Source organism: Microchirus variegatus (genome assembly GCF_963457635.1).
Source record: "Microchirus variegatus genome assembly, chromosome: 13".
NCBI classification, from domain to species: Eukaryota; Metazoa; Chordata; class Actinopteri; order Pleuronectiformes; family Soleidae; genus Microchirus; species Microchirus variegatus.
The window spans coordinates 7,432,871-7,497,492 of NC_139814.1; the positions used below are offsets into that span (position 1 = coordinate 7,432,871).

General features: G+C 39.9%; 4 protein-coding genes across 4 annotated transcripts; 3 read left to right on the forward strand and 1 right to left on the reverse strand.

The window, feature by feature from the left end:
• Positions 1 to 6,470: 6,470 nt before the first annotated feature.
• LOC310936164 (zinc transporter ZIP4-like) lies at positions 6,471 to 13,615 on the forward strand (the record flags this gene model as incomplete). Its single annotated transcript, XM_083900179.1, has 12 exons — positions 6,471 to 6,677; positions 8,401 to 8,757; positions 9,754 to 9,955; positions 10,190 to 10,362; positions 10,988 to 11,162; positions 11,548 to 11,720; positions 11,837 to 12,046; positions 12,330 to 12,428; positions 12,663 to 12,708; positions 12,952 to 13,104; positions 13,197 to 13,384; positions 13,487 to 13,615. The coding sequence occupies 12 exons, from the start codon at positions 6,471 to 6,473 to the stop codon at positions 13,613 to 13,615; spliced, it is 2,112 nt and encodes a 703-aa protein (XP_083756305.1).
• Positions 13,616 to 19,340: 5,725 nt separating this feature from the next.
• On the forward strand, positions 19,341 to 26,771 carry LOC310936020 (zinc transporter ZIP4-like; the record flags this gene model as incomplete). Its single annotated transcript, XM_083900041.1, has 12 exons — positions 19,341 to 19,553; positions 21,567 to 21,923; positions 22,899 to 23,100; positions 23,341 to 23,513; positions 23,729 to 23,903; positions 24,705 to 24,877; positions 25,007 to 25,207; positions 25,517 to 25,615; positions 25,822 to 25,867; positions 26,110 to 26,262; positions 26,353 to 26,540; positions 26,643 to 26,771. The coding sequence occupies 12 exons, from the start codon at positions 19,341 to 19,343 to the stop codon at positions 26,769 to 26,771; spliced, it is 2,109 nt and encodes a 702-aa protein (XP_083756167.1).
• A 5,418-nt stretch (positions 26,772 to 32,189) lies between these two features.
• recql4 (RecQ helicase-like 4) lies at positions 32,190 to 44,334 on the reverse strand (the record flags this gene model as incomplete). Its single annotated transcript, XM_083900181.1, has 28 exons — positions 32,190 to 32,311; positions 33,034 to 33,142; positions 33,229 to 33,382; positions 33,937 to 34,114; positions 34,378 to 34,544; positions 34,688 to 34,817; positions 34,926 to 35,199; positions 35,380 to 35,460; positions 35,552 to 35,689; positions 36,117 to 36,200; positions 36,819 to 37,012; positions 37,114 to 37,315; positions 37,674 to 37,856; positions 38,086 to 38,274; positions 38,971 to 39,054; positions 39,143 to 39,279; positions 39,350 to 39,442; positions 39,534 to 39,701; positions 40,015 to 40,128; positions 40,384 to 40,552; positions 40,786 to 40,885; positions 40,977 to 41,059; positions 41,231 to 42,296; positions 42,637 to 42,800; positions 42,940 to 43,079; positions 43,686 to 43,784; positions 43,898 to 43,931; positions 44,251 to 44,334. 28 exons carry the CDS (start codon positions 44,332 to 44,334, stop codon positions 32,190 to 32,192), a joined length of 4,740 nt encoding a protein of 1,579 aa, XP_083756307.1.
• A 726-nt stretch (positions 44,335 to 45,060) lies between these two features.
• LOC310935884 (homocysteine-responsive endoplasmic reticulum-resident ubiquitin-like domain member 2 protein) lies at positions 45,061 to 53,976 on the forward strand. The gene is made up of 9 exons (XM_083899879.1): positions 45,061 to 45,115; positions 45,480 to 45,796; positions 47,681 to 47,758; positions 48,378 to 48,491; positions 48,644 to 48,756; positions 50,578 to 50,667; positions 50,769 to 51,059; positions 52,548 to 52,662; positions 53,021 to 53,976. Exons 2-9 carry the CDS (start codon positions 45,650 to 45,652, stop codon positions 53,186 to 53,188), a joined length of 1,116 nt encoding a protein of 371 aa, XP_083756005.1. The 5' UTR covers positions 45,061 to 45,115; positions 45,480 to 45,649; the 3' UTR covers positions 53,189 to 53,976.
• Positions 53,977 to 64,622: the final 10,646 nt, after the last annotated feature.

Consider the following 64,622-nt stretch of genomic DNA (forward strand, 5'->3'; position numbering starts at 1 on the left):
TCTCCCGTGCCTAAAGACTCGAATGCCGCTGTTCACCACACAGGTGCTGAAAAGTGACAAAGCATCAATCACTGTCAACCAGGGCACAACAAAAAAAAGTCTGCATTTGATCATCTAAAGATCAGTCAAGAAACAGGAATTCCATTCACCACTCTGCAAGGACAAGTGAAGAGCTGATGGATGCGGTCAAGATGAGATGACCAGGTGTCACTATACACTACAGCATCGTCCAGATAGACCCCACACCCTTCGAGATGTGCGACTACTTGATTGCGAAATGTCGCGGGTACGTTCCGTAACCCAAAGCTCTGATGTTATAGGCGTATAGGCCACTTGGTGTAATAAAAGCAGAGACTTCACGTGCACGTGCTGTTAACTTTAATGAATACTGACTACAAGATTTTAGCCAAAGTAATACTGAACAGATTAAATGATGTACTGGATGAAATTATAGAAAAGGAACAAAACTGTGCCATTAATCAGCTTGAGATGGATGTTTTAACTAACATTTTAAGCCTTTACGAACTTGCATCTGTAGCCAAATTAAATCATAATAAAACAGAGGGAGTTTGGATCGGTGAAGAGCATAAAAAGACTGATATTAACATTAAAGTAAAAGATGAAATCAAAATTTTAGGCTTGACCATCTGCAACAAAAACTGCAGTGGAAGAAACTGGGAGAACAAATTGGGTGAAATTAAAGAAGAAGTAAAGAAATGGGAAAATAAAAATACTAATTATAAATCAAGAACCTTCATCCTTTCCAAACTCAAACTTTTTTTGACCAACATATTTCCTCCATCTCACAAAATGATAATACAATTAAATAAACAGTGTGTAAACTTAGTTTGGGGAGCAAACGGAATGCACTAAAAGAGAATTTCTTTTTAAAAGTAAAGAGTACGGAGGTTTAGGAGCTGTGGAGATGGGCACAAGGCTTTGTGTTGCTTATGTTAAAAATGTTTCTGTATCCATCAATGCTCTTTGGGTTGGTGATCTCCCCCACTGGAGGAAAAAGAGAGGAAGAGCCACACAAGGCCCTGAACATAGACTGGTCTATGGTGACTATAAATATCAACACCTCAAAATAGACTGGAGCGGCCTTCCGGCTAAAACCATTATTTAAGAAAATGAATAACTCCACATATGGAGGTTTTATTATCTATAAACATTTTAAAAAATGATGAAAGACCAGAGCTTTTAAAAATATTTAAAAATAAATACTTATCAGAGAGTATTAAAGATCAGAGATGGCTTCTCTCTCTGAACAGACTTCCTGTCAGGCCTGTTGTGTCTTGGAGCTGCTTTGTTAAAACAAAACAATGTCCTATGATTAACTGCAGCGATGATGAGACACAACAGCACCTTTTAATAGACTGTTATCGAGCACAGGAAGTCTGGGATAAACTTAAAAACAATGGTCTTAACATGGATATCAATTATAAAACAATAATTTATTCACTTATAGATAAAAAAAAAAATAAACCAGAAACATAAGGACCTCATGCAGTTGGTCATCTGCATTGTAGGGTCAAAACTATGGAAAACTTTGTGTGCAATGGTCATAAAAAAAACAATAATAGACAGTAATACAGTATACAAACAAGTTTTATCAGAACTCAGGAGGAGAAAAACCCTCGATAGGGATCAGCTTCTCCCTTGGGAAAATGTAATTCTTTAAAATGTGGACCCTTAGTATGTATTTTGCACTGTTTTGCACTTTTTTTACATTGTTGTTTGCACTTTGTACACTGTTTTGTTTTTGTTTACTGTTTTTTTTTGCGTCTCCGCTCGTTTGTATGCGCGTGACGTAGAGATGTAATGTGTCATGTGGTTCTTGCTGTTTGAACTTCAATAAAAGTGTTTTTAAAAAATATAAAAAATAAAGTCTCTGGGTACACACTAAATAGTAGTAAATGTGAATCCTTAATAATAGGGAGACAACCCAGCCAGATATTTGTGAGTGTTATAGCTTTAACACTCTTTGCGCTAAGAACATTAGGTGAAAACTTCAGAATGTCATAATCAAAATATTGGAGGGAGTTTTCATGGAAAATGAAAATGAGATTCTTTAGCACACCTGAGAAACTCAAGGAATGCTTCCCTGGATCAGATAACAGGAGGCAAATTATATACATATGCTTTTTACATGTTGTACAACATATTGGGAAGGAGTTAAGGAAATCCTAAAGTATATTTTTGAGCAGGCACAACATTGGTTAAGAATTTATTTAAAAGGAAAGATAAGGGAAAAGGACATTTATTTTAATATACTGAGAGCAACTACTTTGAAGCAAGTGACCAAAGCTTGGAAACATCCAAATACACCCAAATTAAAGGTCACAGAGTGGTCCTGTTGCACATATATGTTAGTTATGGAGGTCTACTTACATACATTATGGTCAAAAACCTCCTAGTTGCTGTAAACGAGCCGATAGAAATCTGTCTTTTCTGACGCTGTTTCCCAGCCGCGAGATTTCAGACTCAACTCTCTCACCCAGAAGACAGAGTCCTGTGATTGGCCAGTACCCGGAAGTGACATATTCAGCACACCAGCTCTCAGAAGCACCCCCCTCTGGAACGGTGGATGCACTGCTACTCATTATCAAAACCTTGTTTTAACAATGTTTAAAAAATAGCTTCTTCACGACTCCCCGCCGCAGTCCCTTTTATGACTTTGACCCAGAGTCAGACCCAGAGTCAGAAGACACTGTCACTCATGAAACACCTCCACAACGGACGTTATTCTTCTTCTGCAGTTCAATGAACGCAACCGGATGTTCCCGGACTAGTGCCCGGACCAGGAGGATCTGCTGCTCCAGAGAACCGGTGTTTACGTAACCGGACCGGGTTTTTTCAGAGATCTCACTGAGCCCGAGATTACAATAAAACACAGCGTTCTCAGCAGTGGCTGAACTGTTTGTTTAGAACCTTCAGGGCTTCTTAAACAAGGTAATGACGCAGATACACACTAAAAAACAGCGTTAATTGGAACTTCCGGTCAAGGTCCGCTTAAAGAGCATGGGTATTAACAACAGAACAAAGTTTAGAGATGGAAAGACTAACTTATAAATAGGGAGCAAATACATAATTTGGAATAAGTTATACTCTAAAGCAGGGGTCTCAAACTCAAATGACCCGGGGGCCACTGAGCGTCTAGTCTGGCCAGTAAGGCGGCGGTCAATGAAAAAAAAAAGCCCAACTTTTTGGGGAAAAAAGCAACTGTTCAGTCAGGGTGCTCAATATGGGCTTAACATGATAGAACAATATACCATCATGATATCGCAACAACAGTATTTGTGACAATATTTCACAGACATTGTTATTGCTTTTATTTATTTTATTGTATTTACATATATTGCCTCATATGAGCATTTATTTTGGTATATTATTATTACTATTATTATTCTGGACAAGAACAACCAGAAATAAAATAGTAACAAGTAAACCAGTAAAAAAATATATAATAACAGTAAATTAAAATAAATCTAGTGGTATGCAAATGTTTAGGCACCCTGTAAATGTTCATGATTTTCCTTTATAAATCATTGGTTGTTTGGATAAGAAATTTCAGTTAACTATCATATAGGAGACAAACACAGTGATATTTAAGAAGTGAAATAAAAAAGTGTGCAAGAATTGTTTAAACACAATTAGGCATTTAGGCACCACAAAAGAAACATTTTGTGCATCCTCCTTTTGCAGAAATAACAGGCTCTAAATGCTTCCTATAGCTTCCAATTAGAGTCTGGATTCTGGAGAAGGTATTATGGACCGTTCTTCTTTACAAAACATCTCAGGGTTGAGTTTGTCTCCTATATGACACACTTAACTGAAACTTCTTATTCAAACAACCAATGATTTATGGAAGGAAAATCATCAACATTTACAGGGGTGCCCAAACTTTTGCATGCCACCGTACTTGCAGTGCTGCACAACTTGCAAAAATGTACAACATGCAAAATCACTAATAACAGAGGCAAAATCAAAACAAAATACTATACAGTGCTATACTCCCTCAGCACAAGATGTATCATACAGGACTGGCAGTGCAACTCTGCTGAAATGTTTACGTGATGGCAACACGCAACGCTTGTCCACAGTGTCTTGAATCCTGGGTTGCTTGCGGTACGTGATGCTTACATGTGGTATCAAATGGTATCAATGTGCTTCTCAATAAGAAAGAAAGCCCTGTAGAAATGTAACATCACTGTTGATAGTAAAGAAATTGAGGTGATAAATGAGTTTAAATATTTAGGTAAAACTCTAGATCCTCAACTTAAGTTCGACGCACATATAAAGAAGTGATCTAAAACTGTAAAAAACAAGTCTGAACTGCTTTAGACTTATCAGGTCATGTCTCTCCTTTAAGGCATCTATATCTCATCTATATCTGCATGCCACGGTTCTTTCACATGTGCCCTATTGCATCACTGCCTGGGGGCCAGGCCACTGACTCAGCTACACGACCTCTATTCTCACTCTATAAACAAGCTTCAAAAAAATGGTACCATTGCAAAATAATTGAGAACTATAATTTGTTGACTTTTTCCAATTTTATAAAATTCTCTTTTCTGAAAGTAGCTTTTAAGTGTGTAAATGGACTGGCCCCACAAGCGGTGTCTGAGATTTTTAAAAAGACAGACAACTGTAAGGCCAATGACAAGGAGCATAAAACCGAACAGAACTAAAGACGGTTATTATTGTATTATTATTATTATTATTATTATTGTTATTATTATTATTAATAATAATAATAATAATAATAATAATAATAATAATAATACAATAATAACCGTCTTTCAAGACACTCAAGGTCGCCATTTAGTGTGAAAGGTAAACTGTGGCTCAAGCAGAAATGTGAACATTAACTTGTCTCAAGTCATTGTCCAGTACTTTATCCTATATTTAATGCTAAATTTAATTTCTTTTTTTTGATTGAATAATAAAGACACAAATCTAACTCCATATAAATGTCACAGCCTCTGCTATCTCTTGATGTCTGCGGGACGTGGAGGGACATGGGACGGCATTGTAAAGAGTGTCCTGACGAGCCTTATCGCCTAGTTATAGACCACTTTATGACTGAACTTTAAAGGTGCATTATGTAATAAATCTAAAACAACTGGTCATAAAATCTTCCTAATATGTCACAGAGACTCAGGAATAATGTTCATATAACAAACTGAACTCACCAACAACAACAGTACAGCCAAAATATTCACATAAAAAAAAAATCAAATAATCGCAAATAATGTTTATGTTTTGAAATCATGTTTTGGCACGTGGCGCCACCTACTGCCATCTACCAATCATTGCAGTCAGTAGAGTCTCAGCTGCCGAGCAACCACGGGTTTCCAGTTACGGGTGAGCTACGATGGTGGAGAAAACGAAACCTGAAAGACCTCGGTAGTGTAGTAACGGTTTTTGGCCACATTCTTACATATGGTTGCTTTAAGTGATTGAAGAAGCTGTTTGTGTTTCCTTGGGGAGCAGACACGACAGCGCGAGAAACTTTGCAAATAATTTCATTTTTTTGCTTGATGTCCGTAAAATTGAAGCCAAAATGTTTCCAGATAACTGATATTGTCCTACCTTTCTTCTGAACCAAAGGCTGCACATTAATTGTTTTTCTTCAATTAATAATGTTTTTATGATCGTGAGAAGCCAAATCAAAGCCAAAATCATGATTAAAATTAGATTATTCATCCAGCCCTAATGTGTGTGTGTGTGTGTGTGTGTGTGTGTGTGTGTGTGTGTGTGTGTGTGTGTGTGTGTGTGTGTGTGTGTGTGTGTGTGTGTGTGTGTGTGTGTGTGTGTGTGAGTGTGTGTGTGTGTGTGTGTGTGTGTATGCCTCTGATGTGTTGAATCAGCAGCTGCTCCAGTCTGCAGCTTTTTTCTCTCCCTCTTGCGCTGCTCGTTGTTATCTCCACTGCGGGGCCACACTTACATTAAACCTTGATCAAGTGGGGGGCCACAAAATATTGTCCCAATAGGACATATCTGTATCACTTTATCTCATAGGAACAGTCTACAATAAGTCAGCATTCTACTCCTTATCAAAGACAATAAACAGCAAAAGGGTTAACCTTTGTCACTTTAAGTTTTATGGCTGACTTTTATTTTAAAATAACTTTTTGCTAGTGTACGAAAAAAAGGAAGAAAGCAAGAGAAAAAATTAACAAGAAAGACAAGAGAATGAAAGCACAAATAAAGGACAAAGTTGGCAAAGGAAGAAAGAAAAAGGAAAAAAGAAATCCAAAGGCTTTAATCGTGTGGGGTTGTGACCCCCCACAGATGACACCAGGTTTAATAGCCAGGTAAAGGGCAACACGAGCCAGGTCTCAGCCAATCACAATCCAGAGAGACTGTAGAAATACCTCGGGTCTGCATCAGCCTCTACACCACTTTCTTCCCCCATCTTAGAGAGGAACTAATTTAAAAGTAAAGAAAAAAAGTAAAGTTTAAAGATGTTTTCCTCTGTGTTGCTGTTTCCTCTCTCTCTACTCTGCGGTGTGCTCGCTTCTGTACCGGGATCTCCCGTCGTGGAGCAGGTCTACAGGGACGTGGTCAGCGTGGTGTCTCCGGGACAGCAGTCTCTGACCGGGGAGTCTCTTCACACCCTCTTAAATACACTAGAGAACCGTGTGCAGTGCGGTGAAGTGCCGTGTGAAAAGGTAAGTTTTATTAGCTTAACTCGGCCGCCAGGTTGCGAAGAGCCGTGTGGCGAGGAGTCGGTTCTACTGTGAGAGGGCAAGGTCCAAAAGATAATCAATCTGCTGGAGTTACTGCTGTAACAACGACTGAATTGTTCCGTTTATTAAATATAAAACAGTATATATAGCAATACACGCGTATACTGACAACAAATATGGAAGATGATTAGTGTAACATCTTTTTTGGAAACAAAATTAAAACATATTGATATGGGGGAGTATTAGTGCCACATGTACAAAAATAAACCAGCATGAATTCTGAATTTTTTTTTTGACCTTTTTTGTCAGAATACGGACATTCTGACTTTAATCTCAGAATTCATGCCGGGTTTTTTTTTTTTTTTTTTTTACTTTCTTTCAAAAATGTTTTTTCTGAAAGTAGCTTTTAAGTGTGTAAATGGACTGGCCCCACAAGCGGTGTCTCAGCTTTTTAAAAAGACAGACAACTGTAAGGCAATGACAAGGAGCATAATAAGCAAAACTGTAAAGTTCGAAGATGCAGGACAACATTTGGCCAATCATCTTTCTCAGTGCAAGGTATACACCTATGGAATTCTTTACCATCAGAAATTAAATCCCAAACAGAACTAAAGACATTTAGTGTGAAAGGTAAGCATGTAGTAGTGCCACATTTTTTGGAAACAAAATTAAAACATATTATATGGGAGAGTATTAGTGCCACATGTACAAAATAAACTAGCATGAATACAGACTTTCTGACTTTAATTTCAGAATTCATGGCATTTTTTTTTTTAACTTTCTTTCAAAAATGTTTTTACATGTGACCCAAATACTCAAAAAGACAAAGTCATTGATATACATGTGTGTATGTATGTATATACATATATATGTATATATATGTAGTTGATGACCATTTTTGGTCTGACTTTAATCTGACTTTTTTTTCATAATGTCACTTTAAAGTCACTCACTTTACAACCCTGATCAAGACTAAATTTTTTACATTCGAATGTACATGAATCATTTACATGACATTTTGTTTAGTTTACAAATCTGGGTCAGTTTAATAGTTTTTATTTAGATTCTAAAGTTGTCTGTGGTCCAGACAACCCTGATCAAGACTTATCATTATTATTTATTGTCATAAGGCACACAACATTTTAACATTTTGAGTCAGGGATCTATCAGGTTCGAAACGACATTCTCCTTAAATTAGTCACACTTTCTTTTAAATAATGACTCCATTCACATAAGAATAACAACCTGCAAAGATGTGATTTTCAGAAAATGAATCACTTCTTAACTTTAAGATGTTTTTTAATCAAATTTAATTTCAACAAATGTCAATTTTGACAAATATTAAGTTATATCAGACACTGTTTTCAGCTTTTTTCTCGGTCAAGAGAGGTGTCTGTTTTATGGTGTCGTGTCATTTGATAATAAATAAATATATAAAGTACAAAGATGTGAAAGAGCATACAGCTGATGGCATTCAAAAAAACATGCAATATGGGGATTAGGTAAATTGACCATAGGTGTGAGTGTGAGTGTTGAATGGTTCTTCCTCTATGTATATGTGTATGAATGATAATGATGGTGGTCGGAGGGGCTGTTTGGCGCACGTTGGCAGCCACTTACAGACGCAGGATGCAGGATGTTCTGTCGTTTTTTTTTCCTATTTTGCTCAGTGTGTGTGGTTGTGTGTGCTCTACTGTGTGTGCAGTGCAATCTACCAGGCAGCGTTCACCAGCTCATCACCAATCACTCCGCCCATGCAGAGGATGAAGCTGGAAAAGGCAGTGAACATGTGACCATCGGTGTTTCTCAGTTCACTCACCTTGCTGCCGGCTGCGTCCTGTACCTAACCGCTCCTGACCTGGTCTGCACCTCAGTACGACAGGGGAGCTGGGGTGAGGAGACCGAACGTTTCCTACAGGAGATCACACATGAGGAGCATCATGAACATGAACATCAGCATGAAAAGAGTGGGGCCCACCACCACCATGAACACATGGACGGTCATGGATTAGAGACGCTGCTTCAAGAGATTCACCACCACTATGAGCCGTTACACAGTGAGGTAAGTTTAAGACGACAGCAAAATAAAAATGTTTTTGTACTATTCAAGCATTCTTTTGTTCTGTTCTATAGAAATTAGAATTACATATCATTGATGCAAATATCTATAAATGAATTGGGAGTTGTACATTAAATACACCGTCATCCGTCCAACAAACCAGCATTATCACAATTTACATTTTTTCCATATTGATCAGATTAATAAACATTTTTTTCCTCTGCCGAAGTTTAGCTTTAATATAAACCATGAATGAGTCCAATTAGTTTACACACAGTGCTGATTGAGCCTCTCAGCAGCACACAACTCTCTTTGCATTTCTCAGTATTGCTGTACCACACACAAGATGATTTATTTTATGTTAAGTCAGATGGAGGCAAACAGGATGGATGTATGACTGAAAACACACAGAGGCACCCACGAAAATTTTCAGGGGTGAATTCTACTGCTGAAGAGATAAATGCTTCTTGACCTTGCACCACCTCTGCACTACTGTTGTATACTCACACCCTCATTTAGGTCTGATAGTTTTGCTTGACAGAGCCTGTGTTCAGACAAAGGATGCAGCAAACAAATAATGTTGCACTGTTTCTGTTCATAAAGACCAAACAGTGGAAGAATAATAACATCAAAAGAAAAAAAAAAATCATCAAAATTGACACAAATTTACTAGTTTTAACATTTTAACATGAGCAAAATTCCTCAGTTCAATGTCACTGAAGTGACCTGAGAGAGAATTAGACCTCTGTTGCTCTGGGTTCTGAGATTTATAAAAATCTGGATCCTCACCAGGAGACATTGACCAATCATAGAGTCGTTCTTATTCCTGTAATTCCAGATTTAGCAACACGTGTTTATGCTGGAAAGCATCTTAAGAAAAGAAAAAGAACAGCAGAAATGTAGAGCTGCTTGTAAACTTTCATCAGACCACACAACTGCTGGAAAGTGTGTTTGTTTTATTTGAATAACTTCATCCTCTCATCCTCTCTGTCCTTTTAGAGCTGTGTATCAGTCAGTGACATCATGGCAGAGGTCGATGCATCATTACCTGAACAGGGACAGGAAGTGGGTGCAGTTTTGGGCCGCGTACTGTATCACGCTCTGCACGGTCACTGCTTCATCAGCTACTCCCTGCCTGAGGAGCGCTACTTCCTGGATTACCTCATGGGTTATCTGGGGTCAGATAACTTCACTGTCAGAGGTAAAGGTCCTATCCAGGAATCTGAAAACAAACAAACATGGGCAAAGATACAAGCACAGAGAGAGACTGTGATCACTGGAAAACCCAGATCCTGTTTTTAGTGTATTGAGAGCAAAGTTCTGTGTTATTTCCTCTGAAATACTACCATCACTACACCTCTGCATTTGATATATTAGTCATGTAATCTTTTCTACCTGTAAATGTAATATCCAACATCATCTCTTTGCTCTGCAGATTTGGAGGCTCTTATGTTGAGTCTGAACATAGGGTCACACCACGACGACCATCACGACCATCACGACCATGAGGATGAACATGCAGATCACGATCACAGTGGTGCCAGGCAAAGGGAGAGGAACAGCCACAGACATCATGAGGGACACGGAGGAAACTCTACCTGGGATCAGGTATCGACCGACTCACTTATTAGCCATGAATAGTCTCTCATCTAAAACACACACACACACACACACACACACACAGAAGGCTAGGAAGAGTGAAGTGTCTAAGATACACACATTTACACAGGAAATATGTTTACGTTGCATTATAAGTTCCACATATATATATTGTAACTAGATTCACATTGCCCAATAATTACATGTATGGAAGTTGTAGACTTTACCTGAGGCATTGCCTTCTGCATTTTCGGTTGACCATAGTGTATGCATAGGTTAGGCAGTTGTCATTTGATGTGTTCCCTAAGGGGAAACTGACAGTCAAATGGCTAAACAAAGGCATAAGGTGATGTATAGAAGGAGAAGCAGGTAGCCTTTAAAAAGTGGGGTCTTGCTCAGGGAAAGTTAGAGCTTCTTGGTAATCTGCTTGAAGCCCTCCCAAGTGAACTGCAGAGCTTGGAATTGACACTTGACTTGTAACGAAATAAAGATCTCTTTGTTTGGTGAAAAGTCTTTTGAAAGTGGAGTGACACAATACACCTGGTGTTCTGAACAAGAAGGAAGCCTGACTAGACGACAAGAGCCAAAACATTTTCATCATGTGTCTGACAACCAATGCTTTGACTTCTCCCAGCACTGTTTCTCTGCTGAGGAGCTGGTCGAGATTCTTGGTCCGGCAGTCAACGGCTCTGGTCTGGGTCGGTCCGACATGACTCGGCTCAGCCCTGCACTCGTCCAGCAGATCCTGAGTGGAGCCTGCGCAGAAAACACAGGGCAAGTGAAACCAGATGGACTCACCATGACTGAGAGTAAGTGTGTGGCCTGGATTTACAACCTGCCTACCTCTGCTTCTGTTTGGAGAAGTTGCAAACACAGACAATGACAACATGTGAATGGCACAACAAACCAAAACACTTAATTAGTGTGGCTGAGATTTGATTATTTAGTGAGTCGACCAAAGATGGAGTTTCCTGGAGTCAGAGATGAGTTAAGTTGAAAAGCTTTATTGGAAGCAAATCAGATCTGAGGAGAACTGAGACAATGCCGAACATAAAACAAGCATGTTAACACTTGGGCAAAAATAATAATTTTAGTGACTGAGAACAAAAATGTAAACATTTCCAAGCCAACCAGATTAACTTGGCCGACTGATTCATTGTTCTAAAATACGACTTCCTCTGTTCCTTTTGTAAGGATACCTCTATGCAACTCTCGCCAATTTCTTAATTACGCTGACGTCCATGTTTGGCATCGTGCTGCTGCTGTGTACGTCCTGCACCAGCATGTACCAGTTGTGTATCCAGTTTTGCATCAGTCTGGCTGTGGGTACTCTGACTGGAGATGCTCTACTGCACCTCTTACCCATGGTGAGTGATTCAAGTTTTAAGACAAAATACCACAAAACAGGATCCCTTTAGTAAAAGTATGAAGCATTAATGAAGTATGCTGAGCTTGACCTGTTCTGTGCTCTCTCTGTGTCCAGTTTCTGGGTTTACATGTGCACTCAGACAACGGCAACAGCCACGAGGGCCATACACGAGCACAACAGCACACAAGCACTCAAACTCCAGACTACATTTACAAGATGTTGGTCATGTTGGCAATGATTTACTACTTTTACCTGATGGAGACAATCTTCTGTCTCGTCATTTATAAAAATAACAATCACCACCATCACCAACACCATCATGCGGTAAGTACGACTAGAGTATCTAAGTATCAGATCTGTTTGTAACTGAACAAATGTTTAAAATAAGTTGTGTTTGTTCAAACATTGTCATTTATATTCATGGACAAAATGGTTCCACATACAGGTACATTACTCTTGAAGGTTCTTTGAGTACAAAATACTGAACATTTAGTATTTTTTATTTCATTTGTATTGCGTGTAGATGAATTTCCTCATACCTGTGTGATAACTTGTCCTCCTTTTATCATTTTTAATTTGTCTTCTCTTCCTCTTCCTCCCCGTTTAGGAAGAAGCAGAGCCTCACCACTGTGACCATGGGAGGGTTTTAGAGATGTATCAACAGGAAAGGACACAGAAAAACAAGTCAACCTCAAAAGCAGACCTGGTGAGATATATTATCATTTCAGCTGGAACATCTAAAATTGAAATGAGGAGACTTGATCCAGGATCTGAGGACAAATGTAAAGAGGATTTACAGTAATTCTCCTGCACAGAATAGTGTATTACCAAAACTGTTTTATATTAGGGCTAAATATCCTGTATTTTACATCAATAATATGTGCTACTTCTATGTCTAAGCTCCAATTACATAACAACAATAATAACATTTTCGTTTCAGGTTGGCTATGACGATGAGAAAACAATGTCAAAAGAGCGCACTAGAGGTGAGTGTTTGTGAAGGTTCTCAGTCCTCCAGCTCATGGTCATCTTTTCGAGTAAGCTGTAGGCAACTGGCGAATACATCTCAAACGTTTTAAGCAAGTCCAGTTGCCTACAGCTCGACTCCTGAGGATCACTCGAAGTGAGTAAACACAAAAAACAAGAATGACATCACCCAGTTGTGATGAAAGCCTCCATTAGTGCATCTGCCTCACTATAACTACCACTTTGCCTGTCTGCCTGTGTAGAACAGCGTTTGCTGCCCTACATGATAACTATCGGTGATGGGATCCACAACTTTGCAGATGGTTTAGCGATAGGTGCAGCTTTCTCCCTGTCATGGAAGTCTGGTTTGGCCACGTCGCTGGCTGTCCTCTGCCACGAGCTACCACACGAACTGGGTAAAGAAAACAATCCAAGTGTCTGATTTGATCCATGTTTTTCCCTAAAATATTTTTACAATCATTATCCTGTTGCTTCTGTTTCTCTCCAGGCGATTTTGCCATTTTGCTGAATAGTGGTGTGTCTGTGCGCAAGGCGTTGCTTTTAAACATCGGCAGTGGCATGACCTCATTTATTGGCCTGTATATTGCTCTGTCAGTTGCCACTGACCTGGCAACCAAACAGTGGATAGCTGCTGTCACTGCAGGACTCTTTCTATACGTGGGACTGGCTGATATGGTGAGTGTTTCAGCGTACCTACAGTGAATGACAGTCACGTGTAAATGATATACAGACAAAGGGGATCTTAACTTGCCTTTAACTCTTTTTGTGTCTCTCCAGCTCCCCACCATGATTCACGTCAGCAACAAGAGACCCTGGCTGATATTTGTGCTGCAGAGCATCGGCCTTATCAGTGGGTGGGGTATTCTACTATTGTTGTCACTTTATGAAGAGAGGATCAGCTTTTAACGCACGGACTCGTAACGGGACGCATAAAGTGCACCAGCACATTGGTGTGCAGTTTGTGTTTCCATTTGTGCCCACTGTACAACTAACGAATGTGCAGCCATGATGAAGTAATTAGTTAACATGGTCTAACATGGTCACAGTTTCAATTCCAAAATGCCAAACAATACTAAAAACTTGAATAGTTAAACCTGAATGACCATGACAAGTGGCGTGTATTAACAACTCCTAACAATACTTCAGTTTACCGTTATCAAAGTGACTTCATCTTTTAATCTTTTCAGCCAGAGTTTTTACTGACAAGGAACCTAGATTTAGTTACTACATGTCATGTCAGGTAAGGTATGGACAGATATGATGACTTTTCATTGTCAAATTTTGGACCAAATTCTTTTTTTAAAAAAAACGCTTATAATAATACTTAACTATACCTCAACTGCGAAATGTAATTGTTACAACGGCAAAAACAGATAAGACAGACAACAAAATTAGACAACACAAAACAAGCAAGCAAGGGATTAAAGAAAGGTCAAATATAAAAAAGGGAGTAACCCTCCAACCAACTCAGGATATCATAGAACAAGGAGGATGTACATTAAGCAGACGCTTGGCGGTGGATCTGAAGTCAATCCCAGCTGCCATTGGGCATCACCAGCCCAACATGATCATATTATTGGGAATGAGACAGCACTACAGACTATGTGTCATACTAAATCAGCTTGATAACACCAACACATGGCTTGTGGAGGAGGAGGTGTACCAGGAGAGAAGATGTGCAGCAAACATGAAGAAAGGCGGGATTAAAGACAAATGACTGAACCACTGTACCAAGGCAGCATGCATGAACATCCATCCATCCATCATCTACCGCTTTATGCTCCACCAGAGGGGGGTGCTGTGCCCATCTCAGCTGACAATGGACACCCTGGACAGTTCGCCAGTCCATCGCAGGGCCACATATAGAGACAACCAACCATTCACTCACACTCTCACACCTAAGGTCAATTTAGAGTGACCAATTCACCCAATCCCCATATTGCATGTTTTTGGACTGTGGGAGGAAGCCACGCACCACAGGGAGAACATGCAACCTTCTTGCAGAAAGGCCATTGTTCCGAAGTTGTTCCAAACAGGGCTCGAACCCAGGAACCCGGGTCTTCTTGCTGCAAAGGCAAGAGTGCTAACCACTACAACAAACGTGGGCCATGCATGAACATATATGACACAATCATCTGGGTCCATCTTCTTACCGAGAGTAGATCGCCTTCTTTTGAAGCACTGTTGTCAGAGGAGTAAAAAGAAAAGCAAAATATTATACAGCAGCAGCGTGATGGCTCACATGTAAGATTGTTATGAATCACTACAATAGATTCTTTGCCAGAGCTATAGTGAGTAAAAACAACCATTTTTACTTACTATTCAATCTACATTGTGGAAGTCCAGATGACCAGTTGTAGTCCAAGCCACATGTGATGGTGTCCTCTCCATCCATGATGAATCCATCGTTGCACTTGAACTTTACAGTGGACAAGTATCCATGGTGGATCTGAAAACCTTCAATCCGCTCACCATTTGCCAAATGTCCAGGATCTTTACACTCAATACCTCCAACATCTACATTTTAAAATAAAGACAGATGTCAAAAATAACCTTGAGTATTTACACACAGATAATACTTTAAAAAAATATTGAGAAGCAAAATATGCAATAAAATAAAAAACGTACAGAAACATTTTGGATAATACACAAATGGTCCACTCTCTGAACACTTTGCTTCTCTACTTCCATAAAGTGCAAAACCCTTTTCACAGCTGTATCGTATCACAGATCCATAATCGTAGAGTCCGCTCCCTTTCTCATTCAGTTTAGGTCTGTAATCTCCATTTTCCAATGGTCATGGTGGATCACACGTCTGCACTGCAATACAAGGAGGACTATTACAATGGAAATATCCTTTTAGAGGAAAAGGGTTTTTAGCTGAAATTATATATTAATGTGACATACATTGACAATAAATTCTATCTATTTTGTCTAAGTGTACAATCACTTAAATGTTTGAAGTGTTTTTCATGAGCCCACAATGGGCCTTTTATATTTATATCAGGAGCCAGATCGGGGCAACAGATGCCATGATTATGAACCTCGATGTGAAATTATCTGCTGCAACATTCATGAAACTTCACCGTTGAATGTTGCTAGATTTGACACACTGTGCTTTTTCATTTTTCTTTAGTGTTTTCCTCTTTTTTTCTTTCTCCCTATTGTCACGGTTGTGTTATTAAATCATATTCAAGAGGCTGTACAATATTAACAAGCAATTATCAGTTAATTAACAGTTACAGTAACAGTTTTTTGCTTTTCTGTCTCATAGAGACCATCAATAATAAAGCAACATCATGTTACTCTTTGATGTGTTTTTATTTTTTTATCGTGTGTATAACAAATGCAAAAAGTTATAGAATGACCCACCCGGCCTGTTCGACGGTCATGTCTGGCACATGAACATTAAGCATAAAAACATTATATAATTAATAATAAATAAATAAATAATTAATTAATTATTGTAATCACAAATGTTGAGATCATGACCGTGGGTATAGTTGAATGTGTAACCATTGTGTAGTGGGCAGTGGAATGGAAACGATTGGTTTCCATTTGTGGGGACTGCTGGCTGAGATGAGGGATGAGATTTAATAAATCCTGGAATTTAGCCTGCTCCAGACCAGGCTAACTCCACAGGATAAATCTCCATGGTAACTTATGTCATAACACGGATAAATTAAGCCAGGATAAGCATAAGGCTTAATCCCTTATCCTAGTTTTGTGCAACGGGCCTCTGAGCTATCCAACAAAACTGTAAGTACACATTTGAGGCTCTGTAAAAACTTGTGATGACACTAGATGGCAGCAAAGTCTCGACAAAGACCTAAAGAACAAACTCTTTGAAGGAACACAAGTGTTTTGCTCCTCAGCAGCACAGAGGAAACGTGGAGCACAGAAAAGTGATTTGTGTCAGTGAAGAGTGAATCAGATGCACTAAATGTTTAACAGGGTTAAAAAGGTTTTGCTTTGTGTTTTTTTTGGTGACCAACATTTTAGATGTGTTGTTCTTTTCACAGCCTACAATGCTGAAGTAGCATGGAGGAAAAGATATTTGTTCATCCTATTCATGCAGATGGTTCATCTTAAAAATCAGTATCTAAGGTCAAGTTGTACAGCGTTCAGTAAATGAGTGGAAAAAAAGTATTCAACCATTTTCATTCTGCCTGCTTTTTCACCTCTTCTTCCCTGACCCTCTTTTTGGAGTCCCTGCTGGAAATACCGCTGTCTACCAATCATTGCAGTCGGTAGAGTCTCAGCTGCCGAGCAACCACGGGTTGCCAGTTAAGTCAGAAAACGAAACCTAAAAGACCTTGGTATTTTGAATTTGAATGGAGTAACAGTTTTTGGCCACATTCTTACATATGGCACCTTTAATTTCTGTTATAAGATTAATTACACAAGACACGTTCTTTTGCCCAAACTCCAGGGAAATTAACTCTTGAGCAGGCATACAGTCTACGGACCATATAGTCTGACAACAACAGGGAATAAAGTGCACCAATGTGAGCCAATGTGTACAATCCTGAACAGAACCAGAGTAGATTACACCACCAAACTTCAAGTTAACGACTAGACAATTCAAAGATTCAGCTATTGTCGTCATGCTGTGTTAATAACATTTCAAAAGTGAGTGATTACTGTGAAATTACACAGTAAAAACAACAATAAAACGTGGTTTGCCGTTAGAAATTAAATGTAATGGGTAAACAAATTGTTAGCAGAATCCCAGTAGAAATATTAATTTAGTTACCCAGCGTGCAACCTGTCATCCTCGTCTTCATCACATTATTAGGTGCAGAACATTAGCAGCAGTTTACATCATAATCCTAACATCAGTGATGTTTTACGTGTCCTTTTTTTCACTGAAATGTGTTGTTATTTGTGGGCCAACAGAGGTTTCACAGAGAGTGCACAGCAAAGATGAATTAACTGCTGGGATGTAACTGAAAGCAACTGCGCTATCTAGTGGTACTGACGGCACGGTGCAGACACACGTTAGCACAGCTGTCCTTGTTTGAATGTTATAAAAAACCATGACAGTGGGTTTTCCTTTTTTAAACCCTTCAATAAAAAGTTGACCTCATATCTTTGTATTATGTCACTTGATAAGTTATCATGTGCTGGCTCTTTTATGAAATCCTAGGGGTCATCATGTACATACTGGTGTTAACACACTCACAACTTTGTCTTGGAAAAAAACATAATAAACCCGACAGCTGTCGTGATGTTCGTTTACTGCATATTTTCTGCAGTGTCGTTTTTTTTTTTTTTTTAACTTAGAAGTAGAAACTGTGCAATTACAGATTAGAATCATTTTTATTTAACCCCTTAAATCAGTTGTAAGGAATACGTGATGTCAATTGTTTAATTGTGCAAATGTGTGTGACAGCATGGACACAGCTAAAGGTACTCAAGCAGCTTTGTTTACTATGTGTTAAATTGTGAAACCACATGTGATTGATTAGCTTTTCTTTTAACCTTTTTTTGTACTTGTTCTTCCACAATGATGTTCTGACCCTGGTCAAATAGTCTGCACCACAGCCAGTGACTTATAGCAGAGTCCTGAACCGTTTACTATACAACTTTATCACTTTAACTCATTGGTTCTCAAAGTGTGGCCCGGGGGCCAATGGCGGCCCGCAGAAACATTTCTGGCAGTCCGCAATGAATTACAGTTGATAGTTTTAATCCAGGAGCTACTAAACTTGTTAAATGTTTATTGGACATTACTGGACAGACCTATAAGTGTAAACAATGTGTTATTGGATTATAAGCTGGTAATAAGCAGGTAGCTACAGCCCCCAATTACTAGCTAATTACCCAGTAGATAACAGAAATGTGTTACTTGGTATTAACCTGTAATTAGAAGGTAAGAACAATGGACAAAATACTGGGTAATTACCCAGTAAATTATAAAGCGTTATTATATTAATGCTTAAATTACATTATATTAACGCTAACATTACTTAAAGCTAAACTGTAGAACTGCAATCTGGTCATTAAAATTATTACAAATGGGATTTATTTCTGGTTTTTTTTCCTTTGGCGGCCCTCAGTCCAATGTTGGGTTCCTAAATTGGCCCTCAGGTATAAAAACTTTGAGGACCTCTGCTTTAACTCATAGGTAGCAACATTCTATTACAATAACTCAGCATTCCACTCCTTATCAAAGACAATAACCAACAAACTAATTTGTCACTTTAAGTTTTATGGCTGACTTCTAAAAGAACATTTTGCCAGTGTACAAAAAAAGGAAGAAAGATAAAAGACTGCAAGAGAGAAATTAACAAGAAAGAGAATGAAAGCACAAATAAAGGACAAAGTGAACAAAGGAAGGAAGAAAAGGGAAAAAGGAAATCCAAAAGCTTTAATGGCGTTTAATGGGAGTTGTGACCCCCACAGATGACACCAGTTTTAATAGCCAGGTAAAGGGCAGCACGAGCCAGATCTCAGCCAATCACAATCCAGAGTCGAGGTTCATTGAAGGTGCTATGGTTTTAAACTGATATCAGCTGAGAGAGAGTCTGTAGAAATACCTCGGGTCTACATCAGCCTCTACACCACTTTCTTCCCCCACCTTAGAGAATAAGTGATTTAAAAGTAAAGGGAAAAGTAAAGTTTTAAGATGTTTTCCTCTCTGCTGTTGTTTCCTCTCTCTCTACACGCGCTCTGCGGTGTGCTCGCTTCTGTATCGGGATCTCCCGTCGTGGAGCAAGTCTACAGGGACGTGGTCAGCGTGGTGTCTCCGGGACAGCAGTCTCTGACCGGGGAGTCTCTTCACACCCTCTTTAATACACTGGAGAACCGTGTGCAGTGCGGTGAAGTGCCGTGTGAAAAGGTAAGTTTTATTAGCTTAACTCGGCCGCCAGGTTGCGAAGAGCCGTGTGGCGAGAAGTCGGTTCTACTGTGAGAGGGCAAGGTCCAAAAGATAATCAATCTGCTGGAGTTACTGCTGTAACAACGACTGAATAGTTCCGTTTATTAAATATAAAACAGTATATATAGCAATACACGCGTATACTGACAACAAATATGGAAGATGATTAGTGCCACAAATATTTTTGGAAACAAAATTAAAACATATTGTTATGGGAGAGTATTAGTGCCACATGTACAAAAATAAATCAGCATGAATTCTGAGAAAAATTATCTGACTGAAAGTTTGACTTTTGTCAGAATACTGACTTTCTGACTTTAATCTCAAAATACATGCGGTTTGTTTGTTTTCTTTCAAAATAATTTTTTACATGTGAAACTAATACTCAAAAATACTCTCTCTATATATATATATATAGAGAGAGAGAGAGAGAGAGAGAGAGAGAGAGAGATGACCATTTTTGTTCTGACTTTAATCTGACTTTTTTTTTTTTTTCTTAATGTTACTTTAAAGTCACTAACTTTACAACCCTGATCAAGATGTATATACATTTCGTTTACATTTGAATGTACATGAATAGTTAGTTTTCAGTTGCTTCCTGAGTAAATTAGAGTTCAACAAAAATCTGGGCCAGTTTAACTGTTTGTATTTACATCCTAAAGTCGTCTGTTGTCCACACGACCCTGATCAAGATGTATCATTATTATTTGTTGTCATAAACAGGCCCACAACATTTGAACATTTTGAGTCAGGGATCTATCAGGTTCGAAACAACATTCTCCTTAAATTAGTCACACAATTTAAATGAATCCATTCACATAAGAATAACAACCTGCAAAGCTGTGACGTCATGTTGACTTTTCAGTCTCTGACTTTTCACTTGCATGCGATTTTCAGAAAAGTTCACAAGAAAACGAAGATTTGCGAAATCAGTTATTTCAATGTAATGATTATTACATTTCATTAACTACATGGTCATTAGTCAACTTAAATGAACTCATTGTACCAGGAAGTGGGAGTGGGAGTCCTTGAACTTTCCACATCAGACGTAATCTGCATGAATGGACAGTGTGTGGTTAATAAGTATAAGTGTTGTACAACTTATGTGAATGTGGGATAAAAACAAACAGGGTTGTTAATACCGTTTATATAACCAAACGAGAGTTTCAAATACTGCCATTGGATTGTTATATAGGGAAGAGTGTTATCATGCCTGATACAGCAATAATAAAATGAATAGTAAAATAATAAACCATGTTTGAACCCACCTTATAATGTCAGTTTGACATTGCGAGTTCGTATTATACAGCCTGTTTCTATATAGACGGCAAAAATGCAGAAAATGAATCACTTCGTAATTTTAAGATGTTTTTGAATCAACATCAAAATTTCTGCCATTGGAAATGACAAATATTAAGTTATATCACTGTAATGAGTTTTTTTTTCTCAGTCAAGACAGATGTCCGTCATTGTGTGTCATTTGATGATAAACAAATATATAAAGTACAAGGATGCGAAAGAGCCGACAGCTGACATCATTCAAAAAACATGCAATATGGGAATTAGGTAAATTGACCATAGGTGTGAGTGTGAGGGTTGAATGTATCTCTATATACGTGTATGAATTACTATGGTGATGGTCGGAGGGGCTGTTTGGTGCACATTGGCAGCCACGCTTCCGTCAGTCTGCTCCAGAGCAGCTGTGGATATAGACATAGCTTACCACCACCAGTGAGAATGTGTGTATCATGAATAATAAGCAAATACCAGCGGTTTGGGTATATAGAAAAGCGTTATATAAACGTAATGAATAATAATAACAATCATTTATAGATTGGATAAAATGGTGAAAAGATCAAATTAACATGACGTCAGAAACAGAAACTTTGGTTTAGTTCTTGCAGGATGTTCAGTATGTAGTAGTTTTTTTTTCTATTTTGCTCAGTGTGTGTGTGTGCTCTACTGTGTGTGCAGTGCAATCTACCAGGCAGCGTTCACCAGCTCATCACCAATCACTCTGGCCATGCGGAGGATGAAGCTGGAAAAGGCAGTGAAAATGTGACCATCGGTGTTTCTCAGTTCACTCACCTTGCTGCCGGCTGCGTCCTGTACCTAACCGCTCCCGACCTGGTCTGCACCTCAGTACGACAGGGGAGGTGGGGTGATGTGACCGAACGTTTCCTACAGGAGATCACACATGAGGAGCATCATGAACATGAACATCAGCATGAAAAGAGTGGGGCCCACCACCACCATGAACACATGGACGGTCATGGATTAGAGACGCTGCTTCAAGAGATTCACCACCACTATGAGCCGTTACACAGTGAGGTAAGTTTAAGACGACAGCAAAATAAAAATGTGTTGTACTATTCAAACATTCTTTTGTTCTGTTCTATAGAAATTAGAATGACATATCTTTGATGCAAATATCAGTCTATAAATGAATTGGGAATTGTACAGTAAATACACCGTCATCCGTCCAACAAACCAGCATTATCACAATTACATTTACATTTATTTCCATATTAATCAGATTAAAAAACATTTTTTTCCACTGCCAAAGTTTAGGTTTAATACAAACCATTAATGAGTCAAATTAGTTTACACACAGTGCTGATTGAGCCTCTCAGCAGCACACAACTCTCTTTGTGTTTCTCAGTATTGCTGTACCACACACAAGATGATTTATTTCAGATCGAGGCAAACAGGATGGATGTATGACTGAAAACACAAAGAGGCACCCACGAAATTTTTCAGGGATGAATTCTACTGCTCAGTAAATCTGGTCGTTTAGCCGTTTGAAGAGATAAATGCTTCTTGCCTTCGCACAACTACTGTTGTATACTCACTCCCTCATTTAGGTCTGATAGTTTTGCTTGATATACCCTGTTTTCAGACGAAGGATGCAGCAAACAAATAGTGTTGCATTGTTTCTGTTCATAAAGACCAAACAGAGGGAGGATAACATCAAAAGAAAAAAAAATCACAAATTTACTAGTTTTAACATTTATTTTTAACATAAGTTAAAGTCCTCAGTTTAATGTAAATTAAGTGATCTGAGAGAAAATTGGACCTCTGTTGCTCTGGGTTCTGAGATTTAGAAAAATCTGGATCCTCACAGGAGACTTTGACCAATCACAGTGATTCCAGCTTTAGTGACACACGTTTATGCTGGAAAGCATCCTAAAAAAAGAATAAGAACAGAGGAAATGCTTGGAAACCTTCATCGAACAGCACAACTTCTGGAAAGTGTGTTTGTTTTATTTGAATAACTTCATCCTCTCATCCTCTCTGTCCTTTTAGAGCTGTGTATCAGTCAGTGACATCATGGCAGAGGTCAATGCATCATTACCTGAACAGGGACAGGAAGTGGGTGCAGTTTTGGGCCGCATACTGTTTCACGCTCTGCACGGTCACTGCTTCATCAGCCACTCCCTGCCTGAGGAGAGCTACTTCCTGGATTACCTCATGGGTTATCTGGGGTCAGATAACTTCACTGTCAGAGGTAAAGGTCCTATCCAGGAATCTGAAAACAAACATGGGCAAAGATACAAGCACAGAGAGAGACTGTGATCACTGGAAAACCCAGATCCTGTTTTTAGTGTATTGAGAGCAGTTCTGCATAAGTTAATGTGTTATTTCCTCTGAAATACTACCATCACTACACCTCTGTGTTTGATATATTAGTCATGTAATCTTTTCTACCTGAAAATGTAATATCCAACATCATCTCTTTGCTCTGCAGATTTGGAGGCTCTTATGTTGAGTCTGAACATAGGGTCACACCACGACGACCATCACGACCATCACGACCATGAGGATGAACATGCAGATCACGATCACAGTGGTGCCAGGCGGAGGAAGAGGAACAGCCACAGACATCAGGAGGGACACGGAGGAAACTCTACCTGGGATCAGGTATCGACCGACTCACTTCATGTCATCATATAGTGCAGAAAAACATGAGGAACAAATGTCATCTCCTGCACATCGTCATCACTTTTTAGCCATGAATAGTTTCTGATCTAAAACACACACAGAATGTTAGGAAGAGCCAAAACCTTTTTTATTTTTACTTACTCCAGTACCTCTGAGATTATGCATCTGAGAACCAATGCTTTGACTTCTCCCAGCACTGTTTCTCGGCTGAAGAGCTGGTCGAGATTCTTGGTCCGGCAGTAAACGGCTCTGGTCTGGGCCGGTCCGACATGACTCGGCTCAGCCCTGCACTCGTCCAGCAGATCCTGAGTGGAGCCTGCGCAGAAAACACAGGCCAAGTGAAACCAGATGGACTCACCATGACTGAGAGTAAGTGTGTGGCCTGGATTTACAACCTGCCTACCTCTGCTTCTGTTTGGAGAAGTTGCAAACACAGACAATGACAACATGTGAATTAATTTCTTACATACATTACATCCATCCATCCATTATCTACCGCTTTATCCTCCACCAGAGGGTCGCAGGGGTGCTGTGCCCATCTCAGTTGACATTGGGCAATAGGCGGGGTACATCCTGGACAGTTCGCCAGTCCATCACAGGGCCACATATAGAGACAAACAACCATTCACTCACACACTCACACACTCACACCTACGGTCAATTTAGAGTGACCAATTAGCATGTTATTGGACTGTGGGAGGAAGCCGGAGAACCCGGAGGAAACCCATGCACACACGGGGAGAACATGCAAACTCCTTGCAGAAAGACCCTTGTTCCGAAGATTTTCCAAACAGGGCTCGAACCCAGGAACCCGGGTCTTCTTGCTGCAAAGGCAAGAGTGCTAACCACTACACCAACTGTGGGACCCCACATACATTACAATTAAATTTAAATAAATATTAATTTAACGGCAGTAATTGTCTATCTCTCCAATCTACATTTTGAATATGGTGTACTTACATAAAGCATTTATTTAGATATGTAAACTAAATATTCAAAATATGAAACAGACATTTGAAGAATGTAACTTTGTAAGTTAAACTTTTGGTTGAAAAAAATAATAATTTTAGTGACTGAGAACAAAAATGTTAACTTTTCCAAACCAACCAGATTAACTTGGCTGACTGATTCATTGTTCTAAAATACAACTTCCTCTGTTCCTTTTGTAAGGATACCTCTATGCAACTCTCGCCAATGTCTTAATTACACTGACGTCCATGTTTGGCATCGTGCTGCTGCTGTGTACGTCCTGCACCAGTATGTTCCAGTTGTGTATCCAGTTTTGCATCAGTCTGGCTGTGGGTTCTCTGACTGGAGATGCTCTACTGCACCTCTTACCCATGGTGAGTGATTTAAACAAGTGCATCAAGTTTCAAGTCAACATGCCGCAAAACAGGATCCCTTTAGTAAAAGTATGAAGCATTAATGAAGTATGCTGAGCTTGACCTGTTCTGTGCTCTCTCTGTGTCCAGTTTCTGGGTTTACATGTGCACTCAGACAACGGCAACAGCCACGAGCGCCATACACAAGCACACCAGGAGGAAACGCCAGACTACATTTACAAGATGTTGGTCGTGTTGGCCGGGATTTACTACTTTTACCTGATGGAGACAATCTTCTCTCTCATCACGTATAAAAATAACAATCACCACCATCACCAACACCATCATGCGGTAAGTACGACAAAAGCGAATAACACACTTAAACAGATACAACTTAAAACTAAGGTGAATATCTAAGTATCAGATCCGTGTCTCAAAGTTTAAAAAAGTTGCGTTTGTTCAAACATTGTCATTTATATTCATGGACAAAAGGGTTCCACATACAGGTACATTATTCTTGAATGTGCTTTTAGTACACAATACTGAACATGTTTATTTAATTTGTGTTGCGTGTAGATGAATTTCCTCATACCTGTGTGATTACTTGTCCTCCTTTTATCATTTTTAATTTGTCTTCTCTTCCTCTTCCTCCCCCTTTAGGAAGAAGCAGAGCCTCACCACTGTGACCATGGGAGGGTTTTAGAGATGTATCAACAGGAAAGGACACAGAAAAACAAGTCAACCTCAAAAGCAGACCTGGTGAGATATATTGTCATTTCAGCTGGAACATCTAAAATGGAAATGAGGAGACTTGGTCCAGGATCTGAGGACAAATGTAAAGAGGATTTACAGTAATTCACCTGCACAGAACTAGGAGCTAAATATCCTGTATTTTACATCAATAATAGGATGTGCTGCTACTATGTCTATGCTCCAATTCAATTTATGTAACATTTTCGTTTCAGGTTGGCTATGACGATGAGAAAACAATGTCAAAAGAGCGCACTAGAGGTGAGTGGTTGTGAAGGTTCTCAGTCCTCCAGCTCATGGTCATCTTCTCGAGTAAGCTGTAGGCAACTGGCGAATACATCTCAAACGTTTTAAGCAAGTCCAGTTGCCTACAGCTCGACTCCTGAGGATCACTCGAAGTGAGTAAACACAAAAACAAGAATGACATCACCCAGTTGTGATGAAAGCCTCCATAAGTGCATCTGCCTCACTACAACTACCACTTTGCCTGTCTGCCTGTGTAGAACAGCGTTTGCTGCCCTACATGATAACTATCGGTGATGGGATCCACAACTTTGCAGATGGTTTAGCGATAGGTGCAGCTTTCTCCCTGTCATGGAAGTCTGGTTTGGCCACGTCGCTGGCTGTCCTCTGCCACGAGCTACCACACGAACTGGGTAAAGAAAACAACCTAAGTGTTTGATTTGATCCATTTTTTTCCCTAAATGATTTTTACAATCATTATCCTGTTGCTTGTTTCTCTCCAGGCGATTTTGCCATTTTGCTGCATAGTGGTGTGTCTGTGCGCAAGGCTTTGCTTTTAAACATCGGCAGTGCCATGACCTCATTTATTGGCCTGTATATTGCTCTGTCAATTGCCACTGACCTGGCAACCAAACAGTGGATAGCTGCTGTCACTGCAGGACTCTTTCTATACGTGGGACTGGCTGATATGGTGAGTGTTTCAGCGTACCTACAGTGAATGACAGTCACGTGTAAATGATATACAGACAAAGGGGATCTTAACTTGCCTTCAACTCTTTTTGTGTCTCTCCAGCTCCCCACCATGATTCACGTCAGCAACAAGAGACCCTGGCTGATATTTGTTCTGCAGAGCATCGGCCTTATCAGTGGGTGGGGCATTCTGCTATTGTTGTCACTTTATGAAGAGAGGATCAGCTTTTAACGCACGGACTCATAACGGGACGCATAAAGTGCACCGGCACATTGGTGTGCAGTTTGTGTTTCCATTTGTGCCCACTGTACAACTAATGAATGTGCAACCACAATGATATCCTCGATACAGACAGGAAAAACAGCAAGATAAAAAGTGATCCACTCATACTCTTGTGAAATAATCAAAGTTAACCATATCTCCTAAAGCAGCACTATGTAACGTTTTACTGCCAAAATGAAAGCAAAGAAAAAAAAACCCACAAACACCTGATATCATCTGAAAGAGGAGGTATAAATGATGCAGCGTGGGAATGGATGTGTCACAAAGTCAGTGGCCCATCAAAATGCTTTTGTAACTATTATTGTTAAGGTAGAGAAAGGTTGCATAGTGTGGCTTTAAATACTTTTGAAGTGTGCTTAACTTAACCACATTTTGAGTGTTGTTACTAACTCTGTGCAGAGAAATGACATGGTATGCAGAGCCGTGACCTTTTCTACAGTAATCAATATAATAAGTTAATATTTTATTAGTATAGTTGTAAAATAATGAATGTACTGTATACTTACCATAATATATTACAGCCATGACAGCTGAAGCAAAAGCTCTGAAACTGAATATGAATAACTTTGTAAAAGTTGTTAAGATTTAATACAAGACCTCGTAGTGGACAACATATTATCTTTTAAGCTAAAAAGAAAAAAACTGACTTTTATAATTACTGACAATGGTCCTTTTTTGTAGCACACACATAGTAACGGACAAAAAGTATTCCCCGTTTTGGAAGACTAGAAAATATGCTTGAAATTCTTAAAAAACTGTGGTTGTTTTCGGCACTGAAGTGAAGTTCCGTTTGTGTCTTTTTAATTTCTCAGCACTGATAAATGTAGTATGAGCACAACAGCTGATGTCAGATTACGTGAATGTTCCCCCTCGAATTCCTTAGTTATACACTTGTATTATACAGCCTTGTACAGAATTATTCTTTTTGTACTTTTTATTAAATGTGCTTGTTCTTGATTATCTTCAAACCTGCCAAAGAAAAGGTGCACACTAGTGCATTAATATTAACTCAACAATGATATATCTTTTGAGTTTTGCTTTGTTTGAAAATAAAAATTTCATTGATGAAGTTGTCATTTCATTGGTTTTCTTCTGCCTAACTGGCAGGTGGACGAACTAAGACACTCGGTAACAATCGTAAACCTTCTTGCACTCTCTCTGCTGTTCATCAGGTATTTGGTTTATCCTCGCTGGGTCTGTAACTAAATCTAACGTTTGGGCCCAATGTCACTTAGTTTTAGAGAAATTCAAATTGAAGGATTCAGTAAAGAGTGACATTTCCACACTTCTTGGCAAATTCAAGAAGTGTGTGTGGGGGGGGGGGGGTTTGTCTTGGGTGTGAATGTCGCCAGAGGCACTGGGGTAACTGTACATCTAAAGCCCACAAGTGACTTGAGGAAAAAGTTGAGGTTAAAGCTCACATAGAGTGGTCCTGTTGCACATGTTAGCTATGGAGGTCTACTTACATACATTAACTAGTGGTCAAAAGCCTCCTAGTTGCTGTAAACGAGCCGATAGAAATCCTCTTTTCTGACGCCATTTCCCAGCTACGATATTTCCGACTCAACTCTCACCCCGGCTTCCCAACTGTTTTGTGATTGGCCAGTACCCAAAGTGACATATTCAGCACACCTGCTCTCTCAGAAGCGCAGCTCCCCCCTCTGGAACGGTGGATGCACTGCTACTCATTATCAAAACATTGTTTTAACAATGTTTAAAAATAGCTTTGTCACGACTCCCCACCGCAGTCCCTTTTATGACTTTGACCCGGAGTCAGACCCAGTGTCAGAAGACACTGTCGCTCATGAAACACCTCCACAACGGACGTTATTCTTCTTCTGCAGTTCAATGTACGCAACCGGATGTGCACGGACTAGTGCCCGGAGCAGGAGGATCTGCTGTTCCGGAGAACCGGTGTCTACGTAACCGGACCGGGTTTTTTCAGAGATCTCGCTAAAGCCCGAGATTACAATAAAATACAGCATTCTCAGCAGTGGCTGACATGTTTGTTTAGAATCTTCAGGGCTTCTTAAACAAGGTAATGACGCAGATACACACTAAAAAACAGCGTTAATTAAAACTTCCTGTCTAGGTCCGCTTTAAATATTCTCCATTCACCAGTTGGAGACATGCAGGTTAATGGAATCCTGTTTTTTGACTGATCTTCCTGAACAAACACTTAAAGTTGTACTAGTTGATAATAATTTGCAATTAGAGTGTGAATGTTGCCAGAGGTACTGGGGTAACTGTACATCATTTTTATCTCTTTCATCTAATCTCACAGGTTATTATTATTTTCATTATGGGGCAGAGTCCATTGACAACTCATTGAACAGAAGGAAAGAGACGCACTCATCACCTATATAGAAATGCCTTCACACCTACTTATTCATGTAATTTTCCATTCAGATAATCATGTGCCAGCACATAAAATAATGCAGACAAGATGTGATCTGAATGTTGGTCTGAAGGATATGAATTAGGTTGTATCTACACTGATAATTACACATCAGAGGTGATAGAAATTTAATGAAGTTCCCCAAGGCTCCATTCTGGGGCTTCTTCTATTCTCCTTCTAATCTCCTCCTCTCTGTTTGTCTTGTTGTTGATGGAAACCAAAAACACGTACGTAATTCCTGGCAAAGAACACTTTCATTCTTGAGATAGTAAGAATGTGCTATACAGATAGTCTTGCCTTGCCTAAATCAGCCAGTCATGTTTTGAGTACCACAATATAGTAACATGGTCAGCTGACCAGTTGTGACCCCAGCTAAAAATGAACGTCAAAACTGGTAACTAGGTGTAACCATGAGATTGAAATCAGTGAAATTCAGTGGCCTTTTTGTGACGTAAAAGAACAAGAGATTTGCAACGTGAACATGTAGCTGACAAATCTGCAGAGATAACATGACAAAATCATTTAAACATGGACCAGATGGTCAAAAGGTTTCCAACATGTTGTGGAATCCATGCCATGGAGAATTAAGTATTTTGAAAAGCAACGCGAGGCCCTACCCACTGATAAAGTGGCCTGCACGTCTACTTACGCTCAGACAAAATTACCCATTTAATGACAATCCCTTAAACATATGTTGTAAAAAACACATCGAGGAGATTACAGCATGTCGCTGCTGACCAAGGCAAACTGGATTTTCCTGAAGTCAGCTTTCCAACTGTCTACAGAACATTTTAACAGGTTTAATGAACTCTGGCATTGCTGTACATTTTCCAGTAAAACTTTTGACAGTCACATCTAAAATGTTTACCTTTGAGCCTCTTATACAATATACAATACAATATATTGTAACCTTGTAAAACTGGATAAGAATATTTACAACTACATAAAGAAGTTTATGAAGCAGTAATGCTATGATGCAGACGGATGACCGCTAGTGCTAATGTAATGTCTGAAGTGTAAATTATCATTTTTGAGAACTCCATTTAGTAAATAGTGAATGACTGTTCTTAAGGGAGATGAGTAATGGACATTGAGGTAAGTCTGTAAGCTTGACTGGTGACAGGATGTAGGTAGGGGTGACCGAGTCAGTGTGTAAATAAACAGTGACAAAAACTCAAGTGTTGAATTTGAATTTCTACTCTCTGTAATGCTGGAGTCACGTGTACATTTTGCATCAATGCTTGACAATGGGTGGCAAGAGTTGTTTATGTCGCTAAGGTGATGTTGATGTCTGCTGTTGTTGGGTATACTTGTAAACATGTGATTTGATTGGATGGAGCGCTAGCTCGAAAAGATCAACAGTTCTCAACTTCTGGCAGATGCAACGGAATTGTGGCTACTAGGGCTGCAATGATAGTGGAAAAAAATTATATTGGTTTTTTTTGCGATGCATATTGCAATATTAAACATTAGAAGAATTCCCACCAGATAACTTGCATAGCTCTATTTGGAAAGTATTAGGTTGATTTACCGAGGTCAATGATCTAACATGTCATACCCTAAAATAAAGACGCTCATCTGTGAACGAACAAGATTGCTGGTAAAAAAAAAGAAAAAAAAAAAGGTGTTGAATCGTAACATGAAGAGGAGAAAACAAAACCTATTTTTACTTGAAACAATACAGATCAGTGATTGTTCCACACACTGTCGGCTGCACTGCACACCCACAGCTGTGACTCTGTATGTGCACTTCTGTGTGTTTGTACAGTTAGACGGTTCTCACTTATGCAGCAGAATTGTGCTTTCCCTTCTCAGAAAGTATTTAGGTTAATGACAGAATTTGGTAGATTTGTCCCTATTCACTTTTTTTGAAGACAAAAAAAAAAGTGGCCGGGGGTCTGAAAAAGTCACTAAATAGTCACACGAAAAGGAACAAAACATAAACAAACATACATTATTTCCCTGTCCTCCCCCTGGCTCGGTTCATCAGCCAGGGACAGCATGTGTATGGGGGGAGGGGCTGACTGAGCTGACTGCTTAGAGAGTGAGCGAGTGCGAGTGCGCACATAGAGCAGAGCAAGGAGCCAGCTCAGAGATGCTTTTCTGAAGCAAAACAAAAGTTGACATGTGCTTAAATAAAAGAGAAAACATAACACATCCTGCGATGTGACTTTCGCACATGTGCACATTCCAATGACAATACATTGTGTAGCCCTAGTGGCTACCCAATCTGTACCGGAAACCCTATTTGTTCTATGAACGTGTGAAAGTGCCACCAAAGTGCTACCAAAATACACATTATTCTTAATCCAAGTTCCAAAAAATAGGACAATCTTGCTGAAGAATAAAACACTCCCTGGGAGTGGCGGTTTGCCGAGTGTGCATAGATCAGTCATATTTACCTAACCTTAAACTTTCTGGGAAAATCTGAGTCACTGGCTCACTAACACTCACATTTCTTTAATCTTGTTGATCAGTGCTCTCAGGAAATTTGATCACGGTAAATGCATTTCTCATTTGACAAAGACTGAGTATAAATGTACCTAGTGGACAGATTTCAGGGCATTTTATGACACGATATCAGACTCTAAGCAGGTAAAAGGCAGAGTCCAAAGTTAATACCCAACAAAGAAAAGAGGTCAGGCTGCCACTTCAGCCTTGGAGCAGCATTACTGGTCCTCATTCTGAATGTTATCATGGTTGCATTCATTTTAACTCTTTGAATACCAATTAAAAAGAAATCAAAATTTGAAATTGATGTCACCAAAAGACTGAAGTAGAAAAATAGATTTTATTAACTGTGACCTACTCAAATATATATTAAAAACTAAACGGAAAAAACATAATTTAAATAAAGTTTACATGTTAAATGTATCCCAAAAGGAAATTGATGTGATTGACCAAGTCCATGAATGCACACATAGTATGCATGTGTGTGTTATGTGCTTCTGTTGTACATGTTTGGAGAGTTACTTGAAACAAATGATCTCCTGAATAGCCAGTCTGATGAGCTGGTTGAAGTCAAACTGGATGTACTTCCTCCAGTAACGCCTGTCTCTGCCGTAGGTCTGTGCAGGATAGCACGGACTGCCTGAAAAACAGATTTCAGATTCACTATATTACAATAAAAGTTCTCTCTACTTTAACACCATCAATGTCAATTAGTCCTACATCGCCCTCTAGAGGTTTAGAGTCCTCATGTTTGAAACGGACAATCTGCAGTGAGCATTAAAAGAAGCAGTAAAAGTCGACATGAAGCGGCTTCCCAGAGAAAATTGAAGTAAGTAAGTAGTTTTTTGAAGTGTGAATGTATAAGGTGATGGCTTATAACCAGCTCCCTCACCATACTTAAGTACATAGAGAAAATTAGCTGTTTTACAATCACTGCAAACAGGGGTTATTAATTGACTGCTGCCTCCACCAGAAAGTTCAAATGTGTTCCATAGTGATTTTGAGTGTTTTAAATCCATTGGGTAGGTTTGAGTAAATGAGCAGCATCTGTGCCCCCATCTGATTTAAAGACACTGTTTCTCACTGGACTTTGGTGTGGAAGAGTGAGCGCAATTCATAATCTTCAGTTTTCAGACAATAAATGTTTTCCAAACTGGGTGATGAAAAGATATTCTTGAGATATTACGAGCCATTTGTTAACTAATTAAAGCCATTGTTTCCTCTGTCCTTGCTCATAGCCTTGTTATCAAGGTCCAGGTCTCAGGCTGTTTCAAGGAAACACAAGTGGTACACAAGTAGCACCAGAACTAAAGTTGATTAAAGTGTGAAGGTCAGATTATGTCTTTGTGTGGTCACTCTCACCTATGCCATGGAGGATTCTGGCAATAGCTCTTCCAGAAAACTTCTCATCACTGCGATTGGAAAGAAAACTCCTGATGTCTGCTCTGATCTGATTTTCCCAGTCCAGTAGCTACAACAAAACACAGATAAATTAGAACATCTAGAGCACTTAATAAAGCTGTAACACCTGATAACCATCCTGTGTGCGCTTGTTACCTTATATTTGTCAAGCTCCTCTATGTCCACTGATTTGAGCATGTGCTCACGGTCTCGTCTCTTGTCAAAATACTCAGACAGGAGACTTTTCAGCTGCAGACTGCGACTCTCATCCAAATCACCAACGCAGGATAGGACGCTTTGGAAGGCAACACTAGGACACAACACAACACAACACAACACGCATAACCATTTGTAAGCTGAATCCAATCCAACATTATCACTTCACCCCATGGAGTGGGAGTAAAGTATTGTTTTTAGTGGCTCTGTGACACTTGCCAATATCACCAACAGAGGCCGCCAGAGGCTTGTTGCGTGAATGGGGTGAAGTCTGCCATCTCTGATTGCCTTGTTTGTAAAGTACTTAAAAACAACCACAGTGGACCAAAACGTTGTACAGATTAGAATAATAAATAAAAGACCTAAAAGCTAACACGAGGCAATAAAAAACATCTACAATAAAACACAATGAAAACAAAAATAAAATAACTTCAACAAGTTAAATAGTGACAAAGGCCAATGAAAAAACAGGGAACAGGGAAGACGCCTGTCTAATGTGCACAGGCAGATCATTCCACTGTTTCGGAGCCACAACGGCAGTTAAAGGTATTTACGAATGCCAGTTAAAGGAGGCGCTGCAGCGTAAAAAAATAAAGAAAAAGACAAATAAAACGAAAAAATCAGCTCAGGAAATAAACACTGGTGTACCTCTTGAAAGCCTTAAAACAGGCGCTCAGCTGGTAGAGCTGCGTTTTCTCTTGGTCCTGCACTCGATTATGGAGGAACTGACAAACTTTGTCCATCTCCTCATCGCTAAGGTCGCCAAAGGAACGGAAGTAGAAAGACGGAGAGGAGAATTCCACCAGGACACCACTACGACCTCCAGCTGTAACACAAATATTTGCATTTATTATTTATTTTTCTTTTGTTTCATTTTTGTCCATAAACCAAAGATATTCAGGTTAATGAAACCAGAGTTGAAAGAATGTGTTTAAGAAAAATACCGAAAATAATTGTTGGACTTTGTTGTTTCTCATGTGTGAGGCTGTTGTCCTCTCTATAATTATACATTATAAACTAAACTAAGCTGCTCCAAGCTACACACAACATGTGTAGTCCATAAACATATCATAAATATCTTAAACAAACCTCTGCTAGTGCTCCACTGCAGTTGCCTGAGTCCTCTCTTCACAAGAGGAAGCTGCCATCCCATAGTGTCCGCAACCTCGACAACATCAAACTCCAGCTGATCACACGTCTCCACTTGCTCACCTGCCATCCGCATTCTGGCTAGTACCACAGCCACAGGAGGACATCTGCAGAGAAGAAACAAGTAAGACTTCCATCAAAAGCTTCTTTATGGAGACATATCTGTACATTCATGTGGCAGCTGCGGGATGTGGCACTTTTTAAAGAACACTGTACCAGAATATCTTAACTACCGTTAAACATTTCCTACATTTTAGTGATTTTCTGGAGCTTTCTCGGCCCATCGTAGCAGCTGACTTTACACACAGACATGGTCGGGTGGAGAAGTTCGACAAAACGTTGAGGATGCAGCTCCAGATAGCAGAGCAGAGTTTCCACGCCTCAAACAAACACAAACAAAACAATTAGGTTTTCGTCACACTAGATTATGTCTTGATGAGCGTTTATTATTTCACAATTTACACGCCATGGTGTGTATTCATTTTCACCTTCTTCTGTGATGTCCAAGGCCTCAACCGTCTGTTGAATGGGAATTGCTCTTTCATGCGTGTGACAAACCCGCTCTCTGGGCCACGTGTAGCTCTTTTCCTTGCATTCTTCCAGCCCATCACCAGCTGCCTTCACCTCTACTTCCTGGTTTTTCTCCGAACCATCCGCTCCCTCTCCATTAACTGTATACACCTCTTTCATCTCCCCGTTTTCTTTTTCTTCCTCCGGACTGTTCTGGATTTGTAACTCAGCTGAAGCTGGATATGACCTCTCCTTGTAGTGAAAACACAAGAATTTAATGCACTGGTGTAATCTTAAAACTTGCTTCATAAATACAGTGCATGCACATTATACAAACAATGTTAAATACTATTCCATCTTTATTACGGTTTTAATTGCCTGATATGTTTTTAATGATTAAACATGAAAAATTATTAAAGACTATTCAATTACCTGAGCAGCAGCAGCAGGGTCTGAACTGCTCTCCTGATCACATACGTCCATCATCTCCAACAGCTCAGAGTCTTCAACATCCTATACATGTAGACAGATGCTACACTTTAACTTCTTCTAGAAAAAAAGCATGTAAACAAACAGAGATGCAGCCACATAAAATGAAAGTTACCTGGATAAGATCCTGTTGTTTCTGGTGTATGAGTTTGCATTTGCATGGAGGGAAAACTTTCTGGACCAGCCTCTTGACAGTGTAGTAGTCCACTGTGTCAGCGTAGATGTGACGACGCAGCTCATGTAGATCTCCACCCTTCACACAAATACACATGCAGGGAATGTTTAGTGTGATACTGTGTAAGAGAAGAAATAGCAGCATAGAGCCACACAGAAGGGAAATTTCAACACACAGCTGTTCGAAATACTGGTGTGTGTTAAATATGTGTAGTCTTTTGAATGTTTTCTAGGATCATTATTATAGATTTAGCGTATTTTTAACCATTATGACTAACATTTTTGTACATAAAGGCAAAAGACAGAAAAATGTATAGTACTATAAATTAACAGATGTGAACCCCAGGAAGACTAGCTTGTCTAACTTTGGTGACAGCTAATGGGGATCCTTTTAAATAAACAATAAACAGATTTAATGGAGTACAACACAATTTCTATTAAATATTAAATCAAAGCTAATATACTAGCTAAAATAATCCCTGTCTTAATAAATATTTAATTCTCACCTCAGGGTCCAGGAAGAGGTGACAATGTGCTGGCTCTGCATCTCTTCCCGCCCTCCCGATCTCCTGTACATAGCTCTCAAAGCTCTGGAAAAACAATGACTAGTAAGGGAATACTGATACAAATAGTACTTGTTAAAGTATTTCTTAAAAAGGTCCACTGAGTAAGATTTAGAACGGTGAGGATGTTGATATAATTGTAAAAATGCTTTAAAATAAAACATTGGTTTCCATAACCTGTCATACGTAGTTAAGACAAACTTGCTTTATGGAGGAGGCCAATATGGAAACCAGCTTCATATGGAAACCAACTGGCTGAGGAAGATGGCTGCACATCTTTGAGTCTGGTTCTGTCAGAGATTTCTTCCTTTCCCTCCACTTGCCTATAGTGTTTGCTCATTGTGTGAATTGTTGGGCTTCTTTTCAGCATTGTAATATTTTATTAGGGTTGTTTAGACTGTTAAGTACTCTGTAACATTTGCTAAGAAAAGTGCTATATAAATAAGATTTATCAAGAAAAATGGTTCAATCCACACAACCCAACATATAGAAAGGGAGGGTGAAAGATTGGAGACACTTGCCCCAAGCAAGGTGAGAAAAGAATCTTTACCGAACGGATGTGAAAGAAGTAACATTTTTATTCCTCTCACAGGAATTACATTTTTATGGATATTCTGTTTTTAGACGAGTTGGATAACAACCCACCTTTGGCATGTTGTAGTGGATGATACCACGGACATCAGATTTATCGAGGCCCATGCCAAAAGCAACAGTGGCCACCACTATCCTAAGCTCCCCGCACATGAAGTTGTTCTGCACACGGCGGCGCTCAGACGCAGACAAACCGGCGTGATATGTCTCGGCCTGCCATTTGAGTGGCTTACGAATCTTCTTCCTTGCTGTAACGACAGAAAATTATGACAAAATTGTTGTCTCTTCGTTTTAGTGAATAATGGGTTAGCTTTTAACAAAGTAAAAGCACAAGCGATTGTGAACTGACCCAGCTCTTTTTTTCTCTGTCCTATAGGGTTGTGTTGTGTTTGGCTGCTGCCGCTGATTTGGTTGTTTTCTTTCACCAGAACTCCCTGCAGGCAGGTCCTGAGCAGCGCTGACACACGAGTTGTCTCCTCTCTTCTGGTGCAGTAAACAATGATGGAATCCAGACAACCAAAACGATCCCCTTTCAGCAAGGACACTAAAGCCTTAAAACGAGAGAAGAGAGAGACACAGGATAAGTAACAGAGAGACATGAGGGAAAAGATGGAGTCTGCGGACATGGAAAGAGAGTAGCAACTACTGATTATTTTCTTAATTTATAATTTATCAATTACTTAAAAATGCTTCAACTGTGAACAATACTCCAAAGCATTCTCTTTTAAATAATCCCTCTAATGTGACAGTGCAGTCAGTTTCAACACAAACACATATTCATAATTAAGAAACTGAAAAATCAGAAAAAAATCACCAAAAGGCAAACAATTATCACAATATTTTTGGAGTAATTTAGTGATTGATTAGTTGATGTAGCCCTTTTAAGAACACACATGTAAACTCCCACACCTGATCCTTCTCTCTATCCATAGACACAGACAGATGGAGATTGTGAGGCACTGCTGCAGATCTGACAGCTATGCCGTCCTGACCAGTGATGTTCAAATGCTGAGCGATGTCCAGAGCAGTAGACAGAGTGGCTGTGGCAGTAAGTCCCAGCAAGCACTTCACCCCCAAACGCTCCCTCAGCACCTGTAAAACATAAATCAGGATTTATGATTATTTTTTTCTTTTAGTTTGTAAACAATTCCATATGGATTATCTTAATTTACAGCTTAGAATATGCTGAAATTGCATTAGACAACCTCTTCTCAAAGCATTTCTTAATATGGTGATAATTTATTGTCACTTGTACATGTAAATATTTCAGTGCAGTGTCATTTTCCACTTAAATGAACCTAGGACACCATCATTAACCCACCTTACAGAGCCTCAAGTAACAGGGTCTGAAGTTGTGTGACCACTCAGACACACAATGAGCTTCATCTATACAGGCAAAGGCCACAGGAGGGAGCTCCTGAGCAGAGGGCAGGCACCCTGAGCCTGAACCTCCACCACCAACAAGAGCCTCCGGAGAGAGGAGCAACACACCCACCTCGCCTGTCTTCACCTGGAGAAAAAAAGAGGAAGAGCACACTGAAGATACAACTGAATGTACAATATAAGAGTAAAACATTGGCTGAAACTGCATTACTGTAATGTCAAAAAGTTTCTATACAACATCCTTTCAAACAAAACAAACCACATTTCAAATTCATGACGAGTGAAGGTAAATAAAGCTCATGTGATTAATGATGATTAATGCTCTGGAAGAGCTAATTGAAGTGGAACTACAGTCTACATACAACACAGTTATACAATGATGAAGATGTAGATGTAATGGTCCACTGTGTATATAATTAGTATGATCTATAGGCAAGACTGCAGATTATAACTAAATAGAAGACTCCACTCACCCAACTCATTACAGTGGCTTTTTCATGACAGAAAGGATATTGTTCTTCTTCATTTGCAAAGTAAGCTTGCATTTTTAAAATGCAAAAACCCATGCTGTGGCTGGTTTGTCCATTAATGCTACTATGTACACACACACGACAGCACAAGATGATAGCAACGATGTTAACTTAATGACTTCAAAAGCTTTGTATGATTATACATTTATGCAGGACACATTTCTGCTAATACACTTTCAAAAATGTTCCATACTGGGCCTTGGAGAACCAACATATCATGTCAGCAGCTTATACACATTCGAGAATAGATATACGTGATAAAGAGAAAATATCAGTACGTTTACGTAAGCTACCTTTTCTATCACAGCTTCTCTCTGTTTCATCGTCATGTTGGAGTGAATACAGGCTGCCTTCAGCTTGGCTGGCACACCAGACAGCTGGAAACACATGAGATGTGGTAAGTGTTCAAAAAGACGAGAGGGTAACTTTGCTCTGATCAGGATTTTTTTAAATAGCTGTGATTACCTGATCATCCATCAGTGAGACAAGAGGAGAAATGACCAGTGTGATGCAGTTAGATCTCTGAGCGTAAAGGTAGGCTGGAAGCTGATAGCACAGTGATTTTCCCATCCCAGTTGACAACACTACAAGAGTGGAGAGACCTAAAAACAGAGGAAGAGAGTGACGAAACAGTGCTACACAGATAAAACACATGTATATGTATTAACTTGCCTGACAAGATCCTCATGATGGCTTCCTCCTGTCCCGCTCTAAAAGACTTGTATCCGAGTTCTTGCAGAGCTGCATATACACCATCAGGGGTTTCTGAACACAAAGGTACATATGGGGTTAACGTTTGACAAAATGTATTCTTGTTTATTAACACTGTTTTTAGACCGTATATGTGCGTACTTACCCTGGACTTTTCCCTCATCTGTGAGAGGATAAAGTGGTTCCATTGGTGGCGGAACAGCAGGTCGCTCATAGTCGGGGCGAATCACATTCAGCAGCACCTCATCATTGTGTTTATTATCTGCTCCATTTCCTTGGTGCTGCTGCTCCTCATTGACACTGGCGCATGACACTGGAACACACAAACACATCAGGATCCCCGCAAACTACAAGTTCCTATACCTGTGATCATTGTTCATTTAATGTTTGAATTATTGAGTTTTAAAAGTTATGTGGTCAGTTTAAGTTGAATGTAAATTCATTCTCAAAGAAACTGAGGTCTGACCTGTACACCTGAAAAGGAAATCCTAATTAATAATTAACAAAATGTATTTATTAGATATTTAACCAAGAAAATATGTTTCATAAAAGCTAATTTCATACTGGTTAGATGGAAGGAGGAAAGTGGCACATTCATTACACAGGCAAAAGGTCAACAGACATACCAAGCGGCTGTGGTCGCAGCGTTCCTGTTGCCCTGGCGACCTCCTCCAGAGTTGGCAATTCAAACGGCTCCTCTTCAACAGGCTGGTTCTCAGGAACAGGAGGTGGAGGGGCAACTAAACAAAAGAGTTAAAAATGGTAAAGTGAGGATAACTACATATGGTAAATTTAAATTTTGACACCAATGATCTGAATCATCCTGAACTGTGAATTTATTTATTTTTACATTTTTTAGTGTTTTGCTTAACACTAAACATTACATTTTCACTTGATGTAGATTATGGTCAAAGGAAGAAAAAAATTGAATTCGGTGCTGACCCAAACATAGACAACACCTCTTCCTCTTTCTAACTACGTTCATTTTGTATCACCTCGTCCTTTGCAGTCCATGGCCCAATGTCCAGTCCCTCCACACTTGTAGCAGGTGTCACCCTGGCGACTGATCCCCCCTCTAAAGCCTCCTCTTCTGCCTCCTCTGCCAAAATATCCACCACCTCCACCGAAACGTTCGCCTTTCAGCTGGAACTTCTGCATGTATAACTGAGACGAAAGATGTACAAAAGATTTATACCACCATTTATATCTCCGTTACTCTTGATATAGGAATTATGCAAGTAAAGATGTCTGGGGCAAGTAACACACAAACACATTTCATTTTCATTTCATTTCACCACAAGGATTTTAAATGACATGTTTTTCTATTTATAAGATAAGCTTCTCTAAACAACAGTGTGTTAGACAATCCTCTATGAACACACAGGTGCAAATGCTACCTGCTTGCGTAGCCCCATTCCTCTGAGTGCATAACCTTTGACATGAGATTTCTTTTTCAGATTAATCTTCACAAAGTTTCCCTCTGCTCCTTTCATGCCTCTGATGAAAAAAAAGAGGATTTAAGAGGATGAATGTAAATATACTGCAGTACTGTTATGTAGCAGGTGGATGTGTGCGACTGTGACCTTACTTTGCTCTCACAGGCTGACTCTGACACATTCTTCTGCTCACAAATTCCTCCTCTATTTCTCCCAACAAGTTCTCTTGGGGCACCTTGACAAAAAGAATCAAATCAAAGCACTTTTCAAGAACTTTCGAGGTCAGTTAACAAGTTTCTCCACCATTGAGTTAAATTACACAATAAATTAAATCAACACTTAAAATTATAAAATAAAAATAAATGGCATGTTCTGCTGTGAGATGAACATAAAATGAGCTCCTTACCTTTTTGGTTGTTACCGTTTGCTTCTCCTCCTCTTCTCCCTCTCCATCATCCTCTCCTTTTTCCTTGGTTCTCCTCTGCTTCCGTCCTTTTTGAGCCGGACTCTCCTCATCCTCTTTGCCAACCTTCCTTTTTTTCACCCGTTTCTCTTGTGGCATCTCTTCTTCTCTCTCCCTTTTCCTCCCTCTCTTTTTTGTACCATTGGATTTAGGACCATCTCCATCGATCTCTGGTGGTGGAGGTGACATCGGCTCTCTTTGCATCTCCTCACCTCCCTTCCTCTTCAGTTTGCCTCCTCCTTTCCTTTTCTTACTAGGTTGTGGAACAGGTTTTGTTGCACCATCAATGTCCGTTTTGTCAGTAGCAGTGCTCTTAAAGTCTTCATCTCTCCCCGAGTCTGTCATCCCTCCTTTTTCTCCCTCTACATCTATATTAATGTTCCCCATTTTTTCACCCTTGTTCTCTACTCTCTCTTCTCCTAACATTTCCCTCTCTCCTTGTCTCTCTGTGTCTCTTCCCTGGTTGCCTGCTCCAGGCTTCTCCTCTGCCTCCATTTCTTCAAACACCTGACACCTCTCCAGCCACTTCTTGTTAACAGAACTGAATCTACTGACAGGAGAAGGTCTTCCTCCAGTGGTATTACTTCCAGTTCCTTTAAGGAAACCTCCAGGAAATTGTGAGCTTCCTCTAAGGGAATTAATTCCCCGTTTTGGAGTTCCTAAAGATTCAGAGTTCTCCATTTTGTCTCCTGAAGCTCCTGTATTGTTTTGTAACTTTTGTGTAGCTCCCACGGTTTCTACTGAATTTTCCGTGCTACTCGGAGTAGATAACGACAAAAGGAAGGAAGAAGATCTGGCTAAAGAGGGACCTGGACAAGAGTCATCTTGATTTTGTGAACTAAAGACAGTGTTACATGTACCACTGCTACTCTTAATATTACTAACATCACCACCACTTGCTTCATCTGAAGGTTCAATGCTGAACCCTTTGACTGTTTCAAATGGCTCCTCAGGCTCCACTGGATTAGGTGTCTTTGAAGTTAGTGACCCAAGATTAGTCATTACTCTTCTGTGAACAAGGAAACAATCACCAGAGGAATAAAACAACATTTTATAGACATTAGTATCAACTCAAATTAAAGATTTTAAATAGCTGAGAAATGCAATACAAAGAATTATGAAGCATAAAGCTCATAAAATACTTCTTTTGGATACATTAAGACTAATGGCTAGAAAAAATGCTTGAGGGCATCACCTTACACTATGGAAAAAAATGACATTTCAGTAAATCAAAATCAAAATAACTTTGTAAGATTTCATGACAATTACTAGTAGTAACAGCCTAAATTGCCTATGAATAATGCAATGATATGTAGCTACCATTACACAAATTTCTTTCATTTAATTACCTTGGTGAGAAGGGACTGGATATGGGGTCAGAGGGTGATGTCTTAGAAGTAGCAGAAGCAGCAGCATTGGGACTGCATGTTTGACTGATCTGTCCACCTCCTTTTAATGAGTTTAGAGGAACGCGACCATGAAGGGTTGATTTCTTCAGTGTGAGAGGTTTCTCCTGAAGGAACGACAGATACCTATTACAATAGTCCTCAAACCAAAGCACTAATCATTGCAATTACCAGTCTGTTTTGAAGCCCAGGTAGTTTTTATGGACAAAAAAAAAATGTGTGATCAGTGATCAGATTCTGTCTTACCTTACCGAGTGTGGTCAGGTTATGTTTAAGTTTAAGGCCATAATACTGTGCTGAGGCCTTGAGACTGTCTTTGTCCTCAGATGACAGTCTGGGAGAGGATGCCGGCAACAAACTGCGGTTCAGATGGGAACCCCAACAGTCTGATTTCTGACACAGACAGGTGGATTACAGACGGACAAAAACACAGTCAACAAATCAGCGTATCAGCAGAGTGAATGAAACCCAATTTAAAAGTTTATGCACAGTATATTCCACACCTTAAATTCACAAAATATGCTTTTAGTTAGTGTGCTCATAGTAACAGAGATATCGATAATTGTCTAATTAAGCCTTAATCCAAGACATGTTTCCTGTTAAAATATGCATTGAAAGTAAGGAGGATTTCACAAAGAAAGAGACAGAGAGGTAGAAAATAAATGAAAACACAAGCAATCGGTCAAACTAAAGTCAACGTGAGCAGACCAAGCCATGACAGTAACCGACATATCTCATACCCTCATAATAACAGCTTTATTCTTCAAAATATATTTTCTTTAGCCCTCATTCATCACACTCATCCCTGTACTTGTTTATATTGTGGGTGCACTCTCACAATAAAGACCGCTAAACAATACTGATCTCTGTTATGCAAAAATTAAAAAAAAACAATCACAATTTGCCAAATCTTGAGGCATCCCCTTTAAAGGACACTTGGAGCAACAGGGAACTCAAAAGCTTGAGACAAACTCAGTGTTTGAGGGCTGTACTGACCTTAGCTGATGTGGGCTGTGCACCATGTTCACTGGCTGCATCACTGCTGCTGTTCTCTTTGGCTTGTTTTAAATTGCGATATTCTTTATAGAGGTCTGACATTCAGAAACACACAAAGTGATTATTGTCTTCTGTGTACAAACAAATGGGTGATGGTGCAGGTGGACAAGAACACTTTATCTGCAATGTAATTATGGCTAATACTCACTTCTGGTGTCCTCTGGAGCTTGGTCAATGTCATCCTGGAAATTAAAGAGCATTTTAATATTTAACTAAAGAAGTCAATCTTAGATTAAACCAATGACTTATAAATATCTTACACATGAAGACAGATACGCATCAGGTCATTCTCAAAGGTAAAGACAACAAAATACAAAATATCATATTAGTTTTGCTCTTGAAGAAAACAATTGCAGATGTAATTGCAAATGTATAAAGAATATTATTTTGACTCAATCGCCAAGCTCAAACAAACAGGCTAAAATATCGCGTTACTGCCGTTCAGAGCAATGTTTTGTTTTTGTTTACAGCTGGTTAAATGTGAGCTAACGTTTAACTCACCTTGCTCGGTTTCCTCTGCTGCTCTTTTACGAATCCCTGCTCCCATTTCTTCAGTAAAAGCTTCACCTCGTTATAACGGTCCATGACGCCCTCAGGGTCGATTAAAGAGAACAAGAGAAAAACGAGCGTTTTCTAAGGTAATAATTGACTGCAAGTATGCATGTGTGTAGTTTCAGGGACAACTTCAGACGACAGCGCTCTCAACCTGAGCTCTAAAAACGCCCTGAAACTATGTTGTTTGTTGAATTCGTCAGCGGAAAACTCTGCGTTAATAGCCGTCGATAACACATTCTTAAACTAATAAGTTACTGCGACTTTCGCAAGGAGAAAACACATGTCCTTTCTCTTAAACACGTACAGCAGAGGACTTCCGCTTTGTGTTGTTTATGATTTCCCGCTCCCGCACGTGACACTATGAGTTGCCAGATTCTACCACTTATCCCCCGAACTCGCGAAATATTCAGATATAAAAATGTTTTTTTTATAGCATAGAACTGTTTATTTAATTAGTGTACGGCCCTTATTAATCAATAATGCTTATTTTTATGAAACACTACCAAACGTACAGATTAGAATGATATGTAATGCTTTATTTTATTAACGTAATGTATTGACATTGATAGCAAATATAATGGTTAGGGTTAGGGTTATTATAAACTATTTAATTTGTGTATATTATTTATATTTTTGATTTTATTTATATGTATTTATTTGAGTTTTTCTTGGATGTAATGAACAGTTTCCCCCAGCAGGAGGAGATAATAATCCATAACGTAGGATATCAACAACCTCCGAATCCACAGAAGAAGTGTAAGACACAGGTCCAGCCCAAGTAGATAATATTCGTTCATCTTGAGGAAACAGGGTAGGTAGTCCGGAATTATCGCGTTTTAGTTGCATGTCTTAGTAAAACTAGATGTGTATGTAGCTTGCCAAACGTGTTATGTTGTATTTTCTACTTTACATAGTTGTCGTTTGTCGCAGTAGCGTACTGAAGCTAACAGTAGCTCAGGCAGTTGTTAAATGCCCCTGACTTGGGTTAGCTGGTACAAACCTCCCTTTAACAAGTATTGGTTATTTCTGTGCACAGCATTGTGAAACAAATTAGAACCATTGCTAGATTTTCTTGGCTCTGTTGGTTGTAGTACACATCACTTGTCTGTCTTATACGAAGCTGTTGTGATATCGAGGTTTTGCTAACCCCAGTGTTTTCTCTCCTCTGGCTCCAGCTGCACTGAACTGCAGGAAACATCTCCAACTGAAGACAAAAACAAAACAAAAACAGCTGCTCAGATGGGTCCGGGGATCCTGTAGAAAACTAGTCCGGGGAAAGGAGCCCGTTTCCATACAAGGGACAAGGGATTTTTTTCTTCTCATTTATAACAAATGGTCTGTAGTCATGGATCCGGGTGTTGTGGACGGTCCTGTTATTCTCGTCATCAGGGCTCCAAATCAGAAGTACGATGACCAGACCATTAATTGTCACCAGAACTGGACTGTGGAGAAACTAAAAGCGCACCTGTCAGATGTTTACCCGAGTAAACCAGTGAGTATATGAATTTAAATGTGCTTTATTGGCCAAGTATGAGTGCATATACAGGTACTTTGTGTAAATGTAATTAACAAGATAGAATTGAGGACAAGAAACTTGAATATGCAAAGCCAGTGGTACAGAGTTAGAGCTTGAGTGCGTACCTTTTTAAATAGAAACAAATGTCTGTTCGATTCAAAGCATTGTCAAATAAGTTCACACTGTACTGATTAAGCCTATCAGCTACACATGACTCTCTCTCTGTGTGTCTCAGTATAGCAGCGTTTAGATCTTGTGTTGTCAACATTGTGGTAGACGACTGTGAGCAGGTTTTTGGAGCCTACAAATAGTTTCAGGACTAAAGTCACTGAGCTGTTTGATGGGCTCAACACTCCCTGTCCCTATCTGCTCCTGCAATGGCACCATATACACACAAACAATCCCTCGGTCAAGTCTGATAGTTTTGCTTGACGGAGCCTTTTTATTTTCTGGCCATTAATAATATCATTAAAAAAAGTCTTAAATCATGCTGCTGCTACTACTTCAAGCTGCAACGTGTGCCTTTCGAAGATGGTCTTTTGCATAAGAGTAACTATTGCCTTTCTATCATTTTAAACTGATCTGGTCACGTTTTGAACCATTGTAAAACCTACTGATGGTTGTGCTTGAAAATCCCATTAAATCATCGGTTTGAGAACTACACAGACATGGTCATCTGCCACCAGCAGTCGTGCCACATTCAAAGTCACTCAAGTCACCTTTCGACCCCATTTTGATACTTGGTTTGAACCTGAGTAACATTGTCTTGATCATGTCTAGTTTGTGTTAGAAAGTAGCCATTGTGGAGTGTACATCCATATATACACAATGTAACGACATGGTTAGTGTTACATATGACCTGTGAGTTGTTACTCGGTCAGGTTGTGTTGGAACACTCTATTTGTGTGATATTTCATGTTTCTGTTATTCAAGCTGGTTGATTACACCTGATTCAAGGAATGTACAAGGAAAAAGTTATTTTAGTGGGTTATTTGTGTGTGTATGGTGCAGGTTGACAGTATAATAGAAAACCTTGTCATTAAGATATATACTGTATTCTCCCCAGACCATGTTGTATTTGTTTAAACTACAGAGGTGAATTGTTTAGAATAAGTTCAGGCATGTCATATGTCAACACACGTGTGGAAGAATGTGACAGGAGTGTATTTTGAGTGCAGCATTTGTGCAGTCGCAGCCAACCTTTTTGTGTACCTTGTTTTTGATGTTTGGATCATACAAAACGTTTCAATGTGATTCACATTGTGTTGAATAATTGTGAAAGTGACAAAGGCCATGATTTACTCTTCAAAGTGAAAAGGCAGGAAAGGAGCCTCAGAGTCTGTGCATTTGACACTACGGTGAAAAGGAGGTGTAAATTCCTGTTGCGTTGTGCTGTTAATCTGACTTTGCTCCCTTCCCTCTGTGCTCAGAGCTTGTTCTGATGTAATCTTTGTAAATACTCTGGCAAATAACTCCTTCCCTGAGCCTCCCTGTAGTGCCGTAGAGTTCAGGCTATAAGATTTACGCTTTTCTTAGCGTGTCAGTGGACATCATCATGTGGTATTTTTGACAATAAGGGAATTTCATCCCTGAATAAAAGGTTCTCTGTTGTAAGTGGCCAGGATTCAGTGAATGTAGACTGACCTTGTTGTACTGCCACTATAATCCACTCTTAATACCCACTTATCCCGATTGAGGTTACTATGATCTCATCCTCATTACTCACTTGCACAACATCTCTGCCTTTTCGATATTGTGACCTTCATTTCCAATTTGAGATGAAGCTAAAATTAACTACAGTTGTGACACTCATTCACTGATTCTCTGCTCTGACCGTGTTGTCATTGTACACGTTTATAGAGCTCCAAAGACCAGAGGTTGGTGTATTCCGGGAAGCTGCTTTTGGATCACTTCACCTTAAAAGATGTTCTCAGAAAGGTACAATCTCTCTGATGTTCCTGTTTAATCATTAAATTATCAAAGGTCAGGTCATTATCTGAAATGTCACCCGATATAGAGAACACACCCACCTTTCTTTCTTTTTTTTCCTTAAAAAACACAAAACAAACAAGAAAACAGGCCCATTGTAAGTTTACTCTAATGTCCGTAAGTACTAATAATCAAGTGAGCAGAAGCAGTTGCAGAAACTGAAGGTTACAGTGCAATCACTAAAAAAAACATTTTTACTAAGTGATTTTTAAACCTGTAAATAGTGTTTTTCAACTTTTTTTTGGAACATTTTTACAGACAGTAAAATATTTCATACCTGTGTGTCAAAACACTCGATGTGGTAACATGTACCTTAAAGTGTGTTGGTGCAATGCATAAACATAAAATGTATATAGATATCGAAGTTGTATCATGTTATGTTTTATTTTATTGTTGCTAAGCCCTACATTGAATGTATTAGATTTGTTAAAATCCTCACAATCTGCTGCTTTTCTGTGCATTTATGTTCCTGTTGTGTGTTAAATATCACATTCAGAAGTTGATCTCCTTTTTTGTGCATGCAATACTAAAGACTCTGTTTAATCATGAGCTGTATTGGCTTCTACAGCAGGATGAGTACCATATGCTCCACCTGGTTTGTGCCTCACGAACTCCACCCAGCTCCCCAAAGCCCCCCCGCAGCCACAGTAACAAGCCTCAGGAGAACATGGCCAGTCCCACGGTGGGTCAACCGTGCTCTTGTAAAACCTTTCCATTTATTTCATCATGACCGCGTTTCATTTCATCATCCAGCTCACTGATGTGATCGACACCTCTCGGAGGATTTGAAAAATGTTGCTCATGGAACCAAGGACATTTGTTTTCTGCTTGCAGCCCTTTACAAACTCAAATGTCCCTCCCGCTGGTCAACAACAGCAGTCGTCCACAGGGGAGAGCAGTGATGGACCCTTCCCTTACCACCAGATGTATTCACAAGTTATGCAAAGGTAAACATCCAGACTGATGAAGTGCACCATTCAAGTATTTTACTCTATTTGTCTGCAACCCCATGGCACCCCAGTGATGTCGCCTTTAAAAATCTGATTGGCCGCTGGAGGTCCCGGGCATCGGGGTCCTTACTGGCTCGCTGCTGGGGGTTGGTCGGACAATGGCTCGGTCCCCCACTCAGATTCCAACCACATCTAATGACAACACCTGCACATTTACACACGTGCGCGCTTATGCTTTCTCACACACACACACGCACCCCACTACACTATAAGATGAAACTGAACTGATATAGCTGTTGCATACCTGGATAACCTCTCTTGATATGGTCGTTAACGATTACTAGAAACCATACCTGTTATACAATTGAATATTATGTTCTGTGAAGTATGTTCAGTATTAATTTGTTGTCGTTCATGTTCTGTCTTGTGAAGCATGTTCTATCTATTTTGTAGTACCTTAATTGTTTAGTGCTGTTTATGCTTTGTTCTGTGAAGTATGTTCTGCTTTGTATTACCTTAATTGTTTAGTGCTGCGTATGTTCTGTGAAGTATGTTCTGTCTGTTTTGTATAACCTTAATTGTTTAGTGTTGCGTATGTTCTGTGAAGTATGTTCTGTCTGTTTTGTATAACCTTAATTGTTTATTGTTGTTTATGTTCTGTGAAGTATGTTCTGTCTGCACTGTACTACACTGTCACTGTTAATGTTGTCTGCGCATCTCTCTCTCTCTCTCTTCCTCCACCCCCCCCCTTTTTCCCTTCCCCCGTCTGTCCACTCCCCGTCCCCCTGTCCGGTCCGGTTACCACGATCATAAAACAAATAAATAAGAATAAAGACACTGCAGGCCAAGTATCAGAGACTTGCCCTGCGCACAGCAAATCTGCTTAACACCACAGGGCACCATACTACATGTCCCAGGTACTGGGCAGGACAGGTTAAAAAAAAAAAAAAAAAATCTGAACCGAAGCCTCCAGAATCAGGATTTGATCAGCACCATGTTGATGTTTTGCAACTATTTGGCTCCTATTGGACAATTCCAGCTGTCAATCAAACTAGTGTCCACTAGCATGTCATCTATTGTTTACATGAGGGTCGTGGGGGAGCGAGAGCCAATCCCAGCTTACATAGGGCGAAAGGCAGGGTACACACTGGACGGGACCAGGGCAAATGTTGAGAGACGCAAAACCGTTCACTCAGTCAGACATACGTGTCAAATTAGAGTATCCAATTAATCTCAGCATGATTTTGAATTGTGGGAGGAAACCGGATAAACCAGAGGGAACCCACGCATACACAGGAAATATGCAAACTCCATACATAAAGGCACTTTTTAGAACCAGGAGCAAACCGGTGACCTTGCAGTGATGTAGTCACTACTCCGCCGTCTGGATAAGTGGATTTACTGTAGCTAGTTTGGCATCATGTTCCACTGAGAGGTAGGCTCGGTCTTCTCATAGACTTTCATTGGAACTGAATTCTCTTTGCAACCAGTGACGTCGCCCCCTGATGGCTATTCAATATACTTCCACCAGCTATCTGACTTACAGAAGACACAGGAGATACACGAATGCTTACAACACCTCTTTTGATACTTGGGCCAGAGAGTTAGGTTGAACTGGACTTAACAGACTCTGAAGTCAGATGAAACTCCTGAGACACAGCAGTTTTTTTTTCTCCATAAATCAAATAGCAAAGATGGGGTGAGGGCAACAAGTTGTTAGTGGTAATCTATTGTTGTAAGGTTGTGAAGCTACAGCAACTGCAGCGTTTTTGGACTCTGCATGTGAACAACCCCTGATGCAGTTTTTCTTTTTTCCAGCTGGAACCAGCACTCACCACAGTCGTATTACAACCCCCTGACACTAATGTGGTGGCAGCAGCTCTACGCCCGCCAATACTACATGCATTAGTAAGTCCCTTCATGTTCAGTGAACGCTATGAAAACCTTATTCAAACAACAACACAAAAGATCTGCTCACTTCCTGTCTGCCTTTGTCTCTCTCACACCAGCCACTTGTTAGCCGCTGCCTCCTCTCAGCACCTCAGGCCAGAGCAGCCCTCGGCTCAGCCCAACCAGCCCGACCCTGTGAGCCAGCGGCCTCAAGCAGAACGCCGTGGCAACCCAGAGGTGCAGATGAACGCACAGGGAGGGGAGATCCTGAATGAAGAGGAGGTGAACTGGGATTGGCTGGACTGGGTGTACACACTTTCCCGCGCTGCGATCTTGCTCAGTATCGTCTACTTCTACTCCTCCTTCAGCCGCTTTGTCATGGTGATGATGGCCATGCTCGTGCTTTACCTGTGAGTATCCATGTGGCATTTGCAGCTTTTTTTTAAAAAAGCCTCCGATCTCCAAGATGAAACGGAAATGTGTCTCTGACCACAACATCAAAACAGTCTGTAAATCAGGACATGTTTTCATTTAAATGTTTCAATGTAGCCTAGAGCTTCTCCTATGATTAAGTTGTTGGGATGGGTCGTGCTACATCTGGTCCTCATCACTCCCATTTGTTTTCCAGAGAGGAAGAAGAGGGTAATATAAGAATTAAGAATAATAATGATTTGAAGATCTTTTATAATGCAAAAACAGCAGGACATAGATGAAATGCAATGCTGCTGTCAGGGATGTGCTCTTTTGACTAACTTCCAGTTTGCTCCCTCCTTCTAATGGCATCTCATGAGCATGTTTGATGAGGGAGAATACATCTATTCACCGGCAAACAGCCTCAATTTGGAAATAGAACGGACCGCATCTCTGTAGAGTTCTGGCACCTGATTGGATTAAGTGTTTTATGAGAATACTTGGAGAGTTTCTGCTAGATTTAATGTCACACCCCTGAGATTGAGATTGAGAGACTCATGTCAGCGAACAAAAACTAGGGTTCCTGCAGTTCTTTAAAAAGTCTTAAAATACATTAAAAAAACAAGGCCTTGATTGGTATTAAAATGTCTTGAATCAATCTTCTAGGGTTTTTTTAACCCTAAAATCTTAACACATGAAACATAGGATTTTATGATTTTCTTTTTTTTATGTCATAAATGAAAATATTAAAATAATTGCTAACATTTATTATTTTATTTATTGTGAAGTAGACGAAGACAGGAGGAGGACAGAGGAGGACATGAGATGAGGGGAAAGAAACAGTTTGACTGACTGGGTAGTCAGCGTTTTTCTAACTCTAGAAGATGCCAGTAATGCAACATCATGGATGCGAGCTGCGGTTAAACCCCATTGATGAAGAAGATCAGGACAGCAGAACAAACAAAACACCTGCCCACTCCGAGCAGATGCTGTATCATGCTGTATCTTAGCCAGCCACACGGCAGCTCATGTTCCAGTGTTTATCCTGGATGACATGGTAAAGTTCAACCAAGATTTTTCACATGGATGAAACCAGTACCAGCCAATGTGTGCAAAGGTCACAAGGTCACCATGTTTTTACTGCAGAAAGTCTTTCAAACTTAGTATGATGAGAATTAACACAGCGGAGTCTCATTTTCAAAAATCAACCCTCCTACAAAAAATGTTCTCATTCTCATCTCCACCCCTCATCTCCAGTACTGATGCCAGGAACTACAGCCACAGATCTCTGGACAAAAAATTGGGTGTTTGCCTTTATTGTGAGACTGGTGTTTACTTAACTGGCATTAATAAGTCTAAAAATGTAGTGAATTGAACTTGAGCTGTAGGAACCATAAGATCATTCATAATAATAAAGTTTCACACATAATTCACTGTCAACAGGTTTAGCTTTGGGAAATCATAAACGTGGTCGTTTCTGTCTGCAGGCACCAGGCCGGCTGGTTTCCTTTTAACCTTGAGAACGAGCTCCAGTTCCCCGGAGACGGAGACAATCAGGACGAAATGGAGGGAGAGCCACAGAACCACGACTTGCAAGAAATGGTTGCTGCCTTTCGTCTCTTTCTGTTTGACTTTAATCAGCAGCCCCAGGGGCTGATGGGATTTTTATCTGTAACAAGTGAAGCTGTAGTTTTTAGCTCCTTGGCTGATTTTGTGCAGAGAAGCCAGGCCGATGGATAAAAATACACTTGCACTCATTTTTTTTCCACATTCTAAAATGGCACAAAAATACAAAGTAAAAATGCCGCTTTTAATTTATATAACAGCCATTTACGTTGAATAATTTGTACATTTGACACTGAAAGTAAGAAAATCTTCTTTAAGGACACACTGTTACTCTGTTATGTTCATATATTCCATCCATCCATCCATCATCTATTTTGTACTTTAATTCCTGTAGGAAGGTTTGATGGATGACGGCTCGGATGACGACGGGGAAAGTGGAGAGGATGGAGCTGAAGATCCGAACAGTGGCCCCAATGCAGGCTTCCTGGCGTCCACGTGGTCGTTCATCATCACCTTCTTCATGTCACTGATTCCAGAGGGGCCACCAAACGGTGCTAACTAAACCCAACAAGCTGCCACGAGTCTGCACAGATCTCTAAAGGAGTACATGAGGAGCACACTTTGAGAGAGGACAAACAATCCAATCTGTTTCCGATGAAGCTGTTGCCGACTGCAGCGTTTCAGATTCCCCTGTGGTCTATGTTACTGAGTATCAAAAAAAAAGGACTGTGAGCCAAAACACAAATGGCTGATTCAGGCTAAAAGATGTGAATCAAGTCACTTTATATTGACTTTTGTTCGTTTGTTAGTTTGTTTGCACAAAGACAAACATTTTGAACCGTCAAATGAAAAGAACATTAGTTGAACTTCTATAAAAGATTGCTAGTGACACTGATGCCTTGTCTCCCAATGCAATGCGTCTATAATTTATTAAAATTAGGATATTTGTAAACAAAAATAATAACAGCACTGTGTCTGTTTAATAACCAGAATCTTTATTTGTAGGAAGCTACAATAATTTTGTTGAAATAGTTTATGTTGTAATGATTATTGTCTTCAAAAAAAGGGGGGGCTGCATTAGTCCTAACAACAGAACCACAGCAGGTAACCCTGACTCATGTAGCACCCGAGGTGAATGACATGAGTGATGTTGGGGATTAGAATCCAACAAAATGTGTGTGAACACATTGTGTACTGTGTTTTTAAATGTTGACGTAGAGTGACGTTGGCTACTGAAAAGTGACTTTGTGTGAGAACTACTACGTACAGAACGGAGTGAGGCTGAAGAAGAGATCGTCCACTGATGGAAAATAGAAAACAAGATGGTTGTTGGGAATTCCAGTTTGTGAAAATGGCTGCTGCTGTTACTTTCTCATGTTGTGTACCAATAATAATCGTTGTATTATTAAACCTACCTTCATGATAATGTAGTCGGAGTTTTTTCCTGCAGATTCGCAATTTAGCAAACATGATCACCATGACAAATGTTATTGTCCTGAGCCACAGAGAGATTATTATTACAGTAGGGTTCAATCACGTTTTTGATCGTCCATCCATCCATTATCTACTGCTTTATCCTCCACTGGAGGGTCGCAGGGGGTGCTGTGCCGATCTCAGCTGACTTGGGGCGAATGGCAGGGTACACCCTGGATAGTTCGTCAGTCCATCGCAAAGCCACATATAGAGACAAACAAAACCTACGGTCAATTTAGAGTGACCAATTTACCTAATCCCCAAATCTGAATGTTTTTGGACTGTGGGAGGAAGCCGGAGAACCTGGAGAAAACCCACGCACACACCGGGAGAACATGCAAACTCCACACAGAAAGACCCTTTTTTCAACCAGGGCACGAACCCAGGTCTTCTTGCTGCAGAGGCAAGAGTGTTTTTGATTGTGTTATTAAAAAAATGGGAAAGCTTGTTAAAGCAACACTGATCAACACTAGTAACCCGAAAATACCCTTAAAATCATTTTGATGGGTGACTGAATTGTAATAGGACAGCAGCTTTTTCATTTCCACTCTGCATCTGAACGTCTGTCTCTACATGACGAAAGCTTGATGAGTGTGTGTGAAGTGACCCATCTCAGGGTCTAGAATTTGACACCTCTGATCTAGACTCTAGTCTAGATCAGAGGTGTCAAACTCCACATCAGCATAATGATTACCCTCAAAGGGCCAGATGTAACTGTCACAAGTTACAAATATGATGCATTTCTTGTCAAACTAACAGTTTTAAAAAGTCTGTTTCTGTTTCATATCAAAGGCATTTAAAGACTAAGGCACATTAAAGCTGAGGAAATAGTCGTTTGAGATTAAAGTCAAAGTGGAAGGTCGTACTACCATGACGTCCAAAGAGGTGAAGAACCTGTTGGTTTCAACACGAAACTACCAGCCTGTTTGTGTGGATAACATCTGTGGCTTTGTGGGCAACACAACAGTCAGGTGACGATTATGTTTTGCTGTATCAGAAGAAGAAAAGTTATATTTTTTATAGATTTTGTTGTACAGTGGCAGGGAACAACTGCTTGTTTATACAGGATGTGAGGATGCATCAGTTAACTGTCAGGGATAAGCAGAAACATGGACATCAATGCTATGGCAAAAACATGAGTCTTTCTCAGAAAATCAGTAAAAGCAGAAAACAGGTCAGAGCAAAAGGGGTAAATGTGTCTTTTAAGAAAAAACATGAAACCTGAACAACTTTTGCCATTTTCTTTTTGTATTTACCTTCTGACAATAAAGCACTGCCTGAATAGAAACATCACTGATTCACCTTTCTCATAAGTATGTCTGTATAATAGCTTTAAAACATTGGGATATATATATAAAAAAGACTCTAGGCAAAAAGTCCAAACAGAAAAAATCAGTCAATTAGTTTGGAAACCAGAAAGAAACAGAACGTCATCTTTGATGCATTCAATGTTAATAGAGATGTTTGTGTTGTAGCAGTTACAACCATGTTGCAGTATTCCAGTCAACTGACAGAAGAAGAAAAGGCCCTGATGAAAAAATATGCAGACCTCAAGAAAAAGGTAAGAAACTTAAATGTGAGTAAAAATATAGTGGACAAGAAATGTGCTGAATTCAATAAAGGGAAGTGCATGATCATTGTCATTGTCTACCACTTTATCCTCTACATGAGGGTGGTGGGGTTGCTGGTGCCAATCCTAGTTGACATAGAGCCATATACGTTTTACTTGTGATTTCTATTTGAAGCATTAATTGTATTTGTTTGTTTGTTTTTTTCCAGAAAATGGAGCTGCAAGTATTGGAGAAGCAAAGATCCAGCAAACAGACAAGCCAGCATAAGTTAGAACGGAGTAAGTGCTTTTGACCTCACCTCTGAATATTAGTATCAACACAACCAACTGCACGTCATAACTCTGACAAATCAAATGATTCAGTACAGGGCTCTTGGAGGGTGTACTTAATAAAATGAGAAAATAGTTTTCAAGCTTTGGAATTAGTTTAGAGGATAACTCATAGACTAAAACTGCTGGACTAAAAAATGCATATTTAAATACTGCACTAATTCAAATTCACCAGTGTATGTAAATATTCAGGCCCGTTACCGTTCACTTCACCAGCACAACACACACTTTTCCTTCACAGTATCGTCGAACAAGCCCACCGTTGACCCGAGAAAAGCAACAGAGCAAGCAAGGACTCTTGCTTTGTCAGGTTCCCTGAGCATCTTCAGAAAAATGAACAAGAAATCAGGCTTTAAAGCCCCTCTCCACAGAGAGCCAAAGAATAAGAAAGCCAAGGTAGGATGTTCGGTTACATCATGTAGTGCTGTGACCTAAAAACCCAAAGTACAATTTGTTCAAATCTTCTCCCTAAACGTCACGACTTCTTCTCGTCTGGAAAGTCGGTCGGTTCAAGCGAGGACCAGGAAGATGCAGGTGCCATGTCCTCCAGCCATGACACAGAGGACCGAGAGGAAGAGCCAGAGCTGGACATGGAGCAGGACACAGACCACGACTCCAACAGAGACGGAGGCAATGACAGAGATGGGGAGGAAGAAAGAAGCGGAGATCAAGACGGGAACCATGACGGAGACGGAGATACGCCTTTCAGATGTGAGTAACCACATTTCATATTTGACCAACCAGTGAGGGCAGAAGACATCACAACCTGTGATCAGTATCTATTAACATCGAGTTAAGTCTCCGATCAGTGGGGAGGTCTTTTTGTGTCTGTTGTGATAAAAGAGGAAACAGTATTTTGTCCTTTTCTGAGTGTCGTCAGCGAGCAGATGTACATCTTCAATGAAAGCTTACTTCCATTCATTCGTCTGCCGCTTTATGCTCCACAAGAGGGTCACACGGCCTCTGGAGCCCTGTACAACCATTCAGTGTCATATTCACACCTACGGTCATAGTCTAAAGTGTCCAATTGACCTCTATGGGAGGACACCCACAGTCCAAACCCGCGTCCTTCTGCTGTAAGGCTATCCACTGTTCTGCCATGTGGCCAGAAAGCTAACATCGAACTATTAATCCGAGGAACATCTGTGTGTTCGTGTGCGTGTCAGCTTGTGTCCGGATTGCTTTGGTGTCATAGCAACACTTGTTGATGTGTCATTGTGCCATGCATGTGATGCTGAGTCGGTTGAAGCCCAAGATGCACATGTACGCCTCACGTTATTATGTGACAGTTTATTATAAAAACAATATAAGTTAAGTTTTAATGTTCGAACAATATACATTTCAGGTTATAACACCTAAAATGTCCAACTGACCAGACTTTATTTTAATTATTTTAATCATAAAAGGACAGAAAATGTCTGTTAAGTAAGTGCTTATGCCCATTTTTCCAGAATAACTGTCAGTTATTTACAATTTACTACATGTTTCGCGCAAGTGAAATGACTGTGATGACCACATATTGCAATTTCTCAGCTTTCAGAAACCATTGGAATTTTTCCGATAGCATAAAATCGTCACCTAATTACAGTAATACAAAGTTGCACTTGTGCAAACGTGTCGTCTTCGATAAGCTCAGTGTTTATCGTATCCAGTTTTTGTGATTGCTTTTGTTCGGGATGTCCCAATACCACTGGTGCTGATACCGATGTCAAAAACTGGATACGATATTATTCCAATACAGTCATTTTAGACCATTTATGAAGGTATGAAGCTGTCAGACGACACATTTGTGCAGAGTCATTTCAAATACATAATCCTCCAACTGTGTAACAGCTATTGTTCTCCCAAAAAGAAGAAATAAACCCAAACATGACTTAAACGAAAATGTTTTTGCTGATTTGTATTTGTACATTTTTACAGTGTGTACATAGTGAAGCAAGCGATATGGAGGAGCCTGCCAGGTAATGCTGAAGGAAGGTTAGCTACAGACTGTCTCTCTGCCTACTCACCAAGATTATTCATTAGTTCACCATCTATTTCATCGATTTTTGGTGCATTGTTGGATTAACTCTCTGTGAGCACTGAAACAATGTTTACAACTGTATATATTATATACAGAGATGCTCAGAGAACATCCTGTCACGTTCATGATTTCTTTTTCTCTGCCTCCCCATGTGTTTATCCTCAGCGTCAGGTTTGTACCTTTGCTGTCAAGGAAAGCAGAAGGGTAACACTGTGTATGTTGGCGGCTCTGTGCTCGATGAGGACAGCCTGCGCGCTGCCTTCTCTCAACATGGAAACATCATCCAACTCAGAATTGACAAAATACGCAGGTATGAAAGCTGTGTGCACATATATATCGTTTGTGTCTGCTGCTGTCCATCATTTATTGTTCCCTTTTTTTGAATCTAGTGGAGCATTTATCACGTTTGACAAGATTGAGTCTGCAGACCAGGCTGTGGCAAAGGTTGGTGCTATTGCATATTAGTTGTAAACAATAATCTGGTACACTGTTTGTTTGCTCTCTACATAGCAAAACAGCAAACAATAAAGCATGATTTGTCAAAGAAATGTAAAACAGACATAAAACATAAAGCATATTTATGTCAGCACCAATAAAACAAAAAGTGTGTTATGGTGCGTCTCAATTTAATGTACTATTGTCAAAAATAATCTATAGAAAATAACATAGTACTTTTCATACTCTACTTCAGCACAGTTTAGAACAAACTTTCCCTCAAGAAAATTTTTGACTGATATTTAGGTAAAGTGCGGCATCCACTAATGGGGCTTTTCCACTGCACAGTTCTGATACGGCATGACTCAGTGATAGTACCTGGTACTTTTTTTAGTACCTGCTCTGGTGAGGTTCCGAGCAACTGAGCCGATACCCTACATGACGTTGGCAGGCTTCTGATTGGTCAGAGTGCGTCGTCACGGGAGACGGCATGAGCGTGACGTCCGTCACAAGAATCAAAGCGAACAATGCCGAAATAGAATCAGTTAAAAAGATTAAAAAATCCTGAAAACATGCGTTAATCTCTAACATTTTAGCAAGGAAATTCTAAATATTTAACAGAGGAAAGCCGGCAATCCTGAGCCGAATCACAACCTGTTCAGCTGGTCATGCAGGAAGGGGACCGTATCTATGTTCCCCGGGTCCTGTGTTCCCAGCTTTGTATGTGACCGGGGGTTAGGGTAAGCGGTAGGGTGGGTCCTATGTTCCCCGGGTCCTGTGTTCCCAGCTTTGTATGTGACCGGGGGTTAGGGTAAGCGGTAGGGTGGGTCCTATGTTCCCCGGGTCCTTTTGGGTGAAAGCGGGGAACATGGGACCCTTTCTCTAAAAAAGGGTCCCATGTTCCCCACTGTTCACCCAAAGGGTCCTATGTTCCCCGCTTTCACCCAAAAGGACCCGGGGAACATAGGACCCTACCCCTTACCCTAACCCTTTACCCTGGAGCTCCACACCCAGGCTTCCACAAAATGGGGAACATAGGACCTTTTTTGGGAAAAACGGGGAACATCGGACCCTTTTTTTTAATAAAAAAAGGTCCGATCGGGGAACATAGGACCCGGGGAACATAGGTACGACCCCGCAGGAAGTACTGAACAAATCTTTTTAATTCACTGATTCTAATGATTCAGTTACACTGAAAATAAATGCTTTACAAGTCACTAGTCTGTGTTGCGTGTAAAACAAAGTCTGTGATGTGCTGTGATGACTCCGCCCACGTTGAGGAGGTACTACAGTAATAGAAAACCGCGATTCGAGTGGTGCCTAACTGAGGCAAGCTGTGCTGGAACTGTATGGTGGAAAAATGAGTTTATCATAAGGGGACCGTATCTATGTTCCCCGGGTCCTATGTTCCCTCGGTCCTATGTTGCCCGCTTTGTATGTGACCGGGGAACATAGGACCCTTTCTCTAACCCTAACACCATTCAAAAAAAGGGTCCCATGTTCCCCTACACTATACAAAGTGGGGAACATAGGACTTTTTTGGGAAAACGGGGAACATAGGACCCGGGGAACATAGTTACGACCCCATCATAAGACACACTGAAGTGTTTTCATGCGGTCTGTATATGAAGAGGACTTCTCTTTGCTTGTCTCACAGTTGCATGGATCCACATTGGGAAATGTTAGCATCACAGCCGGCGTCGCCAGAAGGCAGCCCATGCTGGATGCTGCCACTGACAAGTCCATGTGGTTAACCAGGTAAGCGCTAATTGTTCGAAAGTCAGGTTGTCACAGACTGTGCTGAACGACGAGCTGGAGTCTTCACAGTCATCTTCAACCCGTCTCTGTCTGTAGCATCAGTCTCACTGTGCCTGAAATCAGCCATCATTGTGTCAATGTGGAAGAAAACTAACATCACTTCTTTGAATAACTATCGACCAGCGGCTCTCACTCCCTCAGTGAAAGTGTTTTAGAAAGACTGGTCCTCTCATGCATCAAAAACATCCATCCCAGCCACGCTAGACCCACACCAGTTTGCTTATAGAGCAAATAGATCCACAGAGAATGTAATCTCTCTGGCTCTTCACACCACACTGTCTCACCTGGAGAGACAAAGCACATATGTGAGGATGCTACTTGTGGACAACATCTCTGCCTTTAACACACAGAACTCTGCATCTAGATCCAGAATTTGCAGAAAGACTGGGCCACCATACATCCTCCACCATCACCCTGACGAGCACAGGGACACCACAGGGCTGTGAGCTCAGTCCCATTCTGTTCTCCTTCTTCACTCACGACTGCACCCCCATATTCAACATTTCAACAGCAACTGGTGAAGTTTGCGGATGATACATCCGTGATTTGATTCATCACCAACAATGATGATGAATCAGCCCACAGAGCGGAGATACATGAGGCATGGCCTGAGTTTTAAGAGTCCCTGTTAATCTTTTAATATTTTCCACCCACAGCAACAAAAGGAGGTCATATGTCTAGTCACATTCTGAATTTGATGGAGAGGTTATTTGAAGATACTTGGGTATTTTTTAAAGGTGCCATATGTAAGAACGTGGCCAAAAACGGTTAATACATTCAAATTCAAAATACAGAGACTCTACTGACTGCAATGATTGGTAAACGGCGGTAGGTGGCGCCACATGCCAAAACATGATTTCAAAACAGAAACATGATTTGCAGTCTGCAAAATATTTTTTTTAATGCAAATATTTTGTCTGTACTGTTGTTGTTGGTGAGTTCAGTTTGTTATATGAACATTATTCCTGAGTCTCTGTGACATATTAGGAGGATTTTATGGCCAGTTGTTTTAGATTTATTACATAATGCACCTTTAACTAACATAGAAAAAAGTTTACGGCCACATGGCAGAAAAACATTTACTGGTTTGTCATGACTTTCTTCGACGGAGATGAAAAAAAAAAGCATATACAATTCATGGAGAATCTTGTCATTTGCACAAATCAAAGCAGGGCTGCAACCTGTCTTCAAATGCAGGGAAGACCAATGAGCTCATCATCTTCACGAGAAACCAGGTCGTGGATAAGTGGATGCTTCAGTCTGCATCAGTGGACAGAGGGTAGAAAATGTGTCCACCAGCATTAGGATCTCAGAGGACCTCACATGGAACACAAACACAACTGCACAGGAGACGAAGGCGCAGCAGTGTTTGTTCTTCCTGAGGACACCGAAGAAGGACGGGCAGCTACGAGAGATGTTTGTAACTTTCTACCGCAACATTACTGGGACTCAACTCCCAGTGCCGGAGGAAATCTACCCCACATGGCGCCTCAGGAGAGCAAGCAGCATGTGTAAGGACTCCACACAGCCGTGCTTTCCCCGTCTTTGAACTGCTGCCATCAGGCAGACGTTACAGTTCCCTCTCTTCTCGTACAACAAGACTGATATTAATATAATGCGCTACAATTTGCTGCTAAATTTAATTTATTCCAAACACATCTTGCCTCCCAGTGTCCTCTGTTTCAAAGAAATCACTTTCCATTTGCACACCAACAATTATTGAGTATCTTGCATCTGGTATGCAATGCACATTTATTAAATTAAATTATGTAAGTCTTATTTACTATTTATGTACAACTTTGCTGCCAAATGTCATCGGTCATCAACTGTGTGCGTTGACAATGACAATAATAATCTTTTCTATTCTGAGTATTAACTTTCACCACTGTGTCAGTACTTCCACAGGCGAGCAGACGAGTACGACAGGCTCCCACAAGGACATGAGCGACTAAGATGTGCACAGTGAGGACTTCCTTGTGTCATTTTTTTTGACAGAGAGCTTCTATTTATTCTTTTAAAGACTCTTATGTTATTACTGTGCCTCATTTTGACCTTCATAAACAGAAACAGTGTAACATTATTTGTCATTTATTGTGTTCATGCTTCATTTCATGAGCAACTGACACTGAATGTTAACGCCTTCCTTATGGAAGCTTTTACGTCAAAAAAAAGAAGAAGCTGTGAACCAAATTAATCAAGCTGAAATGTAAGGATATGGACATCCAGTTTTCAAAATAAAACCCCCAAAGCACTGTATCGCTATTTTTTTACCACTACACTTCCCCAAGTCTGACTGAATTAAAAAAATGCTCATATTTGAGATTAAATATACACAAATTGGCACTTTTTAAATCTTGACAATGCTGTAAAACTGTACAGTACAAATGTCTGATTAACAGTATAAAATACCTATGGTTTAACACACTGATATGCCGTTCTGATGGGTTTATTTACCTGACCAAATAAAATACTTCACAAGTTTTATACAGTGTTTTTCAAACAAAAACCTTTATTATTAAAGGTTTAAAATCATTGTATAGTTTAAATAGTTTTGAATGTGGACAGAAATGTTTGAAGTTTTGAAATACATTGCAGTGAGTTGCATGAAATTCCTTCAATGACTATTGACAAAATAGGTAAAAAAAAAAAAAAGGCACAGCACTTCATATCATTAAGCAACACTAGATTTTACTGAAGCCTATAGATCACATATACTACAGTATACAGTACAATGTGACATCATGGAAGCATTTCAGTGTATCAGTTTACAGTTTATCAGTGTGTTCTTACCATTTCAATGATGCTTTTGTCAGCATCACTTTGCAGCATGTTGCGTGAAACACAGTTGTCTTCAATCTTGTCTGGAAAAGATGTTGCAATCAATCAAGATCTTAATAGAGGGCAACAGTATTTGCTGCGAGACTTGGTTTCCCTTTACTTGGATATATCGCATTATTTCAAAACAAATACAATAGTTCCAGTTATTCTTTATAATGGTTACCATTGCACGTCAGAAGAGCGGTCGCAATGTGAAGTCTCGCAGCTGCGATGCCTGCAGGGTTGCTCTCAAGTAGGTTGATGCTCCTGCCTGTCAGGTAGTGTTCTGAAAACGATATCAGTGAAAGTCAGCAAACTCGACAGTTCTAACTGCATAAGTCAGTAATATACGCACCTTTAAAGTCAGCACAACTAGAGCCGTCCTGCTGATCTTCATGTGGGACCGTCTGTGTTCTCCACTGCTCCTTAGAGGCAATTCTTGTCTTCAACAAATTCTGTGCACACAACCAAATCAATGATTAAGCAACGTTTTGAAATAACCAGAGCGATGTAAGTAGTGCAAGAAATAGCTATACAAACAGTGTGCTATGGTTCATATTACCTCTAATTACGGAGAATGTTTCTTTCAAGTGCCTCATTTCCCATGGGGTCCATCACAATGATGGTCTTTTCGTCCGTCCCGACAGTCCGTCAACATTTTACAGTATGAATGTGTCAAATGCAGAGTACATTTAGAGTTAAGTAGCACCACTCAAATCCAGTGAGCTCCAACATTGCACAGGGTAAATCCAAGTAACAGTGTCAGATTCATCTTTTAATATAACAGAGCAGCTCAATCCTCGCTCATATTTACAATGAATGAGAAGAACATTAGAACACAAACACAACTGCACAGGACACAACACAACAACAGTTAGTGAATGCGCAATTTAGTTAAGACATTTCCAAAAAGGCTCTGAAGTGGCCAAGATGATGCATCCATGCATTTACGCACAGGTGTCTGTAACAGTAGGTTATCAATGCAGCATTTTGACAAGATAAACGAAAACTACACCAAACAAAATTACCGTGCATGATCTCAGAATGCAGTCAGCTAGGACTGGCTCCAGCAGCCCTGCGACCCTCATGTGGAGGATAAAATGGTAGAATATAAATTCATGAATGATTGCTGTGTAAAACAACTCAGGTTGTCATCATTTGACAGAAATGCCCCAAACTACAAGTCAATCACTCCTCGTGGCCGGCTAAAAGTAATGCAAGGTGCTACATATGACAAGAAAACCAACATTTAAAAGCACACTTCTGGTGAAGTGATCTTTGATTTGCCTTTAGATGTTTCCTCTTCCACTGGAAATCACCCAAACCCCCAGCAGAACATGCCTGGATAACAAATGTTAAAGATCAGAATGTTCTCTTTAGAGGTCCATTTAGAAGTTTTATAGTATATGACGGCCTTTCCATTCTTCTTTTGATAAAATAAACTTACTTTTAAATAGAAAACATTAAATCAGAAGAACGTAGGATGTATGTTAATAATGTGCTAAGTATATTTTTGCTATAGGACTTACA

Bases quoted from the DNA above. Each gene is read 5' to 3' on its own strand.
- LOC310935884 (XM_083899879.1), top strand. From the start codon at position 45,650: ATGGATCCGGGTGTTGTGGACGGTCCTGTTATTCTCGTCATCAGGGCT. The intron at 45,797-47,680 runs GTGAGTATATGA...ACACGTTTATAG, and splicing joins ATGTTTACCCGAGTAAACCA to AGCTCCAAAGACCAGAGGTT. The intron at 50,668-50,768 runs GTAAGTCCCTTC...CTCTCACACCAG, and splicing joins CGCCAATACTACATGCATTA to CCACTTGTTAGCCGCTGCCT.